Raw genomic sequence first — 66,931 nt, 5'->3', positions numbered from 1 at the left:
ACATTTTTTCATTTACAGTAGAAGACTAAAAGAAGGCATTCATTGACTTGTTTCAAACAATGCAACGAGGGCCACATAAATAGGTACGGTCTGTAGTCCGTAGTTTGTACGTCTCTGTGCTATTCACTTCTGGTTATACTAAATTTGAACAAGATAAATCACACCATGGCTACCTGGAGTAATTTGTTACATTTTGCAGATTTGAATACCACTACTGATACTGTTTGATTGAAATTTTAAAAAAAATTCACTATTTTCTGTCTTGTAAAGATATAAAAGTTTTGTGTTGCTTTAGGTAAGCAGTACAAAATGAGTAAAAGTAACTTAAACACGTTAAATCAGACTGCTAGCAAGTGGCTAACAATTTAACTGAAATTTTTTGAATCAAATTGTCTTTATTTTTTAAAGCCTGGTGATGCTTGTTGAAACTCAATTGAAATATTAATTTAAATAAATTTCTTTCAAACAGTTAGCAACAGTTGGAAAATCTGGAAAAGTCGGAAAAGCCGAATCATTTCCGGGTGGCCATGACCATACCAAGCCAGAATTCTCCATATTTTTCACCAAACCCTTCGACATAGTCAGTCCAATTCCTATAGAAATCCACTTCACCGGAAAATCGTTTTTCAAAAATCTAAACATATAATATAAAGAAAATTTACCGACAATTATTTGGATACCTTTGTTTGGTGGAGTGGGCTGCAAGTGCATTTTGGACGAATACCAAATAAGGTGATGTACTTTTTCACAAATTGCTCACGGTGCTTGCTTGCACTTCTAACGTGCTGTTAATTTTCTATGATATGACGCAAAACATGCTTTTGTAATAAACTTGCTTTTAAAAAAAATTTGCCATTATTATTTTAGCATTACTTAAAGGTCAATTCTAATGCGTCTGACTCGTGAGCGACCTGATGGTATAAAATATTAGTAACTATATATAAAATATTATTAGTAACTAATTATTAGTAACTAAATATTAGTAACTATAATATAAAATATTAGTCCATAACATTAGTAAAGGTCGTAACCTCTAATAAACCTTTTAAGATCACTTTATCAAGCCTGTTAAGTGCCTATCACGACAATTGTCGTTTGAGCCAATCGCTATCACTGCGGCAACTCGACAACAATTGATTTTGTAAGCGGAGCCTTTCATGACGCATTAATGCTCCATGCTTTTCACCTTTGTCTGATAGAAGGGTTAGAATATCCAGATGAAGGTTAGGAACAAATTTTACTGTCTTATATCTGGATATAATTTTATTGGTTAACCGGATAACATAAAAGTAACGTAACTAACGCGTCTTTACTTCAGTGGCGTACCTAGGGGGGGGGGGCGGACCGCCCCAGGCGGCACGTTTTGGGGGCGGCACTTTCAGACAGGACGCTTTTTTTTAATATGCTAAAGTACACGAAAAATAAAAGCAGAGAGAATGGCAACGTTGAAAAATAGAATAATTCCATTTTAAGTCAAGTAGGAAAATGAAATTATCTATTGCAAAAGTCTTGAAACTACAAGGTTTTTTTTATTGCAAACTGACTAAATCAACTTAGTCTCTATAATAGTTTCATGACCTATAGAGAAAATAAATAAAGCGGCCGTGCTTTTTTGTTACAATTGTAGAGGGAAAACTTGAAAGGGGAAACACTTGCAACAATGTATTAGAGCCGAAGGGATATGTAGCTGTTGTTGAATGAATAAGTGAATGAAGCTTACTGTAATCGCACATTATGTTTATAAAGTTGTCCATTGGTAATTGATAATGGAATGTTGCCAACAGTTTAGGTGAAATCGATTTACTCTAGTAATTCAATAAAATGTAAAGCTGATTTTGATTATAATCTTGATGTTGCCATTGGTAATTGGGTATCACTAATATTAGCTGATAACATTTCTTGATTTTCAGTGAAATAGGGAGTTACCTTGTTTTTACACATCGTTGCTGAATACTGATTAACCACAGTAATCTACTGTTGCTGCACTATACAGTATACAGTACAAACATTTCAGTAAAGGATTTTACCGTATAGCGCTATAAGGCAGTGTCTATGGAGTCTACAGACGCTTCATGTTTGAAATCGATTTCACACGATCCTCGTTTAACCCACCACAAAAACAAGTCAGAAAATCATTGAATTCTACTTACGCGAAACTACAATCTTATCGCTGTGCAAGTTAGACTGGTTTTGCAGAGCTCTGCAGTGCATTTTTTTCAGATTTAGATTTTTTATTAATTGCTGTAACAATATACTACCTACTGTACTATTGTTACTGATGCCATGCCGCACTGGGTTTCACTTTTGGCCACATAAACCGGCCTTGTATCCTGAATTATATATTTTAAATACAGGGAGAGGGGGAGCACAACACTATGTTTATTAACTGTTGTAATAAATAACTTTGCTACCGTCACTAGAATGTGGCTGTTAGATTGCGAAAAGTGAAAACATTGCGCAGTAGCATGGCTAAAGTCTACAGATGGTTTTGCTGCATTTGCAACCTTGTAATTTGTGCGCTTGCTCATTTTGTATTCGTTTTACAGTTGATAGGAATAAGCTTCTATATGATTCTATCCATATTTTATTTTAAAGTATTGTAAGTGTATAAATATTAATGGAAAAATTATAAAACTTACCTTGCGAATACGTAAAGAAAGTTCAATGAGCAAAAGAAGAAAACGTCTATATCATTACATTGGTAAGTGTCACGGTTTCTTTCTATCTCTTACCAGAAAAGAGACTTGGAAAGGTTCAATGACGTAGTCTAGTGGGTTATAACCGAAAAGCAGTTAATCAAATGTCGGATAGTTCAGCTAGTGAAATGATAATGAAAATTCTTGAAGGACTTTAACGAATGGTTCAGCACTTCCAGCAATTAATCAAAGTAATAGTAACAGTGAACAGCAATAGATTCAAACGCTCACAACTATTAATCGAGTTTAACGTAATCCACTCACAGCTTCTCATACGATTCTAATTTCAATTAGAAATTATATTAGCATCAACTTTGCTTTACTCGTATTCAATAACTTCAACTCTTGATCAACAATAATCTTTGCGTCTATTGCCAACTACCACAACTACAATAATGATCTCTCATAATAATTACTCAAATTACACCACTATTTATAGCAGGTTGTTTGGTCTAGTAAGCTCGAGAAGGTTACGTAATGTTACAGAACTCATTGTTCTGTCAGGTTGCATTACACGTAAACATTTTTGTGACGTCATAAACTTTGCACCTGGCAAAACATGAGTACCCGTTGCAAGAAAAAGAAGATTCCAGATTCGCACGTAGGGTAGTATGTTCTAGAAACACGTCACGTAATAAAGATTTCGCAATCAAAGGTTATTACCGGACAGTAACCGATAATAACATATCGCATAAGAATTTTGCAATCAAAACAGCACGTTCGGTCAAGATACATAGCAGCCCGTCGCGAGGCCTTGCACATTGATTGTGACAGTAAGCAACTATTCATATTACACAGTCTAGCAGAAATGAATTAAATGAACTTTTCTGCCGTTATGTTTTTAATACATTACAAAATTCCTACTAGCCTTTATTAAGCAGAGGCGGAAACATGCTCTTCAAATTTGGGTAGCCTTGTAAAAGGTTACAAATTGATTATTTTAATTCTGCAGCAGTTTTTGTGCTTTTGCATTCAGTATATTACTAAATTATAATGGTACGTTTGTCTGACTTTACACCGCAAATTGAAAAAAGCACGTTGCGTGTTGTAGTGCTGATAAAAAAAAACGCATTTCATTTTCACATGCTTTTTCTTGAAGGGGCGGCAAAATCTGAATCCGCTCCGGGCGGCACATTCCCTAGCCGCGCCACTGTTTTACTTAGCTTAATTTTGAATTGACTAAAGTTTAGAGATACTGAAATGGAATTCAACCACAATAAAAATGAAAGCCCTGTATCTTGGGGCTACTTTTTATGATCAAGAAATGGCAATTGAGAAAAATGTAAAAACACAATTTCTTGTAAAGTTGGATCCTCAAAAAAAAAAACTCTTCTTGCAAAAGTTGCGAAAAATTAATTACGCACTTAATGAGTTAGTGGTCAGTAGTAAACCAAAATCTTTTTAATTAAAAAATAAGAAGCCTAAAATGTCGATACTAAATGATTGTTCAGCAAACAAACGTTTCGAAAACTATACTGACTTCAACTTCAGTGCTATTAGTGTCTGGAAATGAATGTCTATAAACGTCTAATGAATGTAATAATTGTCTGGAATAAAATGTCATTTATAGCACTGAAGATGAAGACAGTATAGTCTGAAACGTTTGTTTGCTGAACATGAATTTAGTATCTACATTTCAGGCTCTTTATGTTTTGATTAAAATTTCTTTAGTTGCATAACACGCTAAATGTGATGAACACTATTTAAATTATAATAACAAACCATCCAATTGCTTCCATTCCTTTGAAATTCACAGTAAACCTCAATCACTTGTCCATTTACAGAAATGTTGTATGCACCGTCGGTAGCGAAGCCATCTTGGTAAAGACCATTGCAATTGTGGTTTCTTCTTGCTATTTCTATGATGATTGTATCATCAAAAAGATTTTTATTTGAAAAATAAAATGTTTTTTTTCAATAAAGTAACGTAATAGTAGTTGTATAGTTTTGCTATTTCTTAGCTAGGTATGACGTTTGTTTTTCCACTTTTGCTTTTCCAGTCCGAGTGTATCTGCACTTATTCAACAATAACCTGTATAGTTTAATTCAGGATTTTCACAGCCGGTTTTATTCTTGGATTTCACGGTTAGCCTATTGGAGACAACCAGACCTGTAAAGTCAGAGGGATTTTGACATGTCTGGAGTCAGAGTCGTTAAGAAAATGGCCAACTCCGACTCGGTTTGATACAAACGGTGAATAAAATTTTTCTGTGCAACCTTTTTTTCAAAACAGTGTTTCTTGTTCTCCCCATTGCGCTCTAAAACTTTAACCGAAAATAGAAGTGTTTGTTCTTGTCCATTGTTTTAAGTTTCAATTTCCATCATAACTTAAGTGAAATAAAGTTTAAAAATATAAAAAGAAAAAGGAACTAAAAAAAAATCTGGCAATACTCAAATATCTGGCAACACTGCATCTGGAGTCAGAGTCGGCCAATTTCAAAAATCAAAGTCTTATATTTTTGCCCGATTCTACAGCCCTGGTAACAATTGCACAGGTATTCATTGTATTTGTACAAATGCATAAAAACACTTCTCTAGGTAAATTGTCCAGTCCAGCATACGCTGTTATAGCCTACAGCGCAACAATAATTAATTCCTTCACTGATTTGTAATTGCAATAAGTTTTACTTGATTAGTGTTTGGCTTGATGGATTGGGTTTTTTATCGAACATTACAAAATATAACCTAGCCTAAAAATTGGTTTGGGTAAAAGTGAAGGCCCATACTAAGATTGTCGGAACAAGATTGAGACAAAACCTTATAATACAAGACGTTTTATCTCATACTTCTATTACCGCTGAGGCTAAATCAATTAGGAAGTTAATGTAGTTTAGTAAAGAAAGTGTTGTTGAAGAATAAAAGCTTCAGCTATTGAATGGCATGTGACAGAATCCTTTTTATCTCCTTCAATCTGTGACTGACTTAAAACACGTGTACTTATTCTGTTGGTGTGGGCAATCTAATTTAGGAATAAAATCAAGCGAGATTAAACACTACACTACAAACAAATGCATTTTTTTAAATTTTTATGTGAAAGCTTGACTAAGGCTCTCCCAGTGTTGTACGTTGACGCCGTCAATTTGACGGCGTCAAATAACGGCGTCAACTTTTTCTTGACGCTGAGGCTAGCGCCGTCAGTTTATTTTTTAGTTGACGGAAGTGATAGCGCCGTCAACTATTTTGCCGATTTTAAGCGTCAAGCGCTATGCGTCATTTTTCGTTTTCATGGAAAATCTTGTTTCACTATGAGAGTTACATTTTGTTTGACGTTTTGACTTTCAGACTGATAGCAATGAACAATCTTTTTTGTGGCAGCTGTTCGTCTATCCAATTATGCAGTTTCAAGTTTGTTTATCGTATCCTGGGTTAATCTGAGTCGAAAAAAAACGAAATCGTCTATCACAGCTCGAAACAGTCTCAAAAACCAAACTCGTTAGAAGTCGAATACTTTCGTTTTGCGAGACACTGGTTAAAATAGCGTTGGAAATTAGCGCTGACGCCGTCAATTTCTTTAAGAGCTTACGCAGTACTTTACGCCGTAAAGTTTTTAGGCAATTCGCGCTGACGCTGACGCCGTCAATTTATTTCATTGACGCGTGCAACACTGGGCTCTCCTTAGATTCGTTAATACTTTTGAAGATTCTCAAAGTAAATAGATCAGAAAAGTTGTCACTTTTTTGATTGCTTTTCAATTTTATTTTTCATTGCTGGGGCAAACTTGTAGTGAACGGCAAAGTAACAAAATGATAAGTGGAAATATAACTTAAACGTAATTTACCAATGCTTGACATTTGTCACATTAAAAATAGGGAAGCAGCTGACTGGATGACTGATATAGTCTTTCGCTGCTTCCTGTCTGTTGTGGTATCTAGATTGTCATGGAGCTATTTTATTCATATTATTTATAGTTGTACCGTAGGCTACTACAGTATTCTCGCAACAGATGAAATAAAAGTTTTCTTCTCTTTCTTTTTCATTCCAATGAAACCACTTGAAAGAAGAATCAGCAAAGCATCACATGAATTATTGCTAATGTTTCAATAAATAATCAGCTGCTCACCTGTTTGGATTGCTTGATCTATCTTCTCAGATAAACGTCTAGCCGTGAAATTTCCGATGTATTCTGGAATAGTGTCTAAGTTTATACTTGCATGTGACCTATTTCCTATCAGATAACCAAAAGTTTTGATATCTAATGTCAAGTAGGCCTACATGGGCCTATCTAAACACGAAAATCATCAAAAACATCTAAACAATTTATTCATTTAGGCCTACAAATTATTGAAAAAATAAACATTGAAAACACAATTTCTTTTATGCTTCAATGATTTATTAATATTGCTGTTTGTGATTTTAAAAACTTCCGTTTTTCGCATGATTGGTTATAGAAATAGTTTTCGTAATTGAAAAAATTAGACAAAGTTGGCCACCACAACTGTTGCATATGAAGTCTAGATAAACATTTGATTTCTCTGAAGCTGCATGATGAGTATTGAGCAGGAGCTGGTGCTGCAAGTCACTCACAATTTTTTTCATAATTGTGACTCTCCAAGTTTTAATCTTTTATTGATAGTTAAAAGACATTCAATGATGCATTTTGTGGGTAAGCAGATATGGCAGCCTCAAGATTTCTACCTAAGAAACATTTATGAATACCAATCGAAATGTTGATACAATGTCAGTTACACTGAAATGAATGTTCAACTGAATAAAAGCAATAATTCTTAATTTGCTAACAAATGTGGTCTTCAGCATCATTATTATTCACATCTTAATAAAAACTTTCATTGCAAAACAATAAAAAAGCAAGTTACCATCAACAAGCTGTTGAGCGATTTTCTTGAACTGCTCTTCCTTGCATTGGTCGAGAGACTCAATACCACCATCTCGGCTGCCTGTATTAACTAATGTCACCGTTTCACCCTCGCATTTTGGTGGTCCAGAATCTGTATCAGGATTGTATGTTCTGCAAACAGTCACTCGATCTTCAAAACTTCCTTCAATAGACATACAAAGGGTAATAGCCAAAGCTAGAGCAACTGCTATAAAGCTGTTCATTGTCAAACGTCGAAAAGTTTTCCAAAGTACTTTGCAACGACAGGCAAGTTATGAAAATGATCCATTTTCTTGATTCTTGGCAAAATATATGATCAGAAGATCGAAAGCTAGTAAATTACGTCACCAACCGTGCATCCGTGAAAAGCAAAAGATGCGCATCAGTCGCTCTAATGACGACAATCATGGGATAAGTAACGTTGGTGTGATCAAAAAACATCTTTTTCAGTTGAAACGTATTGTTTTCTTGAAACGTTGAAACGTGTCTGTTGAAACGTGTTTGTTTTCTTACTTGTATGATTACCAGCCTAAGATGGGATCTATGTCTTCTTGTTTTTCTAGTTTTACACTGTTACACTTGACATGGTGCACTTGTAAGCAGATCCAAATGCCACCAATCATCAGTGATTCACAAGTGCATGCAAGGCTTTCATTTTTCACGTAGTCTTTTTCTTACAGAGTCCAGTTAACTGGCAGAAGTGAAGTCACATATTTCATGACAGTAAAAACAGTTTCTGGTGCAATGACGGTCCATTGTCTTGCCAACTGGGACTGATGGTGGAACTGAGCAATCTACGACGTTCTGAAATTTTCAAAATTTAGAAAGGTTCTCTCACCTGCAATATGACGTCATACAACGTGCAGCCACTAAGAGTTGAAGCTTTGTTAATGCTTTTGAGACTTGTGACCATCCTGCACTGAAGTGACTCAATTCTTCAAGACGTTCTAAGGCGATATAATCCGAAAACTATTTTTAAAAAAAAAGTCTCCGATGAATTACGTTTCCGATGAAGGAATTGCGTTTCCGCAGACATGGTTGAGACGATTGCTTGAAGCATGAAATGCAGCAGGATGACCATAACGTCTTCGTGTCACGTCATGTTCTTGGGCATGTCCTGCAACTATGATACTGGGTGGTGCCATCCTGTCCGTTGAGCTATATCTTCCGCTATATCGCTATCCGCTATTGAGCTATATCTTCCCTCTTCCGCACGGTCTGCCACACATCCTAGGGACGGTACATTACGGGACGCGCAACTCCGTTGTTCCTTCAACATTAGAAGGGTCAATTGCCAATTTGACATTTTTTTTACGCTTTACTGCAGGCTTGCTTTCAACTAAAAACCTTAAATTACTTTAAAACCAACTTAACTCTTCTTATATTACCCATAAAAAGTAAAATATTTTGTAAATTAGAAAAAAACGTAACCCTTCTAGTGTTGCGGATAAGCCAAAAGCGGATGAAGTTTCGCATCCCTATGATCTACAATCCCTACACACATCCATTCCCTGTAGCCTATGTCTTACTGCTGCTATCTTCATAACAAAAGCAAACCTTACAAATAGATGGTACTGCTATGTTCCATTCATCAAATGCTGGCATTTGCACAACAATCTAACCTCTTAGTGTAATTTATTTAGAATCAATTTCGCTATAGCAATAGCATCTTCAGCTTATTCAAATAGAAAAACAAATACTTACAAATACTTACAAATACAAATAGAGAAATAATAATATTTTTATACAATGTAACAATGTTATCATGAAAGGACAAATGAATAGTACACGCACTACATGCGGTTGATCTTATTTACAGCACTATTGCCTCAACATGTTTATTTACATCTTCTGCAGTTGGCATCAGAAACAAAATAATCAACTGCTTTGAGCCTATTTTACCAACTTGATTACCTATTTGCAATCCAGATTACATATGGCCATCAGTTTACATAAAACGTTAGTCGTTAGTCTGATTAAAAACAAAACTCGTTAGCGACCTAATTTGTAATTGAACCGTCAAAAAAACAAAGATGAATAGACACTTTTTACATAATAAACTGAAAATCTCACACTTCACAATCATCCTGTCCAGACAGGCTGAAACCTTAGGTGTCCAATAGAACACCATGGTAAAAATGGCGGTAGCCTATGTGAACAAAATCGCTCAATAAACATAAAATAAGTGTGAGATTTTCAGTTTATTATGTAAAAAGTGTCTTTTCAGCTTTGTTTGTTTGATGGTTTGTTTGTTTGTTTGATACAGCAAGGAACTATCTGAGGTAATTTGGGACCTTAAAGACATGGGTGTTGATCCTAAAATAACATGGTCCATCCATTGCTGTGCTCGGCCTTATAGTGGAGGTGGTCGTAATAATTGTGGTCTCTGTTTGGCTGAAAAGTTGGCCAATGGCCATTCTAAAGGCCGATTGTGACCACCTTCTGAACAAGCGTTCGGAACTTGTGGGTAAATGTCGTCATAGAAACAAATTTAAACTCAAGCACTTCAAAATAAAATAAATTCCTTTTGATTTTCACAGGTTACAAATTTAAACTTCATTTGATTTTTACAGGTTATAAATTTCATTCGATTTTAACAGGTTTTTAAATACAAATTTCATCCAATTTGTTCAGTTTACTACAGGTTACTCCATCGATATTGCATTTTGCTTCTTTGTGATGTCACAAGTGTTTTTATCAACCTGCTTGGTTTCAAGATCATCTGAACGTTGCAATTGAGGGTTTGTGATAATGGATGAAGGTGGCCCTTTGTAATTCTGAGGTTTTTTTGCAGATTGGATTACGGTTATAATATTTAATATCTTTTCAGGAATTACAAATTTAAACGTTTTTTTTTTGCAGATTAAATTACAGTTATAATACTTAATATCTTTTCAGGAATTATTGATGTTTTTCAGACCCTTCTGATGATCCGTTTGAGGTGAAACCGACTGTTAAGAATTCAGATAGTAATAACTATATTTTGATTTAATTCGCTCTGCTTTGCTTTTTTGCTTAGCATTGAGCACTTTTTGTAGTATTAATAGTTTTCATTGTTTTGAAATAAAAGTATATTTTAATTTTTTTTGATGACAAAGCATCTCGAACAATATTTAGGAAAAGTCAAGAAGAATGAAGGCACAAGTGCAAACATTGAAGAAATTACAGCAAAAGCAACAATTCTTCTTCCTCTTCGTTTGAACCTTCTTCGCCAGTCCAGGGGTCGAGGGGCTCTGCCTTTTACCACCCTTGGGCAGTGGCGGCGACGCGGTCTAGATGTTTGGGCAGGTGTCGAGCAGCCATTGAATTGATTTGTCATCCAGTTCACGCAGACCACGCACACCATTTGGCGCATGGTAGATGGCGCAGTTACAGATGGTGTGGTCTACAGTTTGTTCCTCCTTGCCACACTCACAAATCGCGGATGGAGCCATCCCCCATTTGTGCATGTTGGAGCGGAATAGTCCGACGCCAGTACGCAGGCGGTTGAGCCGCACCCAGGCCTTCCTTGGCAAATGCATTCCGGTTGGGTGGTGGCTGGTGTCGGAGATGAAACTTTGGAGTTTTGAGGAATTCTTCTTCCACTCCGAGCTCCATTGGTGGTCCGCCCAGGTAGCCGCACTGATGGATTGGTCTTCAGCGGTTTTCATCAGGAGTTGTGCGGCACGTACAAATGGGTGTCTCGATTTCGGTCGCTGAGGTTTCTCGTTCACAGACTCGTAAAGACTTGAGTAGAGCAAGTGGTTGGGGTTCGTAGCGCGACGAGAAAGAGACAGGATAGCTTCTTCGCGACGAAGCTCAGCTGGTTGGATGCCTGCAAGGACAGGGAGATTTTCCGATGGTGTAGGTCGCAGGCATCCTGTCACGATACGCAAGGCGTCGTTTATGGCAGTGTCGATTTGATGGCAGTGGGCACTGCGGCTCTAGACAGGTGAACAGTATTCTGCTGGAGCGTGAACTAGCGCGATGGTGGCAATGCGCAGGATATCGACTCCGGCTCCCCAGCCTGAGCCAGCCAGACGCCTTAGCAAAGCTGTGCGTGTTGAGATCTTTTTGCGTAGTGACTCCAAATGTTGACGGTAAGTGAGCGACCTGTCCAGGACTACCCCTAGATATTTAGGGTTTGGGCAGAAGGGCAAGGTTTTTCCATCGGTGTTGATTTTGAGCTCACGCTTCGCTTCCCGGTTGTTTAAGTGGAAGGCTGTCGTCACTGTTTTGGTTTCGCTGAGCTTCAGTCTCCATCTCTGGAGGTATGCCGAAAGTGTCGACATGTCCTGGTTTAAAGTCTCTTCTAATGTATCCCATTGATTCGACAAGTGTAGAATGGCCAAATCATCGGCATAGGCGTACTTTGCGGATACCGTGATTGGCAAGTCGTGGGTGTAGATGTTAAAAACAGAAGGGGGGCCTGGACAGATCCCTAAGGGACGCCATTCTTAAGGCGTCGTAACCTGCTTGGTTTACCACTTCCAGTGGTGAGGATAAAGCTTCTGTTGTAAACGAGCTCCATGATCATGCGGACCATGTGCCTGTCCGGGAGCAGGCGGAGGAGTTTGCAGGTGAGGCCTTGGTGCCATACGGTGTCGTATGCGGCTGTGAGGTCAAGAAACACAGCACCAGCCTTCTTCTTTGCCTCAAAGCAGTCTTCGATGTCTTGAGTCATGAGAGTGACTTGGTCGACAGTAGATCTTCCACGTCGAAAACCAGCTTGTTCCCGGGGCAAGAGTGGGTCTATAATTGGTTCGACTCTAGTGTAGATAAGACGTTCGAAGATTTTAAAAGGGATGCAGAGAAGAGATATAGGTCGATAGCTCTTCGGATCCTCTTGTGGCTTATGAGGCTTAAGGATCGCGACTACATTGGCTCGTCTCCAAATTTTGGGGATTTTGAGTTGGCATAAGCAGGAAGACAAGAATATGCGCAGACAAGACTTCATGGAGGTGCCAGCATGGAGTACAAGTTCGGGGCAGATGTTATCGGGACTAGGAGCCTTACGGGTCTTAGTTGATTGTAGGGCAGCGGTGAACTCATCCGACGTAAATTCACCAGAAATGCTTTCCTCGTCTGATGTTGGGATTTTCCAGAGATCAGACGTTTCCTTCTTTACAAGTTTGGAGAACCTGCGGTCACCTATTTTGTAGGTCCCGTTTTTAACTAGTTCTGATGCGATGTTATTGGCAGTAATGGGGCATTGGCGGGATGGGCGTGCTGAACGGCCCGTAAGGTTGTTGACAGTACTCCATGCTATCCGGCTAGAGTGTGTAAAGTCGATAGTGTTGACGGTGTTTTTCCATCGCTTTAGCCTCTGTGAGTCCAGCCGATCGAGCAGTCTTGTTGCGGCTGAGGTAGAGGCAGTACCTGGTGAGGCACGAATATAAGAGCGGTATAAAGTTTCGCACTCTGAATCCCAGCACGGCGTGTAGTTCTTTCGGCGGCCGCGAGGGATAGCTTGTTTAGCTGCGGATTTGATAGCACGGCAGAAGTATTGGTAAGCCTCATCCACGTTGGCGGTAGAAGGTGATGGTAGTTCCGCCGCAGTTTGATTGGTTATGAGGCTGTAGCGATTCCAATTGGCCTTTCTGAAGTTCCATCGCTTCACTGGGGCACTTGAGATGGGAGAGACAAGCTTAGGGGCAGTGATAAGCGAAGGTCGGTGTTGGGAACGTAGGAACTTCTCTAGCACGCGTCTGTCAGGAAGGGAGCTGTCTGTATCCATGCTTGCAAAGGCCAGGTCAGGGTTTGTGCCCGTTCCCCATCGTCCGGACCAGAAGCTGGCTGGATCTTTTGGATTGTAAAGGAGGGTGAGGTTGTTGTTTGCAGCTCGAGCAGCCAGGCATTCTCCGTCGCTGTTGATGTACTTGTAACCCCAGTCGGTGTGCTGGCAGTTAAAGTCACCAACATATATACTGGGTGAGGGGAATGCGGGTATAGATGATGGATTTAGGCGTGAGGATGGTGGCTTGTATACATTGATGATGTTGTAATTTTCAATGCTCACACAAACCCATTCTATTTCCTCATTGGCGGAGGAGTTTACAAGCTTCCAGTTTAGGCTCTCATGGACAAACGTGGCAAGGCCATGCTTCCTACTTTTGGTAAACCCAGCTAGTGAGTAGTAGGGAAATACTAGCTTGTCTGCAGAAGTGCAGTGGGTCTCCTGGAGGAGGATGACAAGAGCTCGGTTCTTATGAGCGAGCTGCTCGATCACATCAATCTTGCTGGATGTGATGCCCTCAGCGTTCAGCTGTAAGATGGTGGGACGACGGTACTTGTCGACAGTGGAACTGCCATGCTCTGCAAAGAGCGGTTCTCGTGGGGTCCTGTGCTGAGCGTTCCGGGTCGAGGTTCGGTTTTGACAGTCTTCGTTTCGTATTTTTTATGATGCTACTTACAGGGGGGACCGCGTGAAGGTGACTGTTCTTCTCCCCCAAACCAACAATGACCGGTGTTCAATGGAACACCTTCATAATCCTAGTGTTAATTCAAGGAAAAACTATTTTAGTACGTTCTAGTAGTGCAAACTAAGCTGAGCTGCGTAAAGCAATTATAGTAATCTTATGGTTTTATTTATTGTCGCTCTACAACGGCTAAGGTCTGTTAGCGACCCGACTCATCTTCAATTTTACAGTATATCAGGTTTACGATGTCATCACATTATTACCTGACTTATTCTAACTGCGTTATGCAAGAAAGAATACAATCGGTACCGTTTCTAAAGTTTTTGGTTTGACCCGACCTGGAATTGATTTTAGATCTACCAGTACCAGAGCCGAAAGTGAAACCACTCGACCACTGAGCTGGTGCCCAAAGCAGTTGATTTTAGCCCAAAACCAAGATTTGCTGTTTAAGCTTCGTCCTGCAGCAAGGTTTGTTGCGTGCATGAACATTGAACAATCAATTAATCTTTTTTGCCAGTTGAAGATTTCTCTGTTGTTGCTTGTAGGCTACATAAAGACTATATGCAATATGCATCCAGCAGATTTTTAGCCTACAATGCCTACTAGTCTACACTGCATCTACCCTATAATGCAGAACATGTTGTTGCCATGAAAAAATATTTTGGTGACTTCTTCTTTTATCAAGTCTTCTAAATTTAGTTGATACACCACAGATCGACACATTTTTTGTGCGACGGAGTTGTATATTGAAAGGTCCCACTTGCTGCACTGGGTGGTAAGCTGAGGGCACACAAGAAGATGGTCCGCTGTTTGAGGCTTGGTGCCACAGATGCACGAAACTGAGCCCGTGTGGTAGCCCCACTTTACCATTGGAGATTTAGTACGGCTAGTTCGGTATCGATTCAAGGTTTTCCACTTAGACCAGGGGCGTTTACTTCTGAGGGAAAGGAATCTGATGGTGAAACCTTCATTTCCGCGTATATGAGTCATTTTCGAATTATTGTTTCCATTGCATAAGCTTTGTTTTATTTTTGTTGAGATTAGTTGCCAAACGGGTGTTAACAGTTTTCTCCCCTAGGGAGGCAGACTTGGCCCCATTCTCACATTTCATTTGATTACTAGAAGCATGAGAATGCCATACACTGGTTTTTCTTGACTTTTTCCAAAATTGCAAGGAAGATCAGATAATGTTAAATTTGATATTAAAGGTTGTGTAGTTTCTCGGCAGCCGATTTGTAGCAAGAATTGACAGCGATAGACACGTGTTTCGCCCATGAGGCTGGGCTCATCAGTATCGCACCGTAGGTGTTAAACTGTTTTATTCCCATCAACAGCGCACGGTACAAATAATTGACACGGCGAGAGAGCACAAACAAACATAGCCAGGTCGAAGATGATGAACTGTTTTATTTTGATCAACGACGCACGAGTACAAAATAATTGACACGGCGAGAAGAACACAATAAACATAGCCAGGTCAGAGACTTTAAAGAACCGGCCTGCCACGCCCCGTGGAGGCGGGGAGCGGCGTGATTATGGGGTGGCGATGCATCCGGAAGGAAGTCCACCAGCTTAGGTCGCGGGGGCCAGGCTTGGGAGTCTAGGTACCTGTGGAAGGAAAGTGTGGATCGAGAATTTTGTGCGACTCGTCCGCAAAAGTTAGAAATGGCGGAACGGGCCAGGGAGACGGGCTTAGCTTTCTGCAAACGCAAAAAGGTCAGCTCACGACGGGCCGGGCGACAGAAATTTTATAAAGCCAGGCAGCGCCCACGTCTCCATCACGTGACCGTAACACAGGTACGTTTGACTCCTATACCCGGTCTGCGCGTAGGCAGAGCGGATAAACTTTGGGGTCTCCCACGAGGAAGAGAAGCTTAGCTACAAGGACGATTTGAATACTCGTGGGAGACGAAAATTATATAAAATCTGGAGCAAAGGCTCAATTAATTGGTGTAAAAAAAAGAAGGTATGTGGGAATATATTGTATGCTTTACTTACTGGAAAAGTGTTGACGTTGAACCAACGAGCACTGATGTGCACTGGCCAGACGTTGAGGCAGGTTTGCCTAGATGGGTCGGGGGGACTAGCGATCGAAGCGTAGATATGACTATAGGCTACATTACCAGGAAAAATATCGAATAGTGGGATGAAACTTTGGAGGTTGCATCGAGTTGATCGGGAAATCATGTTTATCGATGTGTTAAAAGCAACGCGAGGTTGATCCGAGCGGGAAAGAGCAGCATATCGGGAGAAGGTAGTGTGTGATATTCTAAAATATGAAAATACAGATCCAGTGTTGTTAATGATATTACTTCATTGATAGATGATATGAGTCCATTCACGATATGCAATATATACTTAATTCATATATTGATATTTTATTGATGATGATTGTATTCTTCATTGAGCTGCAGCATGCTGATGAAACGACAATTGTTTACAGATAAATTGATAATGAAACAATGGATTTAACATACTATGACGTCACACAATTACTGGCGGGTTTTGAGGTTTGCTGTCTTGCGCGCTCGGATGCTTACTGCAGAGCTTCTGTTGTTGAGGAATTGAGCTTCTGATCGCTGGAATCGTCTTTTCTATGACGTAGCCCCTCCACGAGTGAGCCCGGCGTTCCAAGCTTTCCAGACACGGAGGGAACCTTCGATTGAGAGGGAGGCCACTTTTCTAGCCACCTCTGCTACCCCACGAGCAGGAACACCCAAGGCCGCCAAAGGCCGAGAGCTCAACGGAGCATAGCTCCCGAGGGAGCCTACGACGAACGGAAGTGACAGGACGTCCCTGCAAGGGCGCTTCCTGTCTTCCAATATGTTTACACATAACTCGCCGTACTTGTCGTGTTTCCTGTCGGCGGCTTTTCGAAGGGAATCCGCGCCGTAGTCGAACGGGCAAGTGACGTCACATACAACCGTGACACCGTCAGGGCGTTGCATGACAATGTCAGGGCGCAGATCAGCACCGCCCGCTTCCACGTGTTGTGGAACCGTACTATTTATGGTAAGCAAGGGTTGCCATTCGGCAGGGACATGCTTCACGATCTCCCACAATACTGAATTGTGTCGTTCCGTGACAACAGGCATCACGGTAGGGCAGTGGTTCAATATATGAGGAAGAGTCTCTTCCGCTTTCCCACACGCGCGACATATGGCAGGTTTATAAGGGCGGCCATGGCTTGGTTTTGATTTCAAGGGAAGTAGGTTTAGGCGGCTTTATAAGCAAATGCACGATTCGCGTGATCCAGTAGCTCCGGTCGCCGAGTCCAAGAATTCGAAAATCCGGACAGACAGTGGGCACTGACCGTCTTGCCTTGGTCAGGTTTGGATTCCCACTGTCTCTTCCACCACAAGTCATTGTGTTGGTAGAGGGTCGAAACCACTTTTTTTCTTGGGGGAGGGGTGATTTTTGAGCTCCCCGTGGTCAACTCGAGACCGCCATCCGGGCGTGCGGACCAACGTACATTTAGACGACGGGTAGCCGCCGGGACGTGGCCCCACAAGCTTTCGCCTGTTGGGCACGGTCGAGAACGGGCACCTTCAAGGGGGGTGGTCCTTATTCAAGTAACTGGCTAGCTGGCACGGGGTAGGATCTGGAGTGCCGAACCTCAGACTGGCACAACGCCTAAGCTGCCCAAAAGCGATGGCAGAGACACGGTCGTCAGGAGACGTCAGCATCTTGAAGGCCTGGGCTATCGAAAGCGTGTCGCTTTCGCGACACAGATTCAACACACCAAAGCCCCCCAATGCAGGCTTACAGTAAAAGAAAGCGCTGCACGCCCACCTGGGAAGACGCCAAGCCACCTTCCAACACTGCAATACCAGTCGATCGAGCTTCAGAAGCTCATACTGTCTGAAGCGCCGCACTCGCAGATGGTATGACGCGGACGGAAGAATGATAGAAGTAAGTGCCAGAAGTTTCTGGCTTGGAGTGAGGAAAGATTTCATTAAAGAGGAAATGTGTTTCTCCAGGGTGGAGATGAAAGGTTGGGTAAGGGACGCATCCGAGGCGTAACCGGTTCGAGCGCCAAGATATTTGTACGTTTCGCCTTTGGGGATGACTCGGATTTCCTCCCCGGCTAGGGAGAAAGGTTCCGGGTCGACCCGCAGACGGGACGCCGACGCTTTCCTATAGGACAAGGTGCCACACTTGCGTGGGTTGAACCGTAGCCCGGACCAGGAAGAGAAGGGATCAGTAGTAGATAAGAGGGAGATCATCTGCTCGCGATCGGAAGAAACGAGACAGATGTCGTCCGCATACGCTATACAACGTACTTTGATGTCTTCTTTAGCAGGAAGGTTGTAGCCGCAATCCTTTTTGTCACGGACGCCCCTGAGGAGCACCTCCATCACCAAATTGAATAGCAGCCCAAACAACGGGCAGCCCTGACGGACTCCCCTCCCCACAGGGATACGGTCGGTTTCACCATTGCCACAGCGGACGGTGCAGGTGTTGGCGACGTATATGTCGGAGATGCATTCAATAAGGTCTCCTACCACACCCCGCGGCGGCGGGGAGCGGCGTGATTTAGGGGTGACGATGCACCCGGAGGGGTAAGTCCACCAGCTTAGGTCGCGGTTTTTTTTTTTTTTTTTTTTTTCTTTCGCGCAACACTCAGAGTTCAAGATGGATACCACTACATCTTGCAGGTTTACAAATTGTCCATATGGAATGGATTTGTTTCCTGTCTCATCATTAGTGCGTCCGCTCCGGGAGCCGTCCACACACCCAAACACTCAGCAGGCACACCATACTTACATGGAAGATACCTACCAGGGAGGCGAGGGACTCACTACGACCGAAGGGACCCACCGCGGTAGATGGTAATCTGTGGATGTAAATATTTGGTTAGTGGCTGCCTCAAGCTGATCTGCCTGTCTCAACTTTCCTCTTGCTGATCTTGGAGCAGTCTAGGAGATGGCGGGTCAAGCTCAAGAACTAGCGCATTTTGGTAGAGAGTTAATTTTGATTTTATTTGAAATTGTTTGTGTGTGTGTATCTTCTTGTTGCCCGCTTCAAGAAGGGCACCTGTTTGGAGAAAACGGGCCACTGCAGTCTGACACCTCATTTGGCGGAGATGCCAGAGAGGAGCGGCCAGAGGGAGGGTAGCTTTCGCTGACCCCAGAGTCGTCTTGGAATGGGCCGCTGCAATCCTGTCATCCCAGAGCGAGTGGGACAACGGAGAGGGACGGTTAAAGATCTCCCGCTGCAATCACTCTTCCGGCATCAGGCCGTTGTAGATGAGTGAGAGGGACGGGTTAAAGGTGGGTTGTTACGCCCTTGGCTGTCTAAGCTTCTTCAAAGATGATCTACGACCGTACTGTGCTAGTGAGATCCACCGCTGCAATCAGTCATCCCTACCACCGAGGACGACTGAGAGGGCGGTTGAAGAGTGGATCTCGACTGGTTCTTCTTTCTTCTGACCGTAGGAGGAGGTTTAGAAGGAGTAGAAATGTCAGATGACAAAGGAATGTTATGTTTTTGTGTTATGTCTTTCGTTTTTGTCATGATCACCCACAGGGCTTGAATGGTGGACCGTTTTGTGTCCTGTATATATGTGTCGCCTATGTCCAGAGATTTCTTCTTTTGGATGATGGTGTGCTTGGCGACATTCATCATGGTCAAAAGAATCGGGTTGTTCTTTTGTCCTCCAGGGAGTTGGTTGTAAAGGATCATGTCCTTTGTTATTTCTATGTCTTCCTTGGTTATGTCAAGATATTGTTGTTTCAGGCGCTCCCATATTCCTTGTGCAAAGGAGCACTTGGTGAGGACGTGGGCCACATTGTCTTCTGGTTTTCTGCAGAATTTGCAGTTTGTTTTTCTGTCGGAATGTATTGATCTATTAAAATCTCCCCATTTGTATCCTCCATGTGCAATCCGAAAGGACATGGAGGATAGGTGAGGTGGAAGGAAGAGTTTGATTCCCTTGTTTTTCAAGAGGATCTCATTCCAAGGAATCTTCTTTCCGTTTTCATCGATCTTGTCAATTTTCTTTTCATTTTGCGTTTTCAGATTGATGTAGATATTTTTGTAGGAAGTATTTTCCCAGTCGTGTTTCAAGCCTTTGAGTTTGCAAAAGGACTTGAAGATGTCCGCATACATTTCGTTTGGAATTGGGGCATGCGGAATGCTGTTGGAGAACAGATGAGGATTGATGTGTCTCATTCTGTAACTCAAATTGAACATGGCCCATTCGTGCCAGATTTCGGTGGCGTCTTCTAGTGAGAAGAGGTGGCGAATTCTGTCGATGCGGCTTGTTTGAAATTTTGATTGGATGTCCACCATGTTGATGCCTCCATCTTTGACAGGAGGAAACGTCTTGCTTCTCTGGAGCTGTTCGAATGGTGAAGGATACCAGAGGAAGCCGAAGAGGATTTTGTTTAGTTCTTTGATGTGTTGTTTCGTTGGCATCAGCACTCTACTGAGATGCAAAGTGACAGGTACCAAGAGAGTGTTGATGATCGAGATCTTTCCATAGAGGGAGAGTCTTCGTGGTTTGTGGATGTTGGCAATCGTTTGAGTTTTCTTGATGGCGGTCTGCCAGTTCATCTTGTCAAGTTGTGTTTTGTTTGTGCCTAGCCAGATGCCCAGGATCTTGACGTTGTTCAAGATCGCAGCTTCTGGAAAGAGCTGCTGAGCTCTTTGGGCCAGGTCAGGTTTGGACGCCAGGATCTGGGTCTTTCCCTGGTTCACTTTCTGGCCGGACATCGTCTGGTAGATGGCTAGTTCTTTGTTGATTTCCTTGAGAGATGGAATGTCTCTTGTGATGAATGTGGTGTCGTCCGCATATTGCTGGATTTTGATTGTCAGCTTGGAAAAGCGAAAACCGTTGATCAGATGGTTTTTCTCTATGCGTCGGGTGAGAACGTCAGCACAGATTATGAAATAGAGCATGCTGAGGGGACAACCCTGTCGTATGCCCCTTTTAACGTTTATTCGTTTTGTTAAAGCTCCATTGATTTCTATCTTGCTTTTTGTTTTGTGGTAAACTAATGACAGGTAATTCATCATTATTGGTTTTACTCCGATTTTCTTCAAGATTCCATAGAGGAAGGAGTGACTAACTCTATCGAAAGCTTTTTCAAAGTCAGTTATCATGACGTACAAGTCCCTGTGTTGTGTTTGAGAAGCTTCCAGGGCAGCTTGTATATTCATTATAACATGCTCTATTCTGCGGTTTGGCAGTCCACATTTCTGATTCGGACAAATCAGGTTTGTGATCATGGGTGTGAGTCTGTTGGAGAGGATTTTACTCAAGATCTTGTAATCAGTGTTGAGTAGAGAGATCGGTCTCCAATTTTTGAGCTTTTCTTTTTCACCTTTTTTAAAGATTAACTTCACTTTTGCTTCTCTCATTGAGGGAGTCATTGTTTTTCTCAAGTAGCAATTTGTAAGCATCTCTAGAATGTCGTGTTTCAGGAAATGCCAGCATTTTTGGTAGAATAATGAGCCGAGACCATCTGATCCAGGGGCAGAATCCTTGTTAAGAGAATCGATGGCGGTTTTTACTTCTTTTAGAGTTATGAGCTGTTCTGCTTGTTCAGCTGCGTCTTCTTCAATTTTGGCCTCTCCCAGAATGTTTAGGTAACTGTTCTGTTCTTGAGGGTTGATGTGGTCTTCTATGCCCCATAGGGAGTGGTAGAAGCTGTGTACTTCTTTGAGAATGTCTTCTTTCTTGGTGAGAGTTGTGTTGTTTGCGTCGTATATCTCAGTGATAGAGCTACTTTTACAATTTTGTTTCTCTGCTTTGAAGAAGCTTTTAGATGGCTCTTCATCGCTAGTTGGGAGCCCTGACGGACATCGCTAGTGGGCAGCCCTGACGGACTCCCCTCCCCACAGGGATACGGTCGGTTTCACCATTGCCACAGCGGACGGTGCAGGTGTTGGCGACGTATATGTCGGAGATGCACTCAATAAGGTCTCCTACCACACCCCGCGGCGGCGGGGAGCGGCGTGATTTAGGGGTGACGATGCACCCGGAGGGGTAAGTCCACCAGCTTAGGTCGCGGGGGCCAGGCTGGGGAGTCGAGGTTGCCACAAATTCATTTGACCGCGGCTTTACCAGTCAGTTTAAATCTTATCTTTGTGGAACGAAAAGAGCCAACAAAACCAGCAGGCGCCAGGGCAGAGAACATATGAAGAAAGGGGCGTTCTTCCCGGCTATCAGCACAAGGCTGAGCACTCACTAGTACAGCGAGCAATTACGATTCGCTAACCATAACGGTGTAGCTTCCACGCTAGCCATTCAGACTATCCAATCCACAATATGTTTCTCAGCAGCCGATTTGTAGCAAGAATTGACAGCGATAGACACGTGTTTCGCCCATGAGGCTGGGCTCATCAGTATCGCACCGTATTCTTGCCACAAATTTGGTTGATACACCACAGATCGACACATTTTTTGTGCGACGGAGTTGTATATTGAAAGGTCTCACTTGCTGCACTGGGTGGTAAGCTGAGGGCACACAAGAAGATGGTCCGCTGTTTGAGGCTTGGTGCCACAGATGCACGAAAGTTATGGTTAGCGAATCGCAATTGCTCTGTACTAGTGAGTGCTCAGCCTTGTGTTGATAGCCCGGAAGAACACCCCTTTCTTCACAAAGGTTGTGTAGTTTTCTTAATAAATTTAAGATTTAGGGGAATTTTTGGTATTTCTGGCCAACTTCTAGCAAAGCGTAAAATCGATTCCATTGCGCTTACAAGTGATAAGCTCATAATTGCTTCGTGCATCAACATGTGCAAGGTGGGAGACGTATCACGGAGTTTTCCCTTGTTTGGTTTGACCTCAATTTGCCCCGAGCTGGTGACTGTGCCCAGTTAGGAAATCACTTCTTTTTAGGGTACATTGAGTTAGCGTTTTAAAACGTGAAACCAACATAAAACTGAAGATAAAAGATTTTGTGATTGGGTGGACAATAGAAAAGTGTAATTCCTTATTTAGAGTACCGCATTGGAAATACACACAAAGCCCAAGCATTTCTTGTGCTATACCAGCCAGCCAGTGAGCACAGAGTTGTTCATGAAAAAGAATACTTCCTTTCTTTTTAGCGACTCGAAAAATAGTCATCCGCAATCAAAATCTCACATACAAAGTAATGAAAACAGCAGTTCGATGTGTAATATTGTAAAAATAGCTTAAAGATACGCTTCCAATACTAGGCAATCCAACAAACAAATACCGTCTATGATACGTTACTGTACGGAAGATATGTAAAACCAATGCAAATAAAAATTCTATCAAATAAGCAAAAATTGCCGAAAATGTGCCTGATAACATTTGAAGGCTTTATGCAGCTATAAAAACATCCAAAAATGGAGTTCTTGATTTATGTATTGATAGATTTATTAGATACTGACAAACACAAAAAACAGAGCAAATTGGATGGAGTTCATATGGGAGGCCACAGCTGATCAAATATGATTAATCTGTTGAAGAAGAAGAAGATCTATTACGCAATTGTTGTCTCTGATAGAAATTTTTTGTGCTGTCGTTGCAAAAATCTTTGTATCATGTCATTTCATTCGAAATTACATTCTCATATCAGCAGTGCTTGCAAAACTAAAAATTGTTTGTCTACATCACGTTTTTACCACTAAATATAGCCATGAAAGCGAAAAACATTAAAAATTGCTAATGTCTCAAAAATATCTAGTTTTCGGTGAGTAAGCACTCGATTTTTGAATTCTACGCCCAAAAATAATCTAAAAACTCTTCCTTGCTTTTCCTAATGAAAACGTAATTAAACGTGTTTAACTCTTGAACTATTTATGTATTTTATTTATTTGCATCAGACTCAAGATGGTCCATATTACAATCAAATATAAAAAGTAGGCTACTTTCTACCTGTATTAATATAATGCTAGATGTTTTCAATAAAGCCGTTCATTTTGAAACATTGAAAAGTTTTGAAAAGTACTTTGCACCGAAAGTCAAGTTATGAAAATGATCAATTTTGTTGATTCTTGGCAAAATATTCCGCCAGAAGATCGGAAGCTTTGAAATGACGTCATCCACGTGCATCTGTGAAAAACAAATGATGCGCATCAGTCGCTCCAATGACGACAATCATGATTAAGATAAGTATTTACCAATGGCGAAGCGTTTATAGAATATAACCCGTTGCAACATTGGTGTGATCAAAAACTTAGAAATTATCAAAAATAGTCGCAAAATTGTGATTGTGACATTCACTTAGTAAATCGTGATAAAGGCGAGAAATTTTAACTGAAAGATAAATGAAAAAGACCTTACTAGAAAAATTCCAATCAGTTTTTCTTGTTGAATGGTTCAATTATGATAAAAATACCGATCTACCTCTCTTTTTCGTTTTTTTTTTCTCTTGCTTTGTTGTTGACTGGTTCTATTTGTTGATGCCAAAAACTTGAAATCACGAATGCTGTAGTTTGACAGACTTAAATTGCTATAGGAAACTGCTTTTATTTTGCAGCAAGTAGTTTTGGGCTGCTATATAGCCTACTTGATCTGAATGTTTTTATATGTTCTTCATGTGGATTCGAAATAGCGTTTGTTATAAGATTGTAAAGTGTAAATAATACCAATACAGTGCAATGCGAGTATAACAAGTGATACTTGGGCTGATTCGTGATAACCACACATGAACAATTGTGCTTTACTTCCATGAACAATTGTGCTTTATTTGTAATCGTGGTTAATTTTTAGATTAAACTTTTTATTGTGTCACTGATTATGAGGGTTTCTTTGTAGGCCCCTAGATTGCAAGTTAATCTTGTCTATGAAGTGAAGCAATCGGATCCCCCTGCGTTTCGAGTGGAGCCACAATGATAGTTGTTTGGTCATCAAAGCGATGAATGGATGATCTCCTCCGTTCCTTTAAATCTTCAGTTTGTAGAACCCTTTCAAGTTGAAGTTCGTGCCAAAGAAGTCAGGGACGGGATTGGAGATGTTCACATTGACGACATTTTCTTTCACGAATGCGGTTGGTATGATTGTTCAGTTAAATCTTGCTAGCTCCCTGCTGAAACACCAAAACAAGAAAAATACCTCAACAAACACTTTGCATTTTGAATTTTATTTTTTCGTCTCCAGGCTTGCAGGCAGTGTTTTTTTAAAGGTGTTTTGGAGGACCTAAACGGTCCCCGAAATCTCTCCAGCGGTTTCCCACAATTTGAACTTGCAACTACAGTAGAAAATTAATGGTTGTTTCTCGCTATGTCTTGTCGATAATACGAATATAGCCTACGATCAATAGTTCACGTCCGGAAAAAAGAATAAGTGGAGGTACAGCTAACAGCTGAATCAAAGAGTTATTCACAAACGAAGTGCACCTTCGATACTCGTCAATGTTTATTTCTGATTTATGGCGCATAATTATCAGTTTTTATGTGTGGAAACATAACAAGCAGAAGCCAACAAGCACACTTTGTTTGATTGTTTTGTTGCATGAGATAGAACCTGAAAAATTTGTTCTGTGATTGTACACTGCCAGTAGCCTAATAAATAATTCGTTTAAGCAAATATGACTATTTTTTGGTATTTAAATGAAACACTTGCGGTCTCTTAAAACTACTTAGCGGTCACCTAAACTAAACCTTAAAAAAACCCTGCTTGCAGGTAGTTGAAGATTTAGATTAAGTGGAGGAAAATGCAAGGAAGTCAATCTTTGTTTTCATTTTCGGACGTGCCTTTAAGTGTCTTACCAAAGGCACAGACACATGCTCTTTAGCGGTGTCAAACCAGCGCCCTTTCTAGCGTCAAACCAAGGCCCTCACAATTCTTCTCTAAACAACTGGTTTTAATTTTTAATATAACATATATCGATACAATGTAATATCGAAACAAATTTTTAACTTCTATGATGAACAAACCTATAACTTACTTGCCAGTGCCATGAACATAAAAGAAATCCTGAAAAATTTGGAAGTTCATCATTGATGAGATGTGTCAGCCCCGACACATTTCATGTGTTCGCCGCGATAGCTCAGTTGGTTACGGCGTGACTTCGTGAACGAAGAAGCTTCAAGATCAAGCGGCGCTGGTTCGACTCTCGGGGTGTGCGCTTGAGCAACGCATTCCAAAACTGCTCTCTTCAGTGGCACCTAATGGATGAAATAACTCCCGGACAACAAGACTTCAACAAACGGAAAACTTCCTTCTGTCAATCTCGATAACCGGCCCTGCGTCGCTAAACTACCAGGAAAAACCTACCAAGGCTTTGTCAGTCCGAGGATAAAGATTCAATACCAACCACGTGGTGTCATTTACTACCTAAAATACATTGCTTTATTGCAAGGATTTATCGCAAATTTGTCACGTCATCCTTTGTGGCAAAATCAACCTTTATTGTTGACTATCAATTTAAAAAAATCAACTTTTACTCCAGCCTTATTTCTATTCTATGCGACCAAAGTCAATACCTGCTCAGTTACTGATCATGCGATCCATCGTCTAGTAAACAATTATCTGTCTACCGTGTAGGACACGCTCCAATAACACAATTCTAAAAACGAGGCATTATCTCAGTTGGCAAAATTTCCCTTGTTTAACGTCTAAAAACGCTGCATCAATGTACCAAAGATGGGTTTTTCTGAAAACACCTATCTAACAATACTGATGTCTATTTCAGATTTTCGACTCTACTCAACTTGAAGTTTGGTCGTCCTCAAAACAAAGTTTTGTTTTCTGACGACATAATTGCAGCAAGGTGATACTTCTCGAATCTCTCTCCAGTCATCTAGGAATGACTGACATCCTCATTACATCATTTGTATCATAAAAGAATCATTCAACAAAGTGGCATTGTTGTTGTTATTGTGGTTGAAACAGTAATGCTTTTCTTTTCTAATGATTGAGAGAATTATTTTTCTTGGACTGAGAAAGCCTTTACTGGAGCTTTATCTTGAGCACTTCGCATATTGGTAGAGACTTTCAACCACTGACCCAGTCATGGAGATTGACAAAGTAAACTTTCCTTCGTTTTTAAAATATTGTTGTCTTTGAAATATTCCATCCCCTAAACGCCGCTAACAGGGAAGCTGTCTTTGATGTGCGTTGCTCAAGGGCACATCCTGTGAGTTGAACCAGAGCCTCTTGATCTTGTTATTTCTTTGCTTACAAAGTCAAGCGCTCAACCCACTGTCCTATAGGGGAAAGCAATAAGCAAAATCGTTGGACAACAACACATCCAGAACGAATTTGTTTTCTTTTTTGTAACTTAACATATTCAATGCAATAAACCTTTGAACAACCTTTTTGGTCAATTGTGGAGTATTTTGTACGAAATATAGAGAATAGTTGATAAAGTTGTACTTTAGTACGGTAATACAGTATAGGCTATTTGAAAACTAGTAGTACAAGCGTACCTGAAGCTTATTCTAGTAAACCACTTCAGCACAATTATTTACTTTAAGCAGGCAATAAAACTATTAAGTGCTGTAAATTTTAAGAACTGTATTGCAACAGTGCCAACCAAACATTACAGAACTGATGTTAGCGATTTATATTCATCTGTTTGCAAAATCGTCGAAAAACGTGTAAGCTACTTTGTGCAATGAAATGTTTGTTTTACAGGATAGACTGCTCTAAGTACAGTATTCAGTGTCAGTTCACAACAAATAATAGTAAGTAGCGATAGCGTGGCTACTATCGATCTTTCCTGAGAAGAAATACAAAAATTATTAATGGAGAAACTTTTGCGCAAATATTTATTGTTTAGTTTGTAGATATTTCCTTTTCATTTGAAAGAATGAGCTTTACTATTTTTACCTCTTTAAACCTTTCAAGTATTTAAATAGCCACACGAATGTGTTGGCTTCTACAGTTCATTGTTGTACAGGACGTATTTTCATTTCACTTTTCTTCAACGAATAATATCGATGCTTCCAAGACCCTCATATCACTCCTGTGCTGTTTATGGTTCCATCCCTCAAGTACTGACCATTCAAATTTGCGGCGTGGCAATTTTTGTACCACCAACCGCCGAAGTATTCAGTGGAACAATGGCGTAAGGGATTGTTATCGTTGTCACGATCTTTTGTTAAAAATTGGAAACTATTGTGATAAACGAATGCATCACCTGAGAATAAAGCGATGTAATGTTCTTCAATCAGTTTAATTAATATTCGATTATCACTCCAACAAATATAACACAGTTTGAGCTATCATCAATACTTGTTGCTTTTTTAGTAAAATGTTAATTTGTCAAAGCGCAAACGTATGAGATTAACTCAGTTGAGGTGCTTGCAAACTATATCGTAGAAGATAAAGATTGCAATGCAATGTAGCTATAGAATTCGATTGAATCTTTTGAAGATTTTCAAGTAGACCTTAAACAACCTGATCGATAGAATTCTGGAATTTACTGAAGTCTATCAGAGGTCATCAAGAGGATTGGGTGAGGTGGGGACTGATGGGGCTTCAGCACCCACACCCAACAAAAACATAGGCCGAAAAACTAATAAAGAGGAATTGACGTGGTCATAGAAAGGGTTGGGACTTGGAAGCCCGGGAAACGTTGCCATTTTAACCTTATTTTTAAACTTTTTCGGGATTCGTTTTATTCAGATTTGGGATTTCAAGCGTTTATTAATGAACGGCGTGAATAAACAACTATTTTTATTTGCGGTTTTAGTAGATAAGCTTGTAGAACAAGTAGATAAGCTTGAGGCAGCCGACAGCCTTTATTTTATATACCCACAGATTACCATCTACCGCAGTGAGACCTTTCAGAATAAGTCTCTTGCCTCCCTGGTATAGGTATTATCTATATAAGTATGGTGTGCCTGCTGAGTGTTTGGGTGTGTGGGCGGCTCCCGGAACGGACGCATTAATGATGAGTCAGGTAATAATTCCTTTTTATATGGCCACCTTGAACCCTGAGCGTTGCGCAAAAAAAAAAAAAAAAGCCCAGCCTCATGGGCGAAACACGGTGTCTATCGCTGTCAATTTTTGCTACAATCGGCTTGTAACATGTACCATGTTTTTAACTAACAAATTTATATTTTAACATTTAACCGAAATTTATCACTATTGCAAAATGCATTTCAACGCTGCAAATTCAAAACCTAAAGTTTTCACAGAACATAGGTCACGCTTCCTGTTAACAAACGCCACTCACACAGAATCTAGCTCAACACATCTGTATTTCTAATGCGACATAACTATGTAACCTGTATTGCTTTTCCCTTGATTCTTACGATAGCTATTATTAATGAACGTGGAACCTTTTTCGCTATAAATACCAGTTCATTTGTAGTGTTATTCATTCGCAATTCAAAAGTTGTACTGAAGAGAGCTAAATGCTCGAAATCCGGATATACAACAAATTCATGTTGTGTATGAATTGGAATTAAAAGCGAATTGAAGTTCATCTGGTCCTTTGTCTCCATTCATAGAATTTGAGCATACGCTGACGACGAATGAAAAGGCTCTACCGGTATATTATGAAGTAAGCGGGGAATTGAAAAATGCACACACTCAGAAATAGACTTGCAAAGCGAACGGACTGAACAGCAGAACGAGAAGGTTACATTCACGACTGGAGAATGTCGCTCTTCTGACACCGGTTGATAAAACGAAATTGGCTAAACATATTTTTCAATTCCCGAAATTGTAATTTTATTTATAACAAAATATATTTAATTGTAATTTTATTTATAACAAATATATCTAATACTCTATTTGGCTTGCTAAATCTTTGTAGGCAGTCATACCCCTAGACTAGACAGACAGAAGCCTAAATTATCCTTTAAATTATCCTTTTTATTTTTATAAACAAAATACGACAATTAGACAGCCAAAACCCTACAGGCTACCAAGAAACGTATAGTTAAAGAGTTATTTTAAATCTTACAAAGTAAACTTGTAGGCTACATTTTCAGATGAGCATATTGATATTGTAAGTTATACGTTTAAAACACTACTTTTAATATTGGAGCACATCTAATTAAAATTTACTTTTTAAAAATATTGTAAACATCTGGATAATATTTCTTCACAAATTTATCCCAACTCTCAGCAAACCCACATTACACAATTGTTTCTTAACTGTTACAGTTTAAATAATGACCGATTTCAGTGTGTTTTCCTAATTTGTTATAGCCTACATCAAATTCAATATTAAAAGATAAATTTGATTACACTAACAATGATCAACTACTCACCAGTTTGGATTGCTTGATCTATCTTAAACGATTAAGTCTGGTCCTGAAATTTCCGATGTATTTTGGCACAGTTTTTAAGTTTATATTTGTATGTGACCTATTTCCTATCAGACATGGCCACCTGGAGGTGCGGCCTGATTTGTCACATTTTCCAGATTTTGATTACAGCTACTGCCACTGCTTGACTGACATTTTTTGAGATGTTTTTACTTTTTGCGGTTTCCTAATCACATAAAACTTTTTTGTTGCCTTGGGGAAGCAATAGCAAATGAGAAAAAGTAAGTTGAAAAACGCAAAATCAGACTGTTATTGAAAATTAACAGCCTGACTAAAATCTTCGAAACCAAATTTTCTTTGTTTTTCAACATGTGAGGATGTTAAAACCTATTGTGTCATCTGGGGAAAAGAATAAAGAAAGCGTAAAAATCGAATTTTTAGAAAAATTTATTTAAAGTTCGCCCAAAGTTAAAAAAACCTGGAAATTTCTGCACAATGTGACAAATCAAGCCGTATCTTTAGGTGGCCATGTATCAGATAACCAAAATTTTGGATTTCTGAAAACAAGTGCATGGGCCTAATTAAACACAAAATTCATCAAAAACATCTAAATAATTCATATAGGCCTGCAAATTTTCTAAAAAAAACAAACATTGAAAAAGACAACTTCTTTCATGTATGAATTCCTACATATCGCCTGTTGGTCACTTTATGAGAATGCTTTGTTTGTGTCAGTGCAGTGCTAATTTTAATTCTGATAATATGCATTTATAATAATGACAAATACTTTTATCATTTTTATTGGTAATTCAGTTACCGCGACTTAGTTATCGAAAGACTTCCGAGGACTAAAAGAATGGTTCAAGAAAAGCTTTTATGATATCGTGCAATTTAACACCGTGTCTTTATTTCGATCCGAAAGGTCATAGCTGTATTTTTTCCGCCATTTTTCATGCCACAGCATGTCCATTCCGTCGAGTGCTGCGATGGAGAAACTTTTATCCGCCGGGAAGGTGTGTTAATTGTCGATGCAAGCAGGATCGAATAACTAACATTTGGAAACCTGGAACGCTTTTTAAACAAAGATAATAAAAACGTAGTGTAAGCGAGAGTGAGAGATTTATTGGTACCGATCTTATTATCTGCAATCTGTTAGAAAAGAAATTTGAAACACCTTTGTTTTGCCGATCTCCAGGTAGTTGATTAAAGCCTCTAATGTCAGCAGGAGAAAACGTAACGCGTAGAGGTAGCACTGGCTACTTTTTGTCTGAGTAGCGGAAGCGTCCATCATTTTAGTAGATTGTAGCGACTAAAAGAACTTTCACACTAACAGATGCCCAGTTGATCACCTCTCCGGATTCTAATAGAAGCACACAATTGTTCATTACAGTTATTTACTTAGTCATAGACCGACATTTATTGGTTTAAAGTGATTGATTACAATACGTGACTATGTGTGTAGCCTACATATATTATTGAACGTTTATAACGATTTAAATTGTTAATTTCATTGTGCTTTAATATTATAGAAAGTTATAAAAGTACTTTATTACGTTTTCTGAATTTGAACAAGTAGAAGTTTGCAATTTACAACATACTCGCATGGTTGTGAATACTCGCTTGAAAACAATAATTTTTGCATTTTGATTACATGAACCGATAGATGAAAACGTATATGTTTTTATATGAGTACAACAATTGTCAAAATATCACTGACAGTATTCATATGCACAGAAGTATTTATAAGGCTCGCTTGATATAAAAGACGAATTTGATTTATAAGCTCCCCTTATGACGTATTTATAAGGAGTGCTTGATATAAAAGACGAATTTGATTTATAAGCTCCCCTTATGACGTATTTATAAGGAGTGCTTGATATAAAAGACGAATTTGATTTATAAGCTCCCCTTATGACGTATTTATAAGGAGTGCTTGATATAAAAGACGAATTTGATTTATAAGCTCCCCTTATGACGTATTTATAAGCTTCCCTTATGACGTATTTATAAGGAGTGTTTGATAACAAATTGTAACAAAGCAGGGTTTCTAAAACAAACTTTAGTGAAGCAAGTTTCAAAATAAAATTCTATCAAACAACGTATTTAAATAAGTTGAAGTTGAATATATATGACTGATTGATTGGTTGAATCTTTATCCTCGGACTGGGAAAGCTTGTTGCATAGCTTAATCCTGGCAGTTTCACATACTTGTAGAGGCTTTGAATCACTGACGCAAGGCCGGGTCACCGAGATTGACAGAGTGAAGTTTCCGATTGATGAAGTCTTGTTGCCGGGGAACTATTCCATCCATTAGATGCCGCTGAATGGAGAACAGTCCTTAACGTGCATTGCTCAAGCGCACACCCCGAGAATCGAACCAGCGCAGCTTGATCTTGAAGCTTCTTCGTTCCAAATGTCATGCGCAAACCAACTGAGCTAACGGGGCGGCCGCCAGCGGACGCTATCGGAGCTATCACTTTCAAAAGAGTCATTGTGATGACATCAGGAATTTATTGACACGGTTGTGCAATTGACTGTCACTTTATTTGCTCGAATCGCTTTCAGTTGACACTTGTAAGTACGTAATGATGCAAATTTAACTCTTCTGTGATGGAACACTGACATTGTTATTAGAGAAACTTTTAGGTTCATTTTTAGTTCGTAAACATTTCTTTGACTTCAAAAGTTTTGGCGTGTGGTTTTATTTACAACCCCTTATAACCTTTCAAATACTGCAATAGCCTCATGTCTGTGTTCGTTTCGAATTCATTGTTGTACTGGACGTATTTTCATTTCACTTTTCTTCAACGAATAATGTGAGTTTTTCCAGCTACTCCACGTCATTCCTGTGGCGTTTATGATTCCACCCCTCAAGTACTTTCCATTCAAGTTTGCGAAGTGGCAATTCCTATACCACCAACCACCTAACCATTTTCTAGAACAATGACCAGAGGAAATGTCGTTGTCGCGATCTTTTGTGGAAAACTGTCCATTATTGTGATAATACAAAGCATCACCTAAAAATAAAATGATATATTACGTACGATGGGCTAAATCAATTTAATTAGTATTCGATATCACTGCAACACGCATACACAAAACGCAGTGCGACTGAAATATAGTTGCCTATACTTTTCGAGATGGTATTCAATAGCCTACTAATGACATAAAACTCTAAAAAATAATAAATAATAATAAAATATTCAATACTAAGCGTGCTGAGTCTTCAAGCAAAATGGTATAACGCTTTTCAATCACGATTCTTTCAATCTATGTAGTAAAAGATGCACATTGCATTGCAATGTAACTGTTGGAATTTTATTGAAGCTTTTGAATTTTTCCGTGAAATTAAATCAATGCAATTGACACAAATCTAGTTTACATTGATTTCACCAGATGTGGTATGTCGTAGAGTACTTCCTTTATAACTGTATACCAAATAATTTTTTTGTAATAAACTAGTCATTGCTTTATAACAGGGGTGGCCAACTTCTCATCAAATGGGATCAACAAGAAAATTTCTTGATTACAAGCGATCGACCGGTCGGTGAGGAAGTCACTAATCAACTTTTTTGTTGTAGGACTTTTAATGCAAATGGATTTACATTTATCACACATTTACTATTGTCAGCACGGGTCAGTATATTCAAGTTTCAGTTAATTTACCTCCCATCAACTGAAATCAACATACCCCATCCTACCAGTCGCTCAAGTTCTGCTAAAAGAAGGTGACAAACAAAACATCTTGGTGGCTAATTGGGCGGGCCTTAAATAAAAATCTCAATGGAAGTCAAGTACCACCAGATTCCATTCGTTCATTTCCGAAGCCGACGCCCGTCCCATAGGCCTGACGCTAGCAAGATTGGCGTGGTTAGGTCTCAAAAATCTTCGCACGGCATTGGGCTTTTCTGCTCAACCATGCCCCAATAGGGAATGGCATTTTCTTCTTCTTGTGAATGTGGTGCTGAGGAACAGACCACAGACTACATCATCAATGATTGTACCATCTTCAAGCCACCTAATGGAAGGGAAGGTGTGATTGTCTCGGATGAAAGACTGACTGATTTCTAGTAGCCTTCCAATATAGCCTAGTCCGAGAACACCGTGATACTTTGGAGGTAAAATGATAAATCCTCAGTCCCAGAAGTTCATACAAAAAATAAGAATAAGTTAGTTTAGTAGTAGGCCTATAGATTAGGCTAGAGTAGGATTGGACTGCAATAAACGGACATAACCGAGGTAAATAACTAGCCTCCTCTTCTAACGCAAGCAACAATCAAATTAGAAAGTTATTGCTATTTTTGACAAAACTCCAGGCTAACTTACTTCGATTTTTAAACTTGGATGTTCGTAGGCTACTTGTTACACCATAATAATGGTTCCATATGTGTGTAAGACAGGTATTCTGTTTTATACCTAGTAAAACTCGGATTGAATTTTTCAAACCAAGTGTATTGTCTGGGTTGATCTACAAATTTTCTCTCAGGAATATTGATTGAAAAATGCGGGTTTTAGGAATTTTGTCAACACAAAATCTGGCGCGATCGACCAGTTGAGACTTGGCGATCGACCGGTCGATCGCGATCGACGTGTTGGCCACGCCTGCTTTATAATTTACAAGATATTTCACAACCTTATAGTATCTACACCAACCTGCATTTCCACTGTAGCATTTAATCATTGAGATATAATTTGTGGATTCAGTGCCAATTGAAAACATTCTACATGAAGCTTTATGTTAGAAAAGCTGCAAAGAGTGTAGGCTGCAATTTACTTTGTATCATCAGCAACAACTAATTATAAATTGTCAGCTAAAGTTTCATTCTTCAAAGCAGTCTTTTTCAAATTATGTTTGTGTAATAAAAACCTTTTGAGCAATTCAACTGCAACGAACTTTTGCAGTTGAATAAAAATATGGACATTTTTCAAAATAAAACTTATTTGACTCATCAGGGCAGTAAAGATAAATTGTTGTGTTTTACTTAAATGTGCTTGGTGCTTAGTTATCACTGCACTGATGAGATCGTGATAATGGAAACAAAGACTCCATTTACAGGAAATTTTTTTTTCAAAAACTTTTCTTTTTATTACTTTAAAAAGATCAAGTTTCTGAATTAATCTTTCTGAACGTTCATCCATTTTGAAGATTGCTTTTAGACGTTCAACAAAATCCTAATCCAAAAGAAGTGAATGTTTAATTTTGCTTGTGTGTAGGTGTGCTTCAACAAGGAAGCTTTGAAAGTTTTGCTTTATTTTGTTGCAAGTTGTAATTTTCGCAATCCATTGAAGTGGACTTGATTAAATGCCTCTTCCTACAAGATATTTCAGTTTTGAAGTCTACTCGAAGTAAATATAATGCAACTTTAATGCAACAGATTTACAGAAATCTACCTGATTGTTATAATACCAAAATGAGTCAAAATGCGTTGTTTTCTTTTCTAAGTTTTTGTGAGGGTTCATGCATTGGAACCAAAAAACTACCTTGAACGGAAATGATTTAATTTTTTTTTTGTACAAGCCAGCAAAAAGAAACGCAAAACAATATTTTTTGCTTGTCAATTCTTTGCTTTATGTCTCTCACTGTTACTATTTTACAGTATTCCCATGATGGCATTGGGTGACTGTATTAATGATATGACACAACATAAAAGCTTTAAACACATTTTGCAGTTTTATAATTTCTGGAACCGTTTATAAGATTAGGTCATTGTCCTAACTAGCTACGTAATTTTGCATGAACGAGAGCATTAGATTTTCATTCAAATATGTTTTGACTTTATTTCTTTGCAACTCATATGAAGATACAACTTTGACGTTTTGGAAACATTTTCCCTTTACATTCCTCCTTTTCAGCGCCATGGGTCGGCTCGGAACAACATGCAAGCTGTACCTCCCGCTTTAATTTCCAGTATTAAACGAAAACCAAACAGACAATTGATTTAAGACTGCTTCATGTTTACTTGCCTGTACTCAGCGTAGGCTGTGTTTCCTTCCCAGTCCTCGATGTCAACTCTCAACATGTGATGTCTTGTGCTTAAAATCTCATGTAAATCTTTCAGTCCTTGAATATACAAATAATTAATTATCTTCATTGCAGGAAAGCTGTTTTACAGCAGCGTGCATGCTCCTGCTGATTGGGTCAGCATGTAACTATGCTAGACCAGATCAACAGAGTTGCCAGACTATGAAAAGTTCTTAAAGCCAAAATTATACAAAAAAAGGCCAAAGCAAGGAAAATGTGAGAAAAAAAGGCCAAATAGATATTCACCTGTTTCTATGTCTATAATATTAATATTCATCGATATTCTAGGACTAGTAGCGGATTTTAATAAATTGTAGCTAAAATAATTCTGAAAGTTGCCCGAAAAAAAGCAAGTATAAAAGAACTGTAGCAGATTAGTTTTAATCCGCTACAGTGATGACATCTGGCACCACTGGCTGGCTTGGAGAGTGAGCTCAGTCTGCAGCGCCCGCGTCACATTACGAGTATTAAACGTAGACAGATAAAACCAAGCAACCACACGGCATTTAACATAATATATTAAACTGAACATAAACTATAAACTACGAACGTTTTCGGCCATACACATGTTATTCATACACCATTTCGTTTTTCAATTCATTGTGTAGATCAGTTATTTATTTCAATGTAGATGTAAAATCAGTTATTGTTTCGTTACTTGAAAAGGCCTAACAAGTTTGCACGTCTTTGTGCTATTCAATTCTGGTTACATTAAACTTGAACAAGTTAAATCACACCATGGCTACCTGAAGTAATTTGTTACATTTTGCAGATTTTCAATACCATTACTGATACTGTTTGATTGAAATTTAAAAAAAAAATTCACTATTTTCTGTCTTGTAAAGATATAAAAGTCTTGTGTTGCCTTAAGGAAGCAGTAACAAATGAGTAAAAGTAACTTAAAAACGTTAAATCAGACTGCTAGCAAGTGGCTAACAATTTAACTGAATTTTTTTGAATCAAATTGTCTTTATTTTTTAAAGCCTGGTGATGATTGTTCAAACTCAATTGAAATATTAATTTAAAAAAATTTCTTTCAAACAGTTGGTAACAGTTGGAAAATCTGGAAAAGTCAAAAAAGCCGAATCATTTCCAGGTGGCCATGACCATACCAAACCAAAATTCTCCATATTTTTCACCAAACCCTTCGACATAGTCATTCCAATTCCTATAGAAAACAACTTCACCGGAAAATCGTTTTTGAAAAATCTAAACAATTGAAGAAAATTTACCGACAATTATTTGCATACCTTTGTTTGGTGGAGTAGGCTGCAATTGTACTTTGGACGAATACGAAATAAGGTGATGTACTTTTTCATAAATAGCTCACGGTACCTGCTTGTACTTCTAACGTGCTGTTAATTTTCTATGATATGACGTAAAAAATGCTTGTAATATACTTTCTTTTAAAAAAAATTGCCATAATTATTTTAGCATTACTTAAAGTTCAATTCTAATACGTCTGACCCATGAGCGACCTGATAGTATAAAATAAGATTAAGCATCCATAACATTAGTAAAAGTCGTGACATCAAAAGCTTTTAAGATCACTTCATCAAGACTGTTAAGTGCCTATCACGACAATTGTCGTTGGAGCCAATCGCTATCGCTGTGGGCAACTCCAACAATGGTCAATTTTGTAAGGGGAGCTTTTCATGGCGCATTGATGCTTCGTGCATTTCACCTTTGTCTGAAAGAAGGGTTAGGATATCCGAATAAAGCTTAAGCGTTTATCCGCAACAAATTTTACTGTCTTATATCTGGATATAATTTTGTGGGTTAACCGGATAACATAAAAGTAAGGCAACTAACACGTTTTTACGTATAACTTACATTTTGAATTGACTAAAGTTTAGAGATATTGAAATGGAATTCAAACATAATAAAAATGAAAGGCTTGTATCTTGGGGCTATGATTTTATGATTGGCAATTGAGAAAAATGTGAAAACACAATTTCTTGTGAAGTTGGATCCACAGAGACAAAACTCTTCGTGGAAGAGTTGCGAAAAATTGATTACGCACTTAATGGGCTAGTGGTCAGTGGGAAATCAAAATCTTTTTAATCAAAAAATAAGAAGCCTAAAATGTAGATACTAAACGCATGTTCAGCAAGCAAACGTTTCGAAAACTAAACTGTCTCCATCTTCAGTGCTATAAATGTCTGGAAATGAATGTCTATAAATGTCTCCAATGAAATGTCATTTATAGCACTGAAGATGAAGAAATGAAGACAGTATAGTCTTTGAAACGTTTGTTTGCTGAACATGAGTTTAGTATCTACATTTGGGCTCTTTATTTTTTTGATTAAAATCTCTTTATTTGTATAACACGTGTTAAATGTGATGAACATTATTCAAATTACGATAACAAACCATCCAATTGCTGCCATCCCTTTGAAATTCACAGTAAACCTCCATCACTTGTCCATTTACAGAAATGTTGTAAGCACCGTCGATTGTGAAACCATCTTGGTAAAGATCGTCGCAATTCTGGCTTTTCTTTGCTATTTCTATAATGACTTTATCATTAAAACATTTTTATTTGAAAAAGGAAGTTGTTTTTTTAGTAAAGTAACGTAATAGTAGCTGTATTGTTTTTCTATTTCTTTGCTAGGTATGAAGTTCGTTTATCGACTTTTGCCTTTTCAGCCCGAGTGGATCTGCACCTATTCAACAATAACCGTAAAGTTTAATTCAGGATTTTCACAGCCGGTTTACTTCTTGGATTCCACGGTTCCTTGGAGCTTGCAACAATCAGACCTGTGTAGTCGGAGGGATTTTGACGTGTCCGGAGTCGGAGTTGTTAAGGAAATGTCCAGCTCCGACTCGGTTTGATACAAACGGTGAATAAAAATTTTCTGTGCAACCTTTTTTCAAAATATTGTTTCTTGTTCTTCGCATTGTGCTCTAAAACTTTAAACAAAAATAGAAGTATTTGTTCTTGTCTATTTTTCTATATAAAAGTCGCAGTTTCAATTTCGATCATAACTTACGTAAAATAAAGTTTTAAAAAAATTAATGAAAACTCAGGCAACACTCAAATATCTGGCAACATTGAATCTGGAGTCGGAGTCGGCCAGTTTTGAACTCAAAGTCCTATATTTTTCGCCCGATTCCACAGCCCTGGTAACAATTGCATAGGTATTCATTACATTTGTACAAATGCATAAAACTCTTCACTAGGTAATACAATTTTAATAGAGAGGTAACTTTCTTTACCATAGACAGATAAAACCAAGCAACCACACGGCATTTAACATCATAACTTACAATTAGAGTGAACTAAAACTATAAATTGGTTAGACATATCTTTCAATTTTCCGAATTCGGAAATTTGATTTAATAAAAAAATGTTTAATTCCATTTAATTTGTGTGCTTTTTTTAGGTAGCCAAATCATACCCCTAGACTAGACAGAAAGCCTAAATTTTCCTTTTTATTTTTTCTTTGTATAAACAAAATTTACGACAATAGGATAGTTAATTATCCTTTAGTACAAAACGAGAAGTATAGATAGGAAGAATCGTACACTGTCACTAGGAGACAAAGAAATGCACCTGACGCTTTAAGTTAACTCTCTTCAAAAGAAAGGTTTAAAATAAATTCCTTTATCCCGATGCTCGACGCACTTGAAGCCAATTTAAAGTGCCCCTGACAGGTTGGATCCAAGTATAGTAACTTTTTAAAGCATTTCCTAGCGCAGAATTATACTTAGCGAACTTTTTAATCTTAACCTCGTGGCTCGACTGGTTAGGGCGTAATTTATATCAAACGACTGTTCCGCAGCGCCACCACAGGCGAAACTCATATTTCACTGCTCTGGGACGACTTTGGTGGTATTACGTCATCCTAAGTGGGCGTCGTTAACAACGGATGAAACAAACGCTTCCTAGATGTAATTGGTGGATCACAGTTTGGTCGGAGTTGGTACAAGCGGTTGCTTTTTTCAAAGATTTATTGTTTTTTGCAGTTTAATAAAACTGTACTGGATACGTTCCTACAAAACCTAAAATATACTTGAAGTGAAAAATGAAGAAATTTACGAATCATCATTCATATTTAATTCATCATCACTATTCAAAAATAAATAAAAGTTCTCTCTCTCTCTCATAATGTGCCTTCAGTTGGCCATTGAAATCCAGTGTAACGGCCATCTGGATCTAGAAAATTGCTTCGGATTCACCAAACAATGCATGACGGCAGCACAATCCAATTGTTGCTTCCGAGAGCATCAAACTGAAAACTGCAAGCAGTGAGCTTTGCGCAATGCAAGTTGTCAGTGCCAGTTTTAACAAAATCTTAGTTATGCAGTTACGTACATAGCAGAGTCTATACATGTAAAAGCCTACTTTACCAGTGCAAGGGTACGTTTTTGTAAACGTTGTTGTTTAGAAGTGCTGGAATCATCATCAGCAACTGGTTGCATCTTTACTTTTATAGATGGTATGGCAGATTTTTTCAAAATGTAAAGTTCGCTCAAGCCCATTTTTACTTCAGTGGTATTAAACCACTTCCGCTCGGCAAGCGTGTATAGACGCGCGCGCTTTATGCTGCGCCACACGGCAAGCGTGTATACACGCAAATTTTTGTTGCTTAGCTTTGGAACAACGTTTACGGTCGTATACAACTTGTATCGTTTCGGTGAATACCCTAAAGCTTCTGTTATCTATCAGAAATAGTTTGGCTTCAATAAATCATCGTTATAGTTTTGCTTCGTAAGGAAAAAGCTGGTCTGTTTACAAGCAGGTTTGAGAAATTCAGTTCAAACTGGCTATTCAATGAGTCTTTTCACGTTGATTCAAGGCCTGGACACGTTGAATTCATGTAAAAACTGCTGATTACTCCATGCCCAATGAATTGCCGAAGCTGAATACGTTTCGCATGAGTTCATTTGCCTTTTAAGGAGTTTCAAGAGCAGGTCAAGATTTGTTTCATCACAAGGGTTTTTGAACAAGTCATTTTACATTTATTGAAGGCCTGAATACGTTGAATCTATGTAAAAGAAGCTGATTTACGGTTTGAAGAAGAAGATATGCCATTTGGAGTAGTTTAAAATGAGTTAACAAGCCCATATTACAGCCGAAACGCCGGCGAAAAATTTTGCAAAAAAAAAACAAAAAAAACGCCGTTCGGATGGCACCATGACGTAAGCGAAACCGCCGATGGGAAGTGGTTAACAAAATCATCTTCATTGAAGTGAAGAGAACATAATACGACTAGTTTTGTATGGCCCATCCCACTTTCGAACACTTGAAGAAAACTTTGACCATTTTCTTCTCAGCACCTTGTTTTGTGGGAAAGCGTGAAAAGAAAGCACACGGTCTTTGTCACTGACACTGTCACATAAACAGCAATTTGTAGGCATTGCCTCAACCATAAATTAAAGGTAGGCTACTGTTTGGGAGATACTATTGTTACACTGCAAATGGCTATAGCCAGATTAGGACAAATAAAAAAGTATCAAAATTGTAGCCCTATGAAACTGCAATTTCAATTGAATTGAGATGCTGTTTGATAAAAATAAACTCAACCTATTTGATCGAAACCTGATAGTAGTAATAAGTTCACTTTTTCATTTCGGTAATTCTTAATTTGCACATGCTTTAGACCTACAGAGCCCCACACATTCACGTTTTTGCAGTAGCCGTACTACACTTTACCAAGTCACCACAGAGAAAGAATGTATCCTTCCCGCTTATGGTGACGTCACAGCGGTGTTGCCGTTTTTATTTTTGTAATTGACTGATTGCCAAATTCGCCGAAAGTGAACGAAAGTTTGCAAGCGTGTAACTTAGTAGCCTGTTGATATTTTTTACGATTTACTGGTCAGGAAAGTTTGTTAGTGTCATCTTTTTGGTATCTTAGGTATATTTACCGAATTTATTTTCCTGTCAGAGGCACTTTAAGAAGAAGAGCTAATGTGTAAATTGTGTATAGGCCTACAGTGACATTGCAGAAATTTTCCTCTTTCTTGCTAATCTGAAAGCAACTAAGGTAGAAATTGTACGGCGCGTAAAACTTTTAAAAGAAGTGTATCCGAAGATGTTGACCCGTACTTTACTGATAAACTTCTAAATTTTCATTTGTACGTGAAACAAACACAAACCTTTTTTTGGTTTTCTTTTTGTGTTTTCGAAGTTTTCTTTCAGTTTCACATTGCCTGCAGAAGCAAACGTTTCATACATGATCAGTTCTAGTGCGACAAATATCTGTGTATTGTTAAGAGCAATGTAATGAAATAAAACTAAGTCTGGATCAGATCTTTTCATGGCGCCATTTCTAAAATCTAAAACAAACAATAGTTTTAACATTTTATTGTGTAACAAGTTGCATGCTTGCGTGGGCATACTTCGTTTCAATGCTGATAACTCGCTTTGAGTGTGATTCAGAATCTGAAATTATAAAGATTTTATTTAAAATGCTGGTTAGGTATTAAGTATGAAATATTATTCTTATGCTACAAGGCTTAATTGTAACTAGTTAATATAAGTGTTTTATTTTAAAAATTAAACAAATGTCAATATTGGTCGATTTTGAACGAAGTGCAAATAACCATCGGCCGAAACAATGCTGCGCAAACATTTCATGGAGCAGAGAGGTTGAAAAAAAAGTAGCATGACACCATTTTAAGGGTAGGCTACCTTTTGTAATGTGGCCGGATTTTTCTACATTTTTGTCCCTTTTTACTTTTTTAAAAATTAATTTTACTAACATTGCAATCAAAATTGAAATAACAATTTTCACAAAATTGACAAGAGCCAGCAATTCTATTGTCTGATAAAGTCTAACAAGACATAAAAGCTTGTAAACATAGCAAACCTTGACTGCAGCCACGAGACCGAGACCAAAGCCTATGACAGCGATTATGGCGATAACAACAGTCAATCTGGGCCTTAAAGATTTTCTTTTTCCATCACCTGAAACATGAAACGGTTCTGAGCTGACACAGAAAGTTGTTAGTCACTGGAAGTAACAAAGTGAATCGGTGTTAGTGGATCAGTCAGTCAAGTGAAGAAGTCAGTTACATATTGCAAAGTGTGATGTGATCTGGTGCGATTGAAAGAAACAACACAATGGAAAAAAAACAAATCTACTGAAAACCACACTATTTGTTTAAGATTGTTGCTCAAGAAAAGCAAGAAAAACTTTAGGCGTTTATGAATAAATTGACATAAATGATTGGATATCGAAATAGTGTCATCATTTTTGTCGAAACTTGTACATGGCTTTATCCTTGTAGATCAATAATTGAACAAAGTTTTTGCACTCTTTACTGCCTTTTAGTGACTGATACACGGCTACACTGAGCTTGTCATTCACAGTTAATCCTTCCTTGTCTTTTGAATTTGCTGTGAGTTAAATACACGAAATTTTTTTAACTACAGTAGAGCTCGCCTGTTCTAACACATACAGGGACCGCAGGAAAAGTGTCACAATAACCGAAGTGTCACTACAGACAAACTCTACTCTACTGTAGTGTATGCAAACGAGACTTTGCAACAGGTACCACTAGGTGAAATGTCACTATAGCCGAAGTCACTATAGGCGAATTCTAGTGTAGTTACAAGTGTGTTTGCAACACCTGTATTTTTTAACCTTTTTTGATTTACGCCACCCTTTGAATGGGACAGAGAGTGCATGACAAGCACCGAAAACGCAACAATAAGTTTTCAAAGATTCAAAAACGACCTATAGGCCTATTATTAAAACACTAAGAAAACGACTGATCGTTTACCCCACTTACTGTGTGTTTTTTTCGAGGAACTGACTAATTTTGCAGAGGCAACACTGCCCTCATCCAGTGTTTTTGCATATCTGCTCTCTTGAACTTCGATGGCATCCATTTATTAATTGTTTTCCTACCAATCTCAAAATATATTCAACAATTTCTTAATAATATTTTCTCAGCTTGTTTCTGTTGGTATTTCTGGACACAAAACAGAACACCATTACCTACAAAACAGAACACCATTACAAAACAAAACAGAACACCATTACCAACAAACTCAATGGCCGGAATTAAAAAAAAAACACGATTGTGAAAAACTTTCCAACCAAAATCACGACGTTATTCACTTCCTGGTTGAAATTCTATTTGTATTCTGTTGGCCTTTTCCTTTTAACCGGTATCGGTCACTCCTTTTATCGAGCAAGTTGAAACAAGGTTTGAAAACTAGAAAAAAAGAAGAATCCCCTTGTGGTAGGCTATTCGAATATCATTACATTTGACTACATCTTTAAATCTAAATATTAATATTTATGACGTTTTCATATCTTTCTTTTGTACTCGACGAATTATTTTATTGCAATGTATGCCACTGTATGTTACTTCTAACTAAATTGAATCATTTGTCTAACATTTAAAATTGCATATTTTCAGATCTCCTTATGGAAAGAATTAGAAAGTTTCAAGAAATTTAAACATAGCCTATTATTGCAGTATTATCTACTTCTAGTCAGACAGACTCAACTTTCAGCTCAAGCTTCAAATCATACGAATGCCTTGTGGTAGGTCAGGCATAGGAATATAAATGTAGTAGCCTAATGATATATAGCTTTTCTCCAATTTACAGAAATAAAAGACAGTTAACAAAAACTGGCTTTTATTTTGCAACGATTACTTTAATTTAAACTTTAGGAACGTTTGTACAAAGACAGTTGGTGCATGTCCATTGTCCATTACAATCTATTGAGTTTATTTTAGCAAGAAAGTATGTTTAGCTCGACTCTACAGTTATTTTCGTCTGACACTCTTTGGGAGCTTGTCGTCAACATAAAGTATAAAACTAAATGTGGTGAGGTATTTATAAAGTAGATGGAAGGAAGTAAAAAAAAATAATCTAAATTTTCGCTAATCAACATAGAAAATGTGCATTCAACAGCAAACTTGAAATATTTTCTATTCTTTCCAAACTTCGTTCTTCGTTTCACCCTGCAGCATTGCAAGCAATAATGTACTAATTGATCCAAACTTATGGGAGGCATTAGGATTTACCTCTCGTTTTAAAGAAAAGTTTCAACAATTTAACAAAATTCAATACATTTTGGATAACACTAGCAAAGCAAAGCCCTTCCCCCTCGGCATACGCCGCTGCACAATGCAGTGAAGATTATTCGGTAAAAAATGAGCCCTGTCGCTAAAAGAACTTAGCACATGCAGAACGACAATAAATAGGAACATTACAGTATTATTATTTTGACGACAAGTTCCTGAAGAGAGTCAAGTTGAATAGAACAGTAACTTCGAGATATGAAAAACCTTCTTGTCATAACCAGCGCCTCAAATTAACTGTTTGAATCTATTTTCTGTATTGCTATATTAAGGTAGTGGTTCCCAACAGGCTTTTAAAGCGACCAATTTTTGAAAAACAATTCAGTTCGGTAAAATCTTACGACACAAGCAAATTGTCGTAATATTTTAAAGCTGTACAAGATTGCGTTGCAAACAAGCAGCACTACAAAAGCAGTAACTTTTCCGAAAATAATATGCTTATCAAATCATTGAGATATCTGTACTCGCTTGCCGTCAGTGAGTTTTTGAAATCGTGTCGTCATTTAGCTTAGGCATAGCCGCATGTCGGCTGCAACTTCCAGCCGGTTTTGCTGTTTTTGCTGTTCCAGGTGTCCAATTATGGTTTACTTAATGTCAACTTCCTTGCCACAAATAAGTTATATTGCGCTAGCTGAGGAAACATATCGTAGCCTACTCATCTCTGGTGACATAACTTTTCCTGAGTAGGCCTATGAGTTTTTTGTGGTAAGCAGAAACTTATTTCGGCGTGATCAATCACCGTACAACAATTGCCTTGCATAGATAAATTTAGAAAATTTAGAGAGTCAAATATATCGGCAAGGTAAGCGACTTTTTACGTTGAATTTTTCTTGCAAAAACTTCTCGGCTAATCCCACACAGTTCTGTTGCCTCAAGAAGATAGCTATCTCCTCCCGCAAATCACAATCTCCCTTCAGGACACGACCTCGTGACAACCATCGCACTTCTGTGTGCAGCAGCAATGCTTAATAATCGGAATCCATGTCAGTGCACAAAGACAAAAACAAACTCCGATTTAGTGGCCTTGCTTTAATGAAGTTTACACACTTCACAACATCATTCAACACTTCGTGCAGCTCTTGAGACAGCTTTTTTGCAGCAAAGGCCTCTATGTGGAGAAAGCAATGAGTCCATACACCACTTGGGACCTTGTCTTTGATGCGTGTTACCACGCCAGACTATGTGTGGCCCAATGTGTGGAAAAATTTGTCATGATTTGTCTGACATAGTGTTCGTGGGTAGGTACTTTAACAAGCAGATTTCTAATAAACCACGAACCAATCAAATCTCGCGCAAAAAGCCATTGATGTCTTGGTGCAGATGCCTACTTGTTTGTGTGAAGAAGGATTTTCCAGTCTTGTTGAGATCAAGTCAAACAAACGAAACTCGATACTTGACATTGATTCTTTGGTGTCCGACGTTTTCTTCATAAACAGTTTTTCGTAAAACAATTGTTCGTAAGCAATTGTTCGTAAAATCAATTCTTCGTAAAGCAATTCTTCGGGCATGCAATTGACTGTAATACTAATTGTTCGTAAACAAATGTTCATAAAAGTTAGGCTACAGCTTTAAAAAAAAACAGTTACAATTATTTACGAACAATCAATTAGGGTAGCCTATATGTTAGAGATGTGCTAATCGTGCTTAAAGACGTGCTGTACCTGTAGAGCAGTGGTTCCCAACCTTTTTTGACGTCGGGGCCGAATTTTAAACTTCAGAGTAGCCTACGTATGGAGCCGCATGAAAACGCTCAAGAAATTATCGCGTGCTTTATGTTAATTGGTATTGGTTGCAAATTAGTGGGCTTGTTTTTGTGTTGATTTGCCTGTTTTGGGCTTGTTTTTTAGATTCACTTTCTTGTTTTCAAAAAACAGCCTGACATCGCTGTGTAAGATGTAAGTACAATGAAAATTTCAGTGACAGTGCAACCTCTACGACATAACGACACTGCAGTTTGTAAACAATTTTGACTTCGTGAACAATTTTGACAAGTCAAAAAATAATTGCCCTAATTATTAGATTTTTTATATTTTTGTGGGATTTTCAGAGGTCAATGGGAGCCGCAAGAAGGCTAGCTTGGAGCCGCATGCGGCTCTAAGAGCCGCGGTTGGGAATAACTGCTGTAGAGTGTAGACGAGCAGACAGAGTGTAGAGTCCCTGATTCAGAATGGCATTACAGTTTGTGAGCAGCGTAAAAGGAAAGTCAGAACTTTTGTATAGTGGTCAGCTTTATTACAAAGATTATAGTGCACTTAAAGCACAAGGGCAAGAAACTACTTATTGGAAATGTGAGCATTTTAATAAGAAATGTCCTGCACGAATAACAACTGCTATGGCAGCCATTGTACAATCCAGAGGTGAACACAATCATGCTGGAGATGCTGGTCATGTCGAAGCAGCAAAGGTTATGGAAAATATTCGTTGTGCAGGAAAAGACAGTCGTGATGCCCCAAGTTACCTCGTCTCAGCAAAAACTATTGGACTCAGTCAAGCCACGGCAGCAAAACTGCCAAGTGTGCAGAGCATGAAAAGGGCAGTCACCCAAGTGCGATTGAAGGAAAATGCAGGCCCGGCAATCCCACATTCTCCCCGTGACATTGTGCTTCCAGTAGAGTACAAGCAAACGTTTGCTGGTGTAACATTCTTGGCCTATGATTCTGGGCCTGGAGGTAACCGTATGGTCCTTTTTGCCACTGAAAGAAATCTGCTGCTCCTTGCCCGTTCAAAGCACTGGTATGCTGACGGCACCTTCAAGACAGTGCCTTCACTGTTTGAACAGCTTTACACAATACACGGACTGAAGGAAAACACTTCAGTGCCTCTGGTGTATGCCCTGCTGGGGGACAAAAGGAGAGGGACATACATTCATCTGCTGCAAAAGATCAAGGAGTTGTTACCTGCTGTTGCGCTGTTCCAGAGACAATCATGACTGACTTTGAGATGGCCATGGTCAATGCACTAAGCAGAGAGTACCCACGTTCAACTCACCGTGGCTGTTTGTTCCATTTATGCCAGTGCATTTGGAGAAAGACGCAATCAAGTGGCCTGAAGGAGCAGTACGAGACAAGTGAAGAGTTTGCTTTGAGGCTGCGCATCTTGTCGTCTCTGGCCTTTGTGCCTATTGATGAAGTCAGCCGGGCCTTTGACATTCTCATTGGTGGGAATGTATTACCAGATGTTGCTCAGCCAGTAATTGACTACTTTGAAGACACTTGGGTTGGGCGCCCAGATCGTCGTCAAGGGCGCCGTCCTCCAATGTTTGCAATTCAAATGTGGAACTGCTATGATGGCGTCCCCAGTGGCCTTCCCAAAACTAATAATAGCATTGAAGGATGGCACAGAGGGTTCATGTTCCAGGTATCTGCAAATCATCCAGATATTTGGAAGTTCATATCTGCAATCAAGCGAGAGCAAAACCTAAATGAGGTTCGCATTGAACAGTATGTCAGTGGCCAGGCAGGACCCCCTCCAAAGAAGAAGTACAAGGACAGTGCAGAAAGACTAACTAGAGTCGTCCGAACTTGGCGTCAAGACTTTCAAAATGATGAAATTTGTGATTACTTGCGTGGAATTGCACACAATACTTCATACTAAACTTGGCTCGTGGACAATTTGTACGAAGTTACTCAAAGTAGTATTGGTAGTGTAAGCAAAGAATTGCTAAACACAGACAATTGTTGTATTCCAATAAATAACAAAAAATGAGCTTTTTCATTGTGCTTATTTGTTTGTGTCGTCGTAACTTGGCTATTCAGGAAAATTTGCATTACGCACCTTCATCGGAAATTGCAAGACAAACCTTGCTGTTGCGAAAAATTGTTCACAAACAATTCACCTATCACCTGTTTACGAACAATTCACCTATACGAAGAATTGATGTATACGAAGAATTGCTTTGCGAAGAATTGCTTTACGAAGAATTGATTTAACGAACAATTGTTAACGAACAATTGCTTTACGAACAACTGTTTACGAACAATTCATCCATAACCTATTTTTTAATGCGGGGAGGAATAGAGAAAGAGCTAACACCACGTTATGTCCAACTTGCCGAAACAATGCAACAAGCTAGCCATTAAATCAACTTCAATTTTGACGTTTTTTGCACTTTTGCATGCGTAGTTTCTTGTGCCCAGTTCAAGACTACTATAATCACTTTAACCAACAAATAATTAATTATTAGGTTTTTCACTTCCTGTGCACAATTAAACATTGCTATTTGTGAGGTATACGAAGTTATTAAAAATTGAAAAAAGGTGTATCACGGACAGAAAGGTTGAAGAGCACTGCATCAACCATGCAATGATGCAAGCTGATACAGTGACTTTGTCTTTCGCCTCATTTCACGTCACGGGCAACGTAATATGTGATTGGTTCATGAACCGCCATTGCACATCATGGACAACGTAACATCTGATTGCTTCGTGGTTTATTAGAAGTCTGCATGTTAAAGTGCCTACCACTTCCAGTGTTCGTGACATATAGTGAACGTTACAATCAATATCCCGTAATTTTGACAAGTTAATTTTTGTTTGAGACTGAAATTTTGTTGGGTTTACATTATAAATAATAATAAAAAAATAAAAACGAAAACTGTTAAACGTTCTTACACTACAACCTTGCTACAAAGCTTTCCGATGTCTCGACATGAAACGCTTCATGACTTGTGTTTATATTTTCCAGTTTTGTGATCGATCTCTTCACGTTTTAGAAATTTTTATTGTTATTTTGTCTTCCAAGATACAACAAGCTACCCAAAATATAATCAGGTGACCCAACTTTGGGTCGCGACTCGTGCGTTGGGAACCACTGTATTAAGGCATTCGCATTGACTTATCTGCAATGATCATGTTGCAATGCATTTGAATAAAATTTTGTTATTTTGTCTGATAATTCTAATATGATATTGATAGACCCATGTTAAAAACCACTAGGTCTACAATAAGCTAGGAATATTAAAATTTTTTGCTAACAGTAACTGATTGTTGTGATTTATTTTTTTGCTTTGTTTTCAGCTCGTATATATATACGGTATATACTTTTTATGAAATTACTGAATATAAGCAATACCTTTTTACCTTTGGTAGCGAAGATGATGTGGTTCATTGTTTGAAGCATCTTTTGATTATGTTACACTGGTATGGGAGACCGGGTATGGCAGTAACGTTTGGTCGTTACATTCAAATATTTTTTTGTTTTTTTACAAGTTACATGCTTGCATTGTGGCGTTTTCCTTGTTTTTGTGCACATCTGTGCTGTTTCCTGGGGCTACTTAAATTATAACTTTCTTTGAATTAATCTTCCAGCTGTAAAAATAAGTCTTCTACAGTATAATATATATAATTATATAATATAAATATATATATTATATAATAATATATAGGCCTACCAGTAGCAGTGACTGTAGAGTGGACAGCAGTGCGCTACATCAGTGGCAGGGCTGTTGACAGGATTTTTCGGGCCCGGTACCAATTTATTTTCGGGCTCCCTTCATCGACAATGTTATGCATATAAAGGTTGTGTACAAACTTTTATTGATGTGCTGTTAAAATGAGGATGACACATGCCGTTCAAAGTAGAAAATTAAGAGGAATATCATTTATATGTACAGTATATTATTATATTCTCAAAGATTTGTTGTATCCACGAATTTCCCCAACTGTGCAATTACGCATTAGGGATTTTTCCGTAAACCGCAAAATTCTTGCTCTCAATCACGATCTTCGTCGGTATGTTTAAAGTTGTTAGAGTTTTCGGCTGAAATTAATTCTTTGTAAAGTAGACGCAAGTAGCTAGAAGTGATTACCACCAAAGAAGATATATATTCAGAATTAAAAAGTGGGTGAAGAAAAATATTTCGTTTTAAAAAAAAAAAATCGTGGTTAGAGAAATCAATATATCCGGAAGAGGGCCCGGTACTTTACCATCTGACAACTGAAGTGGCTGTTTTAACCTCTGATGGCAATTCCTTTAGATGCGATTATACTAAGATCTTGATCATGTTTGAAGTCGCGGGAATATTCCGGACTTCTAACATATTCCGGGCTCGGGTCCAAAAGTACCACCTAGACCCCCTTGTCAACGCCCCCGATTAGTGGCGCTGCTACTGACAAAAACAAGTTTTGTACGGTTTTGCAGATTCTATAATTTAGGAAGAGAGTTCACTTTTTTGTATCACAGACTGGCACGGGCCTACGCCCTACAACGCAACAAGCCTGAGAGTTTTAAGAATATATTTCACATATTTACACTTTGCCATAGATACGTTTAAAATTTAGAACTTTTGTGTTTTTTAGAAATATTCTCAAATTCCTGATGAGGGCTTAGATTTAGCCAATAACGTTATTTCGACTGTTCAAATTATTTGAAATGCAAAGGTGAACAGTATAGCGACATAGCAAAACAAATAAAAAGAACGACATAATAAAAAGGACGACATAATAAAAGGATGACATAGCAAAAACATTTGGGAACCATTGAACTGTCATAGCCTACAATCCTTTATCTCTAGCCCTCACAAAACATCAATTACAATAACACTTGGCGAAACTCATGCAGAGTTTGATTTGCATGTCATGCTTTCTGTCGGAAATGCGCTATTCACCAGGTGAGCCATGAAACATTTTATTTGGATGCGGCTATGCTTTCATGATTTTTCAAAATTTATCTTGAAATCGGTTTTGGGTATTTTCACCAAATCTGTGTTCAATAATAGTCAGCTATGCATTGATAAAATTGCATGGGCTTATCCATAACTGCCATAGAAAAAATTGGAAGCAGTTATTATGTACTTTAACAAACAAGTCCATTTTCTAATCATGTACTTGTATTTTTAAGCTTATATCAAGCTTTAGGCTAGCTAAGAGTTGAGTAGGAGCCTGGTATTTGCACCAGTTTGGCACTTGCGTTGCTAAGTAGCACAGCCTACATTTGCAAACCAACCTGCGCAGCATACGCCACAGGCTTATATGTAAACTTTAAAAGTAACCTGATGCTTTGCGATGAAATGTTTACAAATCTTCCATGACGACCATCTGCGCTCCCTACTGCGTGGAGCTGTTTACCCGTTTTAAAGGAAGTGATGATGCAGTTTCGCAGCATATCGTTTTTAGTTACTTATTTTTGAAATCATTTGCATCGAATTTACTGCATTTAAATCATTTCTGAATATTTTTTTAGGCCTAGTTAAAATCTCTTTACGTTTATGAAAAGTAAAAAAACTTGACAGACAGAATTGATCCTTGTTATCTGCATTGTCGCTTTCTGTCTCAGTCCATACGCTGTGGTTCAAACGGTTTGATAACAATTGCAGTTCGTGGGTTTTGTGGCCCTTTGATTTATTATTCCAAACGCAACAATAAATATTTGGCCAAATCTATTCAAACTTATTAAAACTTGATTGACATAAAAGTTTCGAGCTGGTTGCCTAGAAAATTAAGTTGAACTTTAATCCACAGAAAGATTTCAATAAATTATCATTGAACAAACTTTTTAGAGTTTTGTGTAAAGCTGTACATTGTACAGTAGCTGTAATCTTTCAATAAAATTTAGAAAATTTGTCCAAGTGTTACCACCTTCACTACTACACCTAGTAATTTTACCTCGCTTTTAATTTGAACACTGGGAAGGGTTAATTTAGTTGTTTGCTTTTTGAGTTTAGCAATATGTTAAGTTCGAAAAGTGTATTATTTTTTTGTTGTTTTTAAATGGCACACAAATGTTTACCTTTTACGTAGCCTACTGCTAAAAACATGTTTTGTCCAATGCTGCTAGTTAAGTTGCAATATAAAAGTGCGCTATGCAGCGAGCAAACAAACGTGTGCAATGGTGTTGCAAAAAATAAATACTTTTTCTCGGTCTTGAGGATGGGCAGATGATCCAACGCCTCCTTCCCTGGATCCGCTACTGATTCTATGGCGCCATTGTAGTTAATACTCAAGACCGTTTGCGTGTGCTTAGTACGCTTCAGGTTTTACTGGAATGTTTCACTTCGTGCAAACCAAGATTTGCTTCATTTCGTACAAACGATACTAGAAAAAATGGAACTCGCGTGCTTCGTGTGTTTCAAGCCAAACGAATCTTAATTGATAAACGCTGCCCCTGCGTTTGAACAGCTCAATTTAAGGTAAAAAATCTAACAAGTAAAACGAAGGCAAGGAATCTAATTTTCCTGTTCACCTTCAAACTTTTCATTCAGTGTTTTGACCGGACACAACCGCGGCTCCAGGTATCGCTCGTCGAACCGACGTCATTCGGAGCGTCGTGGAGGCGCTCACCAAAAATAATTTAACATGAAACCTGGTTGTTTAAAATTGCATTATATTGTGAATAAGTCTATCGCCGATTGTGAACCTTTTTATGTGCAACATGTAGTGATTGTACTTAACGGTTGTTAATTTAAGGAAGATATACTATTGCAGTAACTTGATGACAGGCAGCATCTAGACTAGGAAAGCACAAGGTTATTCGGTGCTGCATTATATAAGTGTTGTATGGTGTCCGACGTTTTCTTCGTAAACAGTTCTTCGTAAAGCAATTTTTCGTAAGCAATTTTTCCTAAAACAATTCTTCGTAAAGTTAATTCTTTGTAAAACAATTCTTCCCAAAGCATTTATTCGTGCATGCAATGGAGATTTGATGTATACGAAGAAATGCTTTACGAATAATTCTTTTACGGATTTCATTTCACCAACAACTGTTTACGAACAATTGTTTTACGAAGAATTGCTTACGAAGAATTGCTTTACGAAGAACTGTTTACGAAGAATTCGCCTATAACCGTGTTGTATTGTGTAATTAGTCGATTTTTTTCTCTTGCTGGTAGGTCAAATAAAACATCTCTTTCTTCCACAACAAAACGGCTGAACATAGTTAGGCTATTCCTTTCCTTTTGTCATATTAGTGCATTGCAAATTTTCCTATCACAACTCAGACTGCAGCATCAATTCTAAACAATCAAAAAAATTAAAATGGCGACATATTAAAAAGAACGACATAATAAAAAGGACGACATAGCAAAAGCATTTGGGAACCATTGCACTGTCATACAATCCTTCATCTCTAGCCCTAAAAAAACATCAATTACAAGAACACTTGGCGAAACTCATGCAGAGTTTGATTTGCATGTCTTGCTTACTGTCGGCAATGCGCTATTTAAGAGGTAGGCCATGAAACATTTTATTTGGATGCGGCTATGTCTCAAGGGTTTCAATCAAAACCTTTCATGACTTTTCAAAATTTATCTTGAAATCGGTTTTGGGTATTTTCACCAAAACAGTGTTCAATAATAGTCAGCTATGCATTCATAAAATTGCATGCGCTTATCCATAACTGCCATAGAAAAAATTGGAAGCAGTTATTATGTACTTTAACAAACAAGTCCATTTTCTAATCATGTGCTCGTATTTTTAAGCTTTTATCAGGCTTAGGCTAGCTAAGAGGTGAGTAGGAGCCTGGGAGCCTGTTATTTCCACCAGTTTGGCACTTGCGTTGCTAAATTGCACAGCCTACCTTTGCAAATCAACCTGCACATACGCCATTGGCTTATATGTAAACTTGTACATACGCCACTGGCTTATATGTAAAGTAACCTAATGCTTTGCGATAAAATGCTTACCAATCTTCCATGAAGTTCATCTGAGCACGCTGCAGAGTGGAGCTGTTTACCAGTTTGAAGGAAGCGATGATGCAGTTTCGCAGCATATCGTTTTTAGTTACTTATTTTTGAAATCATTTGCATCGAATTTACTGCATTTAAATCATTTCTGAATATTTTTTAGGCCTATTTAAAATCTCATTACGTTTATGAAAAGTAAAAAAAACTTGACAGACAGAATTGATCCTTGTCATCTGCATTGTCGCTTTTATCGCTTTTGTCGCTTTTTGTCTCAGTCCAGACGCTGTGGTTCAAACGATTTGATAACAATTGCAGTTCGTGGGTTTTGTGGTCCTTTGATTTATTATTCCAAACACACACTAAATATTTGGCCAAATCAATTCAAACATATTAAAACTTAATTGATATAAAAGTTGCGAGCTGGTTGCCTAAAAAAATTAAGTTAAGCTTTAATCCACAGAAAGATTTCAATAAACTATTATCATTGAACAAAGTTTTTTACAGTTTTGTGTAAAGCTGTACATTGTACAGTAGCTGTAATCTTTCAGTAAAATTTAGAAAATTGTCCAAGTGTTACCACCTTCACTAATAGACCTAGTCATTTTAACTCGCATTTAATTTGAACACTGGGAAGGGTTAATTTAGTTGTTTGCTTGTTGAGTTTAGCAATATGTTAAGTTCGAAAAGTGTATTATTTTTTTGTTGTTTTTAAATGGCACACAAATGTTTACCTTTTACGTACTTCTAAAAATATGCTTTGTCCAATGCTGCTAGTTAAGTTGCAATATAAGAGTGCGCGATGCAGCGAGCAAACAAACGTGTGCAACAGTGTTGCAAAAAATAAAAACTTTTTCTCGGTCTTGAGGATGGGCACACATGATCAAGCGCCCCCTTCCCTGGATCCGCTACTGATTCTATGGCGCCATTGTAGTCAATACTCAAGACCGTTGGGTGTGCTTGGTGTGTTCCAGGTTTTACTGGAATGATTTACTTCGTGCAAACCAAGATTTTGCTTTATTTTAAACAAACGATGCCTACTAGAAATGGACCCGGCTTGCGTCGTAACTTTCAAGCCAAACGAATCTTAATTGATAAAGGCTGCCCGTGCGTTTGAACAGCTCAATTTAAGGTAAAAAATCAAAAATGTAAAACGAACTCAAGGAAGCTAATTTTCCTGTTCACCTTCAAACTTTTCATTCAATGTTTTGACCGGACACAATCGCGACTCCAGGTATCGTTCGTCGAACCGACGTCATTCTGAGCGTCGTGGAGGCGCTTACCAAAAAATAATCATGAAACCTTATTTTTGGACATCTTAGCAGAGGTGATGACTGATGAGGCAATGCTCACTGCATGTAGTCTATATTCTATAAACCATATTACAACTTTACTTCAGTTATTATTAAAATGAACATTATTGATTTCATACCTTGATCGCAAGAAGGCAGCTCCACACCAGAAAACGAGATTCCCAAAAGGCTGAAACTTTACAACCAAACCAATTATATAGGCTATATAATATAGCAGCTTGGCCACGCAAGTAGTGCCAAGAAAACGAGTATTTATTTCACTTTAAATAAAAAAGTAGCGGGTAGCGGGAGTGCGACTGAAAAAAAAGTAGCGCCTTTCCCGCTACCGCTACTTTGGAAAAAAATAGCGCCGCTACTGCAGCCGCTCCTCCAAACAAAAATGTAACGCCGCTACCGCTACTTTTACCAAAAAAGTAGCGCGCTACTGCCCACCTCTGCATACCACACCTGACATCTGTCTCTAGGCTATTGGTAATTTACGACAGCCTATCCCTGGCCTTGACAATCTAGACTCGGAAACTAGACTCGCCGATCCAAGTGAAGAGAAAAAGGGTCACAAGCTTGCAATTCTGGGATACAATGTTGTAGGCTACCTTGGATCAGAGGTTTTTATCCTTTCTTGCACCGCGATTTCCTCAGAGCAATCAACGTAGTCTCGCGACCTCCCATAAAAATATTCAACAAAAGCATATTTAATGCAAATTTTAACCAAATTTGATTCACAACGACATCTAGTTATGTCTCGTTTTGATGTTCCAATGCAAACTTCTGAAACCAAAAATGTCTTTTCACAATGCGGCGGAGCTAAGGGGGGCGGGGGGACGGACCGCCTCTGGCGGCCTCAGGTCGAGGAATGGTCGATTTCGAAAAACACAGATTTTAATCTTTTTTGGCAAAAAAAAAAACTGAAAACAATACACTGGATTTTCAGACGTCTCCCGACCACCACAGAGTTCGCAACCCCCAGACTGAAAATTCCTGTCTTAGCTGATCAATAGTAGGCTATACAAATAGTTTCTTATTTGAAGACATCTTCGTACGTAAGACAATGTTTATGGCAATGAGCTATTTTTGGGTATCTTTATTAATGCGCTGCTAATGTCTGTGTTTACTTTTTAATAAAGACCACTTGAGAACTTTTTTGAATTCTAAAATGTTTGTATTTTGTATTTTCAGTTACATTACAATCGTTATATTTACGTACCGTAGTAAATTGTCTTTTTGTGTTCTTTCAAATTACGTTTAGGCATGTTGCCAGATTCGAACTATTTCCTATTTGCTTTGATTACACCATAACCAGCGTATTTAGTGCACTTTATATTGCATTAAAGATTTAAATAAGATGCTTCACTTCTCAGTTTGCAATAGAGCAGCAACTACACAAATGGCTAAGGTTATGACTCCGGTGCCAGGGGTGAGGTGGTGGAAGGACACGGGTCACTTAATTTGCGCAATTTAGAAATTTAAGGGGTTCCTGTTTTTAAAATTAAAATGCAAGTTAAAAATAGGCCATAAGAAGCTGTAATATTTTACTAACGCAAGTTATCTATGACAACACAATCTTCTTTCGATCGCATGAAAACCCCGGGCCCACCGTCTCAGGCGGCTCACAGATATTATACTATTGCGTTGCAGAGGCAACCTGTTTACGGTACTAGTTTAGAGTTTCATTCAAACCAAAGGTGTAACGATGACTTGATATATCTGTGTTTAGTGTTAATTACATTCATTTTGCTTTTCTTCAATTAAAAATGTGTGTGTTTTTGTTGGGCTATACGGTTTCAAAAATAACTTTTAGCCTATTGAGATTTTGGACAGATAAGCTTTGCTAAAATGTTAAACTTCTGTTTAGTTTTGTTTTTTAAATGATCACAATTTATTGTGACTTAAAGTTAGTAGAATTTGTGCATTGAGTATGTACAAAGTTTATACATACTAAGCTCAAGCTGTGCTTGACTTACTGTAGGCCACTTTGTAAGATTTCAGATATAATTTTTAACCTGTTGAAATTTTAGAAAATTTGAGCAAAACATGTTGACATTTTTTTTAGCTTTTCGTTTTTAGATTATGTGGGCTAATAATACTAATAATTGTGCGTTAGCCTAAATATGCACATAGCAAATAGGCTACATGTTAAGCTGAAAATGTGCACTAGTTTGGATCAAAAGGTTAAAGTTGCCCCGATAGCTCAGTTGGTTATAGTGCGTGGCTTTGTGAACGGAAAACCTTTAAGATCAAACGGCGCTGGTTCGACTCTCGGGGTGTGCGTTTGAGCAACGCATTCTAAGGACTGCTCTCCATTCAGCGGCACCTAATGGATGGAATAATTCCAAGGCAACAATCGGAAAACTTCACTCTGCTAATCTCGGTAACCGACCTTGCGGCAAAAGCCTCTACAAGTATGCGAAACTACCAGGAATAACCTATCAAGGCTTTGTCAGTCCGAGGGTAAAGATTCAAAAAACAAAAAAAGCACTTTTTTCCTTTTAAATTCCAAAAGTATTCTCAATTTTAAAGAGCATGAGTAATGTGCACAATGATCAAAACAGCACTACGCTAAAATCGCACTACATTTCCTTTAGTGAAAATCAAAATGAGACAAGACGCACAAATGTTTGAGAAATAAACAGTCATGATGCTGATGAACAATGACAATAATAATAGTAAGGACAAACAATCAAAATATGAGCTGACGTTGCGTTTTTCTTGTCATGTTGATGGTAAAGGTTTTTCACAAATCCCTAAAGCCCTATTGGTACTAGAGTTGTCGTTCAGGCCATATGGAGGATCGGACTTTGCCAGAAGGCTGCCGCAATCTTGTTTTCCTTTGTAGTTGTTTGATTGTCCTTTGCTCCAGTGAGCATTGCTCTCTGTTAACACCACTCCGTCAATCCATTCGTGTATGCCTTCCTGCGTGACGTCATGCATACCCACCCAAGCCCAGTCGCCGTACAACAAGGTTCCTGCTATTGTCCTGGATAACATCAATTAGCCTTGTTTAAATAAGGGGGAATGGCTATGACTATGGTTAAATCGATTCGTATGTAATTATGGGAATGGGGGTTTAATTTTTCAACGTCATATAAATGTTCTACGAAAATTGGATTTGAAAAAAAACATTTAAAAAAAACATCCTGATGTAATAGTTAAAACCAGATATTTATGATGACAGCACATAATCTAAAAGACGAATTACTATAACTGAAACAGTTGTAACATCACTGACAACAGTGTGGAAACAGGTTAATTGGCAAAAACAAAATTAGGGTTAGGCTACTGCAACTCTTACAGGTGTGAAATGTGGACATCTAACAACATGAGATTAAATACGTTTGAAATGTGGTGTTAATGGGGAGGGGACTTTTACAAATTAGTTGAAAGGAAAGAAAAATAGATCAATTCGCTGCCCAACAAAAAAAGGGTAACTGAAAACTAATCAACAGCATTAACAAAACAAAAGTACAATACTACAATGCACATCACTAGAAGAAACTCATTGGAAAACGTATGATTGACTGGTGCACGGCAAAAATATGAAAAATTTTGAAATCTGTTGAAAAGGGGAATTACAAATGCTAACAGTTCGCACGCATGTTCAGTAATCAATTGCTAGTTTGGGTGATCATTTATTAGTTTACTGCATTTTAAGATCATTGCGACTGTATTTTGTTGAATGACAGTTCGTCTTCTTCTTCTTCTTCTTCGTTTGAACCTTGTTCTTCGCCACTTCAAGGGTCGAGGGGCTCTGCCTTTTACCACCCTTGGGCAGTGGCGGCACAACAGTTCGTCTGATAATACCGCACAACTTGTTCTTTAGTTTATTTGTTTATCAAAAAGGAGCAACCAACTAGAACCTCATGGTCACGATACTCACAGGCGCATCTTGTAGTCCCTCATTCCAACGGTGGCGAGGTCACCGCCTATCTTCTCACACGAGGATCTGCTATCATTCCAATTCCAGTCGCCACTGGTCGTTCAGTACTGGTATCCATTATTTGGGCTGAACCAACCAGGTTCAGCCTGTACTGTTGCAACAATTATTATGAGGATGATGTGTTTGATCTTGCTATTTTTCTGATAGTTAATCGCGATATTTTTATTTTAAATACTCTACAACGTAACAAAGTTAAAACAACGCTAGTCAACAGGAAGCAATTTTTTTACTTGACATCCATTTTCATTTAAATCGAAAGAGTTTGCAAGTAAGTTACATGCACAAATAGTTTGAGAAGAGATTACATAAAAACAAGAAACATATCTCCAGGATGATTGAGTAAATTTTTAACAAATTGTAAACAAAGTGGACTGCAAATGTTTCGAATATTTTATCACACTACGCATCTTTATCAAACCATTATCAGTTAAATCATAAGAAGATTTGGTGAAAAGTTTAATAACGAAGTTTTGCTTTGGAATTATGTTACAACTTACAACCTTTTTAAACTACCGTGTTCTTCCTTTGTCAACTCACCCGATAAGTTTGTAAGTTTTTTATTGATGGTTTTGAAGTTCACTTTGAGGTTTTCCAAACTATATTTCAGTTTGACATTTCCTGCACAAGCAAATGGCAGTTCTGTTATGATCGATCTTGATGCCGATGCTGTATTTTATTAGAATGAGAGACAAATTATAAACAGTAGTCCCGGCTTATTAAGCCCACGGTTAATAGGCCCACCCGCTTGTTGAGCCCAATTTTGTCCAGTCCGGAATTACTCAATGTACTATACAGGAGAGACAAAGAACCTTAATAGGCCCATGCGCTTAGGCCCAAAATTGTCCGGTCTTGAGATGGGCTTAATAAGCGTGGACTACTTTTAGTGCCAATTCCAGGTGAGTGCAAAACTAAAATTATTTAATCGCGTCAGTTTTTAAAGTACCAAGAGAACAGTTTTTTCACCATTTCATCGGATAATGATAAGCTGAATGTTTAGGTGAACGCTTACCTCGCCTCAACGCTTTTAACTCAGTTTGCTTAGTTATGATCTGAAATGAATAACAAATGGTTAAACATACTTTTTGAGTTTTAAGCGAAAATTGAATTTAGTATCTACTGTATCTAGTCCAGGGGTTCTTAACCAGGGGTGCAAGTACCACTAAGGGGTGCGAGACCTGTGTCTAGGCGGTGTGGGTATATTGAATTATCAAGGTTTGTTATAATATGATGTAAGAAGCAATGTTGTTTTACCAGGTTTCAACAAAAATTTCGAACTGTAGGCGACTGTTACTTTTCAGCCAATCTTAGGAGGGGGTGCGAGAACTGGTTGGTAATTTTAAGGTGGTGCCGACAAGGCAAAAGGTTAAGAACCGCTGATCTAGTCTCTTAAAGTTCACCATAAATCTTTGCCACAAAGATAGCCCACTATCAGGTCTTACTTGCTCTGTTATCTTCATAACTATCACAAGAAAGCATCATAGTTATGCTAGTTTTGAAAGTAAATTAAGCAACAAGTTATGTAATATTTGTTTTGTTTTTTTCATAACATGGAAGTATAGCCTACCAAACCTTAACCACAGCCACCATATTGAGACAGAAACCGTTGAAAACGATTATGACGACAGACACGATAAATCAAATTCGCAGAGTTCTCCACTTCCCATCGCCTGAACATTACAAACCATTTGTTACAATTCATAAACGATCTAAATCAGAGATGCTTAAAGTTTGGTTGCCTGTATTTGCTGCATGGTGAAGATCTTATTGCAGTGTTGGATAAAAAAACAATTTTGGATGAGAAACATCAACTGCACTATTGGATGATTTAATACTAAGCAAACTAAAGTTTCAGTCAAGGACGTAGTCTACACATTGAGAAGGCTTGAAGCAGCAAACTCTCCAAAAATGAGAACTTGTCCGACAATCTGCAGCGTTTCCGACGCATAATGTCCTATCCAAGTGAAAACATGCGTTCCACAGCAGCGCTGGATGGTAGGCTATTGGTGTTTTATATTTTAAAAACAAGCCTTGAAAACGTTTACTCGGAAAGGTATCACTGTTCCAAGCGTGCTGTGATGTAGCATATATATATTGTTTGTTTGTTTGTTTTTCATATCTTTATCCTGCATTGCGGGAAAACGGACTTGAGCGCTATGCATCGGTGTACGCCTTCCGACGTAGCCTACATCTGGCTCACGCTGCAACCAACGGCAATGTCTGTTTCCGGTTGTCTACTCTACTTATGACTTAAATTTAGTACTACCTATTACTCAAAATCGATCACTGGGTAAAGGCAATTATCATAAAGTTTCTTGCCCAGAGAAACAACAGCAAGTGTGGGTGGCTGGAGTCGAACATGCAGGCTCTCGACTGCGAGCCCAACGCGCTAACCACTCGGCCACTGCTGCCGACGAACTCTTCAAGCAGTAGCAAACTCTCCAAAAATGAGATCTTGTCCCTCAAAATAAATCATAATAGAGTCTTGATTTCTTTGAAAAAGGCAACATTTTGAAGTAGTAAATTTCATCATTGCGCACCGCAGACGTTTTGAACAGCACTGCTTTGCAGACCTTTGGAACCACTGACAATCTCAAGTGATAATGTGTCCAAAGATTTAACCCTTTCAACTGCGAGTCTTGCCGAACGTTTTCAACATTAAACTTTACATCGTAACTTGTATTAACGAGATTCTGTATGTCGGAAGCAGCATGCGGCAATGTTGAATAATGCTAATTGTGGTAATAGAAACAAACCAGACGATGAACACCAGGGTGCATCATTTCTCCTTTATTTTGGAGTTTCAACTGGTGCCATTGAGAAATGGTGACCTTTCCAGGTCAGATTCATGCAAAAAATATGAAGGTCACTGGGCCCTCTCTACCACCACTTCCTCACCCCGTAAATTTTGTTTAGTAAAATCGTTATAACTTAAAAACTAAACGACATAGGTGTTTGGTACTAAATTTATTGCAACGACTAGATTTAATTCAAATTTGCAAAGAAATTTAAATTCAATTTTTTTTTTACATACTTTAGAGACCAAAGGTGTAAAAAACTATAGAAAGCAGAGACAAATCACCAAATTGAAACTTTGCCATTCCAAAATAATAAGCAAAGATAACTACAAACTGCATTAACGACTAATTGTGTGGACTTTTTTGTAAGTTAGGCAATTAGTCATGTCACTTTCGTTTCTTTTCGTCACCTGAAGAGTATTCTTCAAATTTATGTGTGTATGATGATTCTAAATTTTCTTGTTGTAGAAAAATATTCTATAAATTTTTTTTTAGATTTAGAAAGGGGTTTTTACAGAGTTTAAGGAAAGTCTGGAAGTATAGAATGGAGGGACTGAAAAAAACTGCATGAATGGAAGGAAGCATTCGAGAGTTAATAGGCATTCATTCAAAGGTACAGTATGAAAGTAAATTAAAAAATATATATATATACAGGGCTGGATTTCAGCCGGAACGATCAGGAGCGCCGCTCCGGAAGCTCGATCAAAAAGTTGCCTTGTCCGGAACGGCGTTCCGGAAGCTCAAATATTTTATACTGTTATTATGCTTTGCCCTGTTCAATAAAAGTGTATCTATAATAATTCTTGATGAGTCGACCACGTTAAATGGCGTATCCACTCTGATAATATATCTTCGTACCAGTCTTGACGGAAGCGAACCTGTGAATATATTTGTAGATCTTGTTGAGCTCGCTAGTCTTACGACGAATGGCATCTTTGATTCCCTGAAGAGCTGCCTAAAATCATATGGCATTTCTACAATATTTTTATCTTCTTGTTTGATTGGTGTTGTATGTGATGGCGCGGCTGTGATGTTAGGTAGCAAAAATGGTGTGGCAAAATTGCTTCGTGATGAATTTCCAGACATTGTGGTGTGGTATTGTGCAAACCATAGATTGGAACTATCGGTTCGTGATGTTGTAAAATCAGTCAGTAATGTGAATCGATTTTGATCTTTTATGGACAAGCTCTAGGCAATAGCCTTTACCACGCTTCTCCTAACAATAGCAGGGAATTGGGTGAATGTGCAGCGCGCTGTTGAAGTGCAGTTGTTGAAAATCGGAAGGGTATTGGACACACTTTGGGTAGCCTCGAGTTTCCGCACAGTTAATGCCGCCTGGAAAGATTTCCCAGCACTTGTCGAACATTTTAAAAAGGAAGCTAGAAGCGACACAAGAGATTTTCGGAAACGTGCGAAATATCAAGGACTCTTATCGAAGATAACATTTACGGATTTCGTGTTCGACTTGGCTTTGATGTACGAATCCTCGCAAGAATTATCCGAAGTAGCATAAGCCTCGAACTGCAAAACAGAGAACAGAGCATGTACTATTTGGGATGCAGATAACAAAATTAATAATCTTGCAAAATTATTTGAAACACGTAGGAACGAACCCGGACGACATTATCGCATTGCCATGGATGCTGAAGAAAACTTAGAGTTCAAAGGTGTGGAATTGCATGTAAACATTGCAGAAATAGCTCGCCAATCAATTCCCGCATCTTCTATCATCACTCAGAAAATTCCATCCAAGATCGTTTGTTGAATTCAACAGACTCGTCGTTTATTAACAGCTGCAAATACTTGATTCAAATACTTGGTCAGAGGACACTGTAATGACACAAGGAGAAAACGAAATCATTGAAGTAGCAAAGAGATTGCGCTTACAGTGGACGAACGCGAAGCTGTGAGAGGACTTCCCGAATATAAAACTACGAAAAGAAGATCCCAGAATCTTCAAAATTTGATAATGTCACTAAAATCCCTTCCAATTTCATCGAGCAAGTGTGAACGCGTATTTTCACAAATGAACCTCATACTGACATCTGACTGGGCTTCTCTATACACTATGTAACTGTTTCAAGTTTACTCTTTATACGAATGGTCGGTCTTCCGCTGAGAAAGTTTGCACCAGTGAAGTGTGTTGGATCCTGGTTGCGCCAGGTACGTAACTCGGCAATTGAGATCCGAAGTCGCCAGAGGAGTTATGGTTTTGAATTCGATTCACTAAAATACGAATATTTGCGTTGAACAACGCTTATCATCTATGGACCATGATAACCTACTTACTTTACCAACGTTTTACGTAGGCTACATCAAGTGTGTTGTTTCAAAGTCTCATAAGGGCATATTTCTGAATCTCTTCTACGGCACCTAGCGCATTTGGAAAGTAAAAAACTAACGTTCCGGAAGCTAATCTTCTGGAAATCCACCACTGACGAGACCTCTACTTCAACCGACCGTCAGAGCCGACCAGTCGCTCTTCAACGACAGAGGGACTGTTAGCGCTTGCGCCGTGCGGAGGGGATCCGACCCCGTTCTTGTTTTCAGTGCATACCGTGTTATCGATTTAATTTAGACATCACCTTGTTATATAATATACATACTGCGGCTTGTACTAGCACGTTTCTTCCGCCTCACATGTTTTTGCTTCAGGCACCTTCATCAGAAGCAAACGGTTCGCCCTGTTTGCCTTCTTGCGGGGGTTGGTGTCTGTGGTGCCCGAGAGCTAATTTTCTCTGACGCTGTGGCACGAAGCAGCTAAATCCGTTTTCGGGATTTTGCTGTACTTCGTTACGTACCACAAACCTAAGTTGTTTCTGATAGAACACAAGGGTCGACTTGCCTTCGCTGAAAAACCCCAACATCGGGAGCTCCCACTCTCGCATGCATATTTGAATACCCTGGCCCCGCGTCCTTAGCTGGTGGACCAACCGTTTCCGGGCGCAAAGTCGCCCGTCCCCTCACGCCGCGCCTCGCATACGCGGGGCGCGGTAGGCCGGTTATTCAAGGTCTTCACGATCTGGCTTATTTTAATTTGCGTCAGTGGTTATTCTCGTTTATCGCTACTGATGTAAATAAAAGTTCAAACAAGGTAAGTCTCACGAGCCTTATTCAAACTGCGAACGATTAATTGCGACCTGGTGGCTTTGGAGACATTGCTGCCAAAAAGCGACTAACAGCAAGCCTTGCTTTCCTCGCTAGAGCGAGCGAGTGAAAGCGACACCGGCCAAAATTTTACTAGCCTTTTTAGATTTTTTTTTAAAGTCAGCTAGATAAATAAATAACTAGAAAGTTTAGAAAATAGCCTAAGTCAGCTAGATCAGTGGCCCCCTTGCTGGGAACCACTGATCTAGGCGAGTAGTTAGCTTTTTTTCCCTCCCTAGATTTTTTTTTGGAGTCAGCCTTTTCCCCTTAAGGGAATTAGCTGATTGCCACGTAGAAAGTAGGTCAGGTGAGAATAGCCAGTTAGCTACAGCGAGTCTAGACAGTACGTGACCAGCTTTTAGGGTGTGGTCAAGACAGAATTTAGCTGAATTTTCCTTCAGAAGGAAAATTTAAAACTTGAAAAGCTCGGACGTTGGTAAGTCTTTGTTAATTCTTTATATTTAAAATAACATAAACTAAACACCAGCTATACTCATGGGCGACTCTAAGGCCAACGAGTTTAAATATCAAAGAACCTTGGTTGTGCAAGCATCCAGCCAGACCTGGCTTGATGTAAGCACTTTCATCAGTTTCTTTATGCAAGATGGCTTCCTTGCAAAGTATGGAAAGGAGCTAAAAGCTGTGCGTGCCAAAAGCCTGCGGCAGCACATTTTCACCGTCACGTTCTCAGCTTCCGAGAACGAAACAAAATCCTTGTTGATGGAACAGCTGGCGCTAGACCATCAGTCACCTGTGACCTACAAATACAAGGAAACTGATTATGTAATCAAAGTATGGCGCCCTATGCCACCATGCGACGTGATTACTTTATATCCAGTGCCAGACGAGTGGCATCTGGACTTAATCAACGAGTTTGCTTGCCAAGCAAACTGGGGGAAAGTCTACCAGATGACCAAAGGTAGACATAAGCAGCACCCCACCATCTGCAACGAGTTTCTGCATGTTTACCTGCAGAACACTA

The 66,931-nt window shown here is 38.7% G+C and overlaps 2 protein-coding genes across 2 annotated transcripts; both read right to left on the bottom strand.

The window, feature by feature from the left end:
- Positions 1–32,628: 32,628 nt before the first annotated feature.
- On the bottom strand, positions 32,629–44,010 carry LOC145766836 (microfibril-associated glycoprotein 4-like). Its single transcript, XM_082578539.1, has 9 exons — positions 43,840–44,010; positions 42,915–43,012; positions 42,445–42,487; positions 42,202–42,255; positions 38,470–38,606; positions 37,209–37,305; positions 36,039–36,135; positions 34,728–34,738; positions 32,629–33,091 (listed from the first exon to the last, which is right to left on the bottom strand). Exons 1-9 carry the CDS (start codon positions 43,937–43,939, stop codon positions 32,841–32,843), a joined length of 888 nt encoding a protein of 295 aa, XP_082434665.1. The 5' UTR covers positions 43,940–44,010; the 3' UTR covers positions 32,629–32,840.
- A 14,644-nt stretch (positions 44,011–58,654) lies between these two features.
- Positions 58,655–60,851, bottom strand: LOC145767541 (hepatic lectin-like). Its single transcript, XM_082579383.1, has 2 exons — positions 59,948–60,851; positions 58,655–59,047 (listed from the first exon to the last, which is right to left on the bottom strand). The coding sequence occupies exons 1-2, from the start codon at positions 59,968–59,970 to the stop codon at positions 58,783–58,785; spliced, it is 288 nt and encodes a 95-aa protein (XP_082435509.1). The 5' UTR covers positions 59,971–60,851; the 3' UTR covers positions 58,655–58,782.
- Between the last annotated feature and the right edge of the window lie 6,080 nt (positions 60,852–66,931).

Source organism: Aplidium turbinatum, chromosome 3 (genome assembly GCF_918807975.1).
Source record: "Aplidium turbinatum chromosome 3, kaAplTurb1.1, whole genome shotgun sequence".
NCBI lineage: Eukaryota > Metazoa > Chordata > Ascidiacea > Aplousobranchia > Polyclinidae > Aplidium > Aplidium turbinatum.
Note: the sequence above shows the minus strand (reverse complement) of the source record. Positions and strands in the feature narration are given on the sequence as shown.

What these genes read in the sequence shown, in the direction of transcription:
- LOC145766836 (XM_082578539.1), bottom strand. Translation starts at nt 43,939, where the DNA reads ATGGATGCCATCGAAGTTCAAGAGAGCAGATATGCAAAAACACTGGAT. An exon ending in GTTATCAGCATTGAAACGAA is followed by an intron (nt 42,256 to 42,444) that starts GTATGCCCACGC and finishes TTGCTTCTGCAG; the next exon opens with GCAATGTGAAACTGAAAGAA. An exon ending in AAAAAGAAAACCAAAAAAAG is followed by an intron (nt 38,607 to 42,201) that starts GTTTGTGTTTGT and finishes AAGTCATTATAG; the next exon opens with AAATAGCAAAGAAAAGCCAG.
- LOC145767541 (XM_082579383.1), bottom strand. Translation starts at nt 59,970, where the DNA reads ATGAGGGACTACAAGATGCGCCT. An exon ending in AGGGACTACAAGATGCGCCT is followed by an intron (nt 59,048 to 59,947) that starts GTGAGTATCGTG and finishes GATGTTATCCAG; the next exon opens with GACAATAGCAGGAACCTTGT.